The sequence below is a fragment of the Glycine max genome, chromosome 4 (genome assembly GCF_000004515.6).
Source record: "Glycine max cultivar Williams 82 chromosome 4, Glycine_max_v4.0, whole genome shotgun sequence".
NCBI classification, from domain to species: Eukaryota; Viridiplantae; Streptophyta; class Magnoliopsida; order Fabales; family Fabaceae; genus Glycine; species Glycine max.
The window spans coordinates 31,754,456-31,826,544 of NC_016091.4; the positions used below are offsets into that span (position 1 = coordinate 31,754,456).

General features: G+C 34.9%; 2 protein-coding genes across 2 annotated transcripts; one reads left to right on the forward strand and one right to left on the reverse strand.

The window, feature by feature from the left end:
• Nucleotides 1-6,555: 6,555 nt before the first annotated feature.
• Nucleotides 6,556-11,673, reverse strand: LOC102665113 (FKBP12-interacting protein of 37 kDa-like). The gene is made up of 5 exons (XM_006579132.1): nt 11,593-11,673; nt 8,373-8,534; nt 7,993-8,062; nt 7,532-7,587; nt 6,556-6,741 (listed from the first exon to the last, which is right to left on the reverse strand). The coding sequence occupies exons 1-5, from the start codon at nt 11,671-11,673 to the stop codon at nt 6,556-6,558; spliced, it is 555 nt and encodes a 184-aa protein (XP_006579195.1).
• Nucleotides 11,674-36,104: 24,431 nt separating this feature from the next.
• Nucleotides 36,105-36,994, forward strand: LOC102665241 (uncharacterized). Its single transcript, XM_006579133.1, has 2 exons — nt 36,105-36,354; nt 36,465-36,994. Exons 1-2 carry the CDS (start codon nt 36,105-36,107, stop codon nt 36,992-36,994), a joined length of 780 nt encoding a protein of 259 aa, XP_006579196.1.
• Nucleotides 36,995-72,089: the final 35,095 nt, after the last annotated feature.

The window sequence follows — 72,089 nt, forward strand, 5'->3', positions numbered from 1 at the left end:
ATCATTCCAATACTTTACTGGAGGATCCCCATGAATCCCTCGTTCCCTAACAAGGGAAGTCCACCGATAGAGGGCATACCCTTGAAAGCTAAGGGTAGCCAATGGAACTTTTCTCTCTTCACTAATATGATGGCAAGCAAAGAGTTGTTCAACCTTCATTTCCCAATCTAGGAAGGCCTCAACATTATCTTTTCCATGGAAATATGAGAGGATAATGTTAATCTCTTGAGGCCTTCTATCGTTTTCTCTTCTTTGGGAGTGATGTTTAGTATGTGACCTATGACTCCCTCTATAATAGTCGCTAAATTCTTCACTTAAACTCTTGCAAGAGTCATGACTACCATAGGAGACATGTTTTTCTCTTTTCATTTCTTTCATTATTTTTTTTCTTTCTTCCTCTCTTATTTTCTCTCTTTCATCTTGACTTATTTCTTCCACTCTTTTTTTCCCTTTTTCTTTTCTCTCTTGTTTTTCTTTCCACAATTTAAGGGATCTCAACTCATTTAATATCTTATACAAGGGGTCCTTAGGAGTAGAACCCTCACCATTAACACTAGATGAAGAATGAAGACTCATGTTGGTTCCTAATTTGTTGTTCTTTCTTGTTAAGGGTTTGAAAACAAAAGGTAAAAGAAACTATGGTTGAAACTAGCCAAAATAAACACTAAAAGAGGTGTGAAAGATAAGGTAAAAACTAATTGGTAAAAAGCAAGCTATCTAGGCGGTTTGACAATGGAAGGTAAATGAAATTTAAAGCAAGCTAGACGGTTTCCTATGTGAAGGCTTGGATGACCTTTTGGAGGTCCCAATTGGCTCTTCACCTAGTCTACACAGTTTACACTAAGCTATTACACACAAATAGAGGTTTGGGTTGTCTCTTGGAGACTCCAATACACCCTTGAAGAATTTCCAAATACAAAGAATTGCAATTGAAAAGATTCAACACTCAATCGTTCGATTACAACAAATTTAACAAAGCAATTATGGTCTTCAAATTTGTCTTCAATGCTTGTTTGTTTTATCAAGTATTTGACACAAAATTTGGTGAGGCTTTGGTTGCTTCAAATCCAATGTGTTAAACATGTGGCCTCAATAACTTAAGATAGGGGGGTGAATTAAGTATTACAATTCCCACTAACAAACTTTTAACCCCTTTTTAAATGATAGGCTCAGAATGCAGAAGAAGAAGCAACAATCAATTTAATAATGTTCTTTAAACATGCAAGACAAAATTGATTACAATAACATAAATGAGATAAGGGAAGAGAGAAATGCAAACTTGATTTATACTGGTTCGGCCACTTCCCGTGCCTACGTCCAGTCCTCAAGCAACCCACTTGAGATTTTCCACTATCTTTATAAAAATCCTTCTTAAAACTTCTACACACCCAAGAAATCCCTTTCCCTTGCATTCAGGAAACTCACAATTCAAGAGACAACCAGTCTCTTGATTACAATTGACTTTCTGAGAAGAATAAAAAGATTTCTCTCCTTTGGAGTGGATAATACAGTTTGAAGTTCCTGGATGAACTCTCAATAGATTTGTAAGTGTTTGCCCAAGAGTTGTTGAGAGAGCATTTGACAATGAAGTTCTCTTAGAATATCTCTCTCTTGCTTTTTGAAGTCAGACACACACATATATATAGGCCCCTCGTGCCTTTTCTAAATGGTTTGAAGAGATGTGTCTTTTCAAAAAGCTTTTTCTGAAATTTTTCACTGGTAATCGATTGCAGGTTTCTAGTAATCGATTACACAGTTATATTTTGAATGGTCATGACTTTTGAATTTGAATTTCAAGAGTTCCGTTGCTGGTAATTGATTACAAACATCTGGTAATCGATTACAAGTTCAAAATTCAAATTCAAAACCCTTTTTAACAGCTATTTTTTCAAACTTGTCTTCTGGTAATCGATTATACTGCCTGGTAATCGATTACCAGAGCCTTGGATGTCTCGGAAACACTTTGTTTTGAGGCAAGTCTTAATCTTGAGTTAATCTTGAAGCAAGGCTTTGTTTGTTGAAGCAACCTTGTATTAATCATGAAGCAATGCTTATCCTTTGAAGCAACCTTGTTTGATTCTTCTTTGGCATCATCAAAATCATGTATTCATACATTCACACAATGGTGCTCCTAGGATGGTTAACCTCCAAGACTCAAAAATATTACTTCAAGCAACGCACCAATTTCCTCTTCCAATCCTTATTGTAGGCAACACTTAAACACAAAAAAAAAGAAGACAAGCAAGAAACCAAAATATGAAATGAAAGCTAAACCAAAAGGAAATTTAATGTGACATTAATTCAATGAGATTCAAGAAAAAATAAAGCAAAAGGATAGCACCACAAGCCATGATGGAACACAAAGGAAGTCCTAGAATGACACTAGATTAGATTGACAAATTAAAAACAAGACTGAAAGAAAAATTATAGTTATGTCAATTTAGCACACATCTAAAAGATGAACAACTCCAAGGAGTAAAATAGGCTTGTAATACAACTCAAAATAATTAACAATTTTCAAGAAAATCAAGCATACACATTTTTTGTTGTTGTTATGGACATGAATTTTGATGTTAATCTTTATCACCTTTTCTTGCTCATTTCTTTTTCATTTTTGTTCATTATTTTTCCATTGTTTTCGTTCAGATGTCTATTTTATCTAGTTAAAATTTCAGCTCAAAACTCAAGTATTCAAGCCATGGTGGAGTTAAGAAGACAATGTGTCAAAATTGATAGCAACCAGAATTCCAACCTATAAATCAAGAGTAGTGTTTATGTTGCTTAAGGCTTGGATAGTTACAATTTGTGTTTTCTTATGCTCAATTGTCTTGAATAACATAATTCAAGAGAGCTTAAGAGTTATTTTGATTCACAAATACAGTCACAGCTCAGCACCACAACTCAATTTCTTCATAGACATCATATAGGAAACTTAGAAAACAAAAGAAAGTTCAACAACAAGACTACTTCTAGGAATTAATTTAGAACATGTTATGAACTAAATAACATGCATGAATTAGACTCAAAATTCAAATGATAGGCTAAGAATTTCAAGAATACATGAAAAAATTTATCTTGAATTCAATCAACGAAATCAAAATTGAACACAAACTTAGAACATAATGTGACAATTATTATGACTAAACATGACTCTAAGACAACATGAATGAAGTGATTTACACTTAGATTTTTGTGCTTTCTTTTCTAATAATATTTTGAAATAAAATTGAGATCCAAAGGTTCAAAACAAGAAGATTATGACTGAAAAATGATAGAATCTAAAATCAACACAAAAACATGATTCAAGAGTAGATTTATAAAATTTGAACCATAGAAATGCAAGAACAATGTAGATCTAAGATTTAATCAGTTTATTTTTTTATAAACAGAACCAAACCACAAGATAATGGAGGAGATACATGGAGAAGAAGATGAAGAACAATGAATTAAATTAAATTGACCAAATAAAAAGATAGAGAAAGAAAAAGAACATCACCTAGATGAAGATGCTTTTGATACCACATGATGTAGCTCCATGTAGAGCTTGTAGGCCTTGGACCTTCTTCATCAATGGAGTCCTTTGCTTCTTGAAGATCAATGATAGTAGAATGGAGAAGGAGGAAAGGTGATTGGAGATGCCACTTTAAGGAGAAGATGAGGGAAGAACAAGCTCACCACCATAGGAAGCCATGGATTTTATCAGGAAAATCATACAGGTCCGGTTCAGTCTCTTTTTCAATCTGAAAAGATCAAGATCAAATGAACATTCATTTTCTTTCTACTGGAGAAAGAGATTTTTGTAACCTTTTAGCAAGTAAAAAAAAGTAAGACATAAATTGTTTCGTTTCAATCCTTCTGATAAAAAAGAAAGAAGGATTTCAGATTATTCAATATTTAATCAAATCATATCTATAGATCATTGTCATTTTACACATCCTACTATTTTCCATGATACTACGGATTTATTAGCAAAGAGGCGGAGAAATAGATTAATTATTCCATTTCAATTCCAATCGATTCAAGAACGAGACAAAGAGCTAATGTTAGCTTCCAGTATCTCGATTGAAATACCAATCAATGGTATTTTTCGTAGAAATAGCATTCTTGCTTATTTCGATGATCCTCAATACCGAACACAGGGCTCGGGAATTACTAAATATAGGACTATAGGTATAGATTCCATTTTTAAAAAAGAGGATTTTTTTAATTGAGTATCAAGGAGTTAAAGAATTTAAGACAAAATACCAAATTAAAGTAGATCAATTTTTTTTCATTCCCGAGGAAGTGCATATTTTACCAGAATCTTCTTCCATAATGGTACGGAACAATAGTATCGTTGAAGTAGATACACTAATCACTTTAAATATAAGAAGTCGAGTAAGGGGATTGGTCCGATTGGAGAAGAAAAAAAAAGATTGAATTAAAAATATTTTCCGGGGATATCTATTTTCCCGGAGAAATGGATAAGATATCCCGTCACAGTGCCGTGTTGATACCACCAAGAACGGTAAAAAAAAATTCAAAAGAAAAAAAAATGAAAAGCTTGAAGGTAGGAGAAGATGAGTGGATGGAGAGGGAGAGAAGGGGCACAAAATTTATGCCTCAAATGAGGTCTAAACTTTGAAATGTAATTTCTCAAATGATCAAAGTTGAAAAAATACACACAAGGCCTCTATTTATAGCCTAACTGTCACACACAATTGGAGGGAAATTTAAATTTTTATTCAAATTTCACTTGAATTTGAATTTGAATTTGTGGAGCCAAATTTGGAGCCAAAACTTCACTAATTATGATTAGTGAATTTTAGCTATGGTTCAGCCCACTAATCTAAAATCAAGTCCAATATTCTCCACTAAGTGTGCTTGGGTGTCATGAAGCATGTAAAGCATGAAGGACATGTACAAAGTGTGACTATATGATGTGGCAATGGGGTGTAGCAAGCAAATACTCACGTCCTCCTTAGGATGGTCCAAAATTTAATTGGATTGGGCTTCTCCCAATTCAATTAAATTTCTCTCCCAACACACACACACATCAAATAGTGGACTTAATGCATGTGAAATTACAAAACTACCCTTAATACAAAAACTAGTCTAGGTGTCCTAAAATACAAGGGCTAAAAAGTCCTACATTACTAGGGTACCCTCCCTACACTATGAAGCCCTAAATACAAGGCCTAAAAATAATGAAACCCTGATCTAATATGTAAAAAGATAAGTGGGCTCATACTTAGTCCATGGGCCCAAAATCTACCCTAAGGCTCATAAGAACCATAGGGCATTCTCCTGCATCTTTGGCCCAATCTTCTTGGAGTCTCCTTGGGAGGATTGCATCAATTCCACTGCCATTGATCTTCAAGAAGCAAAGGACTCCATTGATAAAGAAGATCCAAGGCCTACAAGCTTTACATGGAGCTACATCACCTATGGTATTTTGTTATTATTTTAATAGGCACTCCATGCCTAGACTTGGAATTTACCTATACATGTGGTTGAGTGTAACTTGTATTGAATGATGCAACTGTTGTTGGTAAATTAGAATGTACCCTTTCTATGATGGTTTTCTAGAAACCGATGCTATTTATTTCTATTAATGTTTATTTTGTTTTACAAAAAGGTCTGAAGCCAGATTACACCAAGTTTTAAACTTGCAAGAAACCAATTTAGTAGTATATATGGAAAAAAATAAATAAAGCTATGGCACTAAAACCTAAACTTTAAAAGTATAGGGACCAAAACCATAATAGAGGAAAATTATAGTGACAAAAAATATATTAGAATCAAATGCATATATGACTATAAGCCTAAGACATTCCAAATACAATATTCCCTCCAATGGTTGAATATCTTCATCGATGTTGAGAATTTTATCTTGTCTAAGTGAAAATGGATCTATCCCTGCCTTATGAGTTGTGATCACTTCAATGGTTTCCCGATAATTTTATACATGCAACAACTGAATAGGTAAATTTATCAACCAAAATGCTCTCATTTCAATTGCAATAGAAAATATGGACTGCTTAGATGGTGCCTACACTTTTATTTAAATTTTGTCTTGTAAGCATCAACAATAGAAAAACATGCTCTTGAATGGCCTAAGATGGACATCATGTTTTACTTAGTTTCCTAACTATCTATTTATCTATTTGTTAGGTGACATAATTGTAAATATGATAAACTAGATTTTTTTTCCAATTGATTTCTCCAGAATTTTAATTCAAATAGATAAAGATCCCGTGTTTTCTTCTCATCTTCTAAAATGACAAATATACAAAATGAAAAATCACGTACCCCTTCAAGACCAAGTTTATCTGCAGTGTCATCATGAACAGTTTCATTTTCTTCCGTTTAGCCAAACCTGCAGAGTGGAGATAGTAAGAAGCGGCTTAGTTGTTGATTTTGTCCATTTTTGAAAATAAGCAAGGGGATTTTCCTTTTCATTATAATATATAACTGTGTACTTTCCTTTTCTTAGAATCAAAATTTCTAATTCTTTTATATTAAAAAATAAAAAAAAAATTGATATTCATCTTTACTGGAATTTTATAGATTTGTTCATATCATTCCCTGCCGATAGTCATCTATGTCATTGGTGTCATCATCTGGGAAACGCCCAACAACATCAATGACATTCACTTTAGACTTGCTCACTAAAACATGTACAACTCCAAGTAAAGAATTAGGGTGCTTAATCTTCCTAGTTGATTGGCTAGTTTTAGGATCAACTACTCTCTTCTTTACCTATAAAATTTGATCCAAACCAAAGTCTGGTATTACATTGGATTGCAAGCATTATAAATTGCTTCAGATCATGAATATAGATGCATGAAATTATAGGATAGACATTCATAGAGCTTCTTATATCCAGCGTAAAAAATAACCAAGTTTGAGAGGCAACAATAAATTATGTATGCCTTTTAAGACACTATGAAATGAGAAAAAAGTTAATCCAAATTTTCATTAGACAATTTTTTTTTTTTACAGAAAATGAAAGAAAACACATACAACAATGAGATAACCTGGCATGGTTTCATCAAGTTAAAACTCTTTCATTTTTTCTTTCTAGTGCACAACATTCAAGTTGAACACTCACCCTGTTGCCTTAAGCACGTGAACAAGAAATTCAACATTACAACATCCCAAAAACATAAATGTGTACTTGGTAGAAAATATAACTAATGAGAAACAACTTTCATAAGAAAATACAAATCTGAAATAATGGCGGAAGATTTCAAGAGGATTGATAACATGTTTACACTTTACATACATTTCTTAAAAAGTAATTTGATATAAACACAGAAGTATACAAATTTTATTTGGTTGTAGTCCAAAACATCAGGGTTTGTGATTCGTGAAAGCCATATAAGCTTTTGCCTAACTCAAGTTTTTGTTTAGGTCTGGAAAATGGTTTTTCCCCAGAACACCACTAACCTTCATTTTTCACATTGTTAGTAAGAAACAAATAAAGCATATGGCGAAGCAAACATACAGTGAAAAATAACATTAAAATGTGAAGGTAGGGACAGAAAACCATTTCATTGGATTTATCCACATCATTTGTCAATCCATCCATATGGTTTTTCAACCCTGTAGTCAATTTTAAGGATTAACATTAAATTGCAAACACATGCAAAAAAAATAACAGATCACCAGTTGCATAACTTTGGATCCCCTCTACTGTCCAATTTTATGGACCAACATATCAAAAGTTCCTCCTTAACAAGAATTTAACATGTTGAATTGTCCCAAGTTCAGCACATTCACCTATAACAATATCTCTCGTACTTCAAATTCTAGTTTTGAAGTCCACACAATAACATTTTTTATTATCATGTCTATATTTTGAATATTAATTTGTTATTATATGAACTTCTTTAATGAATCTGACAGAGTGACACAGTAAAGTAGCAATCATTGAGAAGCTAGTTTAAAAGATTAAGGCATTAAAATGCCAAAACATAATTAGATGAAATCACTGACTCAATAACCAACCTTCAAATTGACTTCTAAGTTCTGCATTTTGATATTTTTGCATTGAAATTTTCATTTCTAATTCATGCATCTATGCACCAAGAAAAAAACAGGAAGAACAAAAAAATTATGTTACAATAAGCTTTGAAGTTGGGTTAATAGTTAGCTCAAGTAACATTACTTCCAGACATCAAATACTATATAAAAAATTTCCATAAGCTCAACATATATGTATTAAAAAACATCATACACAATTTTCTCTAAACTGACACACACCCACACTAACATTGTATCTTATAACATAGTTTGGAATTAGGGTAGTAGGAGAAAACTAGCTCCCAGGCGAATGGGGTAAAAGGGAAAAAAGTAATAGAATCATAAAGCAAATAATAGAGCATCACCTTGCCCTCAGAAGCTTGATTCCCAATCTCCTCATTTTCCTCAACTAGGGTTGTACACTTAGCCATCAACATCTCCCCCATCTTGCTTTGGGGAGTAAAGTTTACAGCAGCAATGTTATCTTGCAACTCCTTTACCTTTTTATCCTTTTCTTCAACTAAATTCTATGTTCAGATGAAAACTCTTGTAGGATACACTTGAATGAATCATCACCAATGTAAATATCCTCTATGTCTCTACGCTTTGTATTTGAATCACATTCTAAAACTAGGAAGTTTTTTTACCCTCTTCCATTTAAAACAAATGGTTCCATTTCATTTTGTTACATCCAAGGTAGTAAAATGTCTTTATAAATTATTCAGTGAACGAAGGATGGAACTATAATTATGAAATAAACAGAGCATTGTTCATTATAGAGGAAGACAAGATGTCAGTTCTAACGATCAAATGGATTAAGTGACTTTGGACTAGAGTATAGGCAAACACAAAGATTCTTCCTTTTTTTCTCTACCTTGCTCAACACGTTGAAGACTTTTCATTAAGACTCTGCCCCCAACCACTATAAATTTGGCACCCAAAAAACTTGAACTAACAATTCACTGAGATATTAGCCATGAATGTCATCACAATAGGATTTCTTGTATGCTCAAGCGTGCCTCTTTTGAGCTACTTTATGGAACTTTTGATTTCTACCACTACTTCACAACCACACTTCAACACCGTGTCATCCGAGGAAAATAAGTTGCACAAGAAGAAAGATGTATCAATCATTGCTAATATGGCAACCCAAAAGCACTTTCAACAAATTCAACACATATGTTAAGGGGATCTTGAATTAAAGTTTAAGAGGTAGTATAACAATTTATTGTGATAATATTTAGGAGTCATATCTAATTTTCTCAATTAATGTTGTTAGACTTCTTAAAATTTTGTGCAAAAATTTATGTTAGGCATAAGTTTCGCCACTATATGTAAACCTTAATTGATTGTTGTGTTGTCTAAGTGCTTCTTGTATTGTATTAGTAGCTGATTTTTTAGGTTTGTTGACTTTTGGTATACAAGAAAATTAGTACTGACTGGTGGCGGTCGCTACAAGTGTTGAAATTCAGAAACAAGTGAGAACAAAAGGGATTAAATTAAATGTGACCAAAATATTGTTATTCTGAATCTATATTCTTAATGGCTCCAAGAGGATTGGGCTAGAACTACTGAAGAAGGCCCTAGAGTTCTCATGAACCTTAGGGAAGATTTCTAAGCCCATGGGCCAAGGTTGGGTACAATTATCTTTGTACATATTAGACTAGGATTCATATATTTGGTCCTTCTATTTTGGGCTCCATAATGTAGGTAGGGTACCCTAGAAATATAGGATTTTTTAGCCCTTGTATTTTAGGGCACCTAGACTAGTTTTTGTATTAGGGGTAGTTTTGTAATTTCACATGCACTAAGTGAATATTTGATGTGTGTGGTTGGAAATAAATTTAATTGAATTGGTAGAAGCCCAATCCAATTAAATATTAGAGGGGGAGGTGAGCATTTGCTTACTACACCCCATTGCCACATCATATAGTCACACTTTGTGCATGTCGTTCATGCTTTACATGCCTCATGACACCTAAGCACACTTAGTGGAGAATCTTGGAATTGATCTTGGATTAGTGGGCTGAACCATAACTAAAATTCACTAATCATAATTAGTGAAATTTTGGCTCCAAAGTTCAGCTCCACAAATTCAATTTCAAATTCAAGTGAAATTTGAATTGAAATTCAAATTTCCCTTCAATTTTGTGTGACACTTTGGCTATAAATAGAGGTCATGTGTGTCTATTTTTTCAACTTTGATCATTTGAAAATTAAACTTCAGATTTCAGAGCTCTTTTAGAGCACAAAATTTCGTGCTCTTCTCTTCCTCTCCCTTCATTCATCTCCTTCTTCCTCCAAGCTCTTATCCATGGCCTCCTATGGTGGTGAGCTTCTTCTAGACTCATCTTCTCCTTGAAGTGGCGTCTCCTCTCTCTCTTACTTCTCCATTCCGGTGCCATTCATCTTGCAAGAAGCAAAGGAATCCATTGATGAAGAAGATCCTAGGCCTACAAGCTCCAATGGAGCATACATCAGTAATTCTCAGACAAGAAAAACAAAGAAATCTTGCTAGCCAATACTAAATTGAAGCGCGAGAGTGAGAGTGGAAAAGATTGAGGAAGAGAGAATTTTTTTTTTAAAAAAAGAATTGTAGAATTGCCCATCTTCAAGGACAATTTTCAAAAAACATTGTAGAATTTTCCATTTCAACATTGGTTATTAACTAAACGGAAGTTGAATAGCTTTTTCCACATCGATTACTCAACCGATGTCTTTAAGTTGTCATTATTTATGGACAATGCCACTGTGTTTTATTTGACATAGTTTTTTTCCTAAACTGTCATGGATCCAATGATATATAAAACAATTTTTGTAGTAGTGCTTTCTTTTCTTTTTCATCGAGAACAAAATCTTGAGCTTACTTGCATATGTAACACCCTGAAATATTACTAGTTATAAATTGATGTTTAATTGTATTTATCGTGTTATTTGACTATATGGTTGACTTGAATGAGTTGAGGTATGACTTGAATTAGTCATGTGTGAATTTCTTGATGTGGATGTTGAGTTATGTGGAGTTTTGTTGAACTAAGTTGAAATTATGAGATTTCAGATTTTACCTAAACCTAGTTCAGTAAAATCACGATACCGGATTCGTTAACTGTTGCATCGTCTTCAAATTTCGTCCGGAGCTTCCTAAGACACGTCTCCACAATCTGACCGTTGAGATTTTTCAAAATACAAACTTTTGGTGTCATGCTAAGCGAGAAGGCCGCACTAAGCGCAATTCCAACCCGAGAGGGAATTGTGCTGAGTGAGCAGGGGCGCACTAAGTGCAATTCCAACCTGAGAAGGAATTGTGCTAAGCGAGATTTGGCTCGCTAAGCGAGCCCTAGTTCAGAGGGAGTTGCACTAAGCCCTAAATGTCGCACTAAGCGTGAAAAGTGGACTTCGACTTAGCGAGACAAGCTCACTATGCGAGATCTGGAGATTATAAATACATCCCTCAGCGTGAAAAACACGATTTTTCACTCCCCACTTCTCCCAAAAGCCACCCAAACCCTAAGACCTCCTTTTCCACCACCCACGACCACCGGTGGCCGCCACGAGCCGCCGTTGCTTGCCGCCGAACCCCCACACCAAGAGGAACATCTTAATCGAAGTGGTATCCTCAGAATCCTCCTCAAGGATTCGGTGGAGAGAATTCCCCCAATCCTCCATTACAAAGCTTCTCTGAGGTAATCTTGACTTCTAAGCCTTTCTCCTAGTTAGTTAGAGTTCCTATTAGGGTCTCTTGTGTGTCGGGTACTGTAATATGGTGTTTTTACACTTCCTTTGAAAAACCCTAGAGAATGAGACATTGTAAAAGTTATCTTTTTATAACATTGATGTTATTTTCGTGACCTTCATTGAACCTCGGTCACATTGGCGTGATCGGAATTTTAAAATGATGTCTCCTTTTAGTAGAATCTGAAACACCCTTCAGTCCTTTATGTTTTGACAGGGGTATCTGACTCTGAATATGGTTATTAACCTTATTTTTGAAACCTATACTAAATTTCCTTCAATTCAGTATATAGAACCTTGCGTTTGGACTGACGAACGTGAACGAGAGAGACATATGAGCAACACAAAGAGGAACTGAAGGAGAGCTCACAATAGGTGAGGGAAGTTTATTATTGTTTATAGTTTTTAATACCATAGTTAGGGTCAGGGAACCTAACTATAGGGATGTATGCCTGTCCTTGTTGCATGCTGGTTTTCAAGAAAATAATGTTTTTGACTAATGGGATGCAATATATCTATTATTGATTAATAACATTACTATTAGACTTGTGTTGTCTAAAGATCTGGGAAGTGTGAATCTCAAGTATGAACTATAGATGTATGTATATGCAGAATGTGAATTACTGTTGATGTTGCTATTGATGACATTAATTGGTATGAGGCGAGGTTGATGTTTATGATGATATTGAAATGAGATGATGTTGTTATTGATGATTATGTCAATATGAGTTGATGTTGTTATTGATGATTATGTTAATATGAGATGATGTTGTTGTTGTTGATAATGTCATTGAGATGAAATGTTGATGATGTTGAAAATACACTGTGATGATGCATGTTGTGTATGTACATGGGGGTGCATTGACTTTGTTGGATGTCCCTGGTGGGGGAAATAGAGTGGTTAAAGAGTTTTAAGCATCTCTAGAGGGGGATGACTTAGAATCTTTAATTATCCACAGTCAATGCATTGATGGTATCCATGTTTCATATGTTGTGTGATGTGCATGTACATGGGTGGTGCAGTGACCTTGTTGGATATCCCTGGAGGGGGAAAAATAGTGGTTAAAGAGTTTTAAGCATCTCCGGACGGGGATGGCTCAAAATCTTTAATTATCCATGGTCAGTGCATTGATGGTTCCCATGTTTCATACGTTGTATGTTATGTATGTACATGGGGGGTGCAGTGACCTTGTTGGATGTCCCTGGTGGGGGAAATAGAGTGGTTAAAGAGTTTTAAGCATCTCTGGAGGGGGACGGCTTAGAATCTTTAATTATCCACGGTTAGTGTATTTGATGGTGCCCATGTTTCATACTTCATATGACATGGAAATAGTATAAACTTTGTCAGTAAGTACTTATAGTTTCTCATGAGGAGAAATACTTGTACTTGGGGGCATATCACTCGGTTTAGAATTCTCTTGAGACTCAGGCTGATCATCGTGGCCGGGAGGGGGGGGAGTTGCCATTGCACGACAGGGTGACCTCATCACTTACTACCTAGTTTTCCTAAGTGAGAGTGTCGTGTGGACACGCTTAGGATATTTCCTTGGGGATGATACCACATTGCATTTGAGAGTTGAGGTTAGGTGCATGCATCATGCTGAGCATGATTGATTGGAACTATGGAGTGATGATGACTATTTGTTGAGTATGTGTTGGACTAGTGAGTGTTTGTGTAAGCTTATGGTATTTGTTAATGTTTTCTTACTAATTGTGGTTATTTGATTTTTGTATTAATTTCTTTTATAATAAACTCACCCCTCACAATTTTTGTACCGTGTGGTTGGTACTTGTGATTATCGCAAACCTTTGTTCGTGGGAGTAGAATGACAGTAGTAGAGGACGAGAAGTGAGATTCTTTTGTGGAGCCACTGAGCCGTCGTGATGACGTTGGGATTATTTTGGGAGAGATTTGTGTTTTGTTAATCAATTCCACCATAGTTGGTTCCATGATTCTTTTGTTGAGTTAAAGATGTAAATCACAAATTTAATTATATGTATGAACAAATTTACTTTCCATTATGTGAATAATGTGTACTGAGTTACTATATATATATATATATATATATATATATATATATATATTCATTTACTTATGTAATGGTGCGTTGTTTGGTGAATGTATATCGAGAAAAAAATTACTTTCATTTTTCAAAAGCAAATTAACGGTGTTTTCATTTAAAAATTGAAATTCTCGCGGTTTAGAGTGGTGATATCGTAGCGACGAGGTGGGTCGTTACATTAGTGGTATCAGAGTTAGTTGAACCTTTTCGACTAGTGAGTTGTGAGTCTGCTATGTTTTCTTGTGCATTTTGTGGTTGCCTTGTTGAATGCTTGATGTCTATGATTTGCAATTGGAACTTATTCATTTTGTTGTGTTTCCATGTGTTATAGAGATTTGATTGTTGTAGTCATAAAATGTTTGTTCTCTTGATGTCGGTTATACCATGAGTTTCAATGTCGTGTCATGAGTTATCAGACTGGCCATCTGTATAATTTGTGAAGTGCAATGGGATGATATGGCAAGTGATCAGGAAATACAAATGATGGAATGTGAGTGTTAATGTCTCGAGAGAGGACTAGTTTAGAGGAATGCTTTCTCGAGGCATCAACTCTTAAAAGTAACCAAGTAGGGACTTGTGGTGGTTGTGATTTTTGTGTTGCTCTTTTTCTTGTGTGTATTCTTTCCATATCTCACTTCCTGGTGTGTATAGGGAGTGATGGCTGGACGGAATGATTGTGCGATAGCTGATGCTCTCCAAGCCTTAGCTCAGGCTATAGGGAATCCAAATAGGGGAGAAGTTGCTGGAGCTGCTGGGTATCAAGGTTTGGACCGCTTCCAACGAAACAGTCCTCCTGCTTTCAATGGAGGATACAACCCTGATGGTGCTTAGAATTGGATAAGGGAAATTGAGAAATTTTTTTGAGTGATGGCATGTCCGGAGGGGCAAAAAGTTGCTTTTGGTACATATACTCTGGTGGAAGAAGCTGAGTATTGGTGGGAGAATACTCACCAATGCCTAGAGGCTGAAGGTCAAGATGTGACCTGGGATGTCTTCAAGAGGGTATTTTTGGAGAAATACTTTCCTGAGGATGTTAGGAATAAGAAGGAGATGAAGTTCTTGAAGCTGCAATCCACTCTTTTATATCCTGTTCTTGTGTAGGGAAACTTAATCTTTCTGTGTCTTCTTTAAATAATGATCTGGTGGTAGAGACTCCAATTAGTGGTTCTGTGTTAACTTCTAAGGTGTGTTTGAGTTGTCCTGTGGAAATTTCTGGTAGAACATTTGTGATTTATCTGATTTGTTTGCCTTTGAGCCAAATTGATGTTGTTCTGGGTATAGACTGATTATCTTCCAACCATGTCTTGTTAAACTGTTTTGATAAAACTGTGGTGTTTGATGGTTTTGGAGTGGGTAAGGATATGATGTTTATCTCTGCCAACCAAGTTGTGACATCTTTAAAGGAAGATGATCAAGTGTACATGATCTTGTCTAACCTGGTAATAGAGACAAATGTTTCCATGTGTGACCTCCCTGTTGTCAGAGAGTTTCCAGAAGTGTTCCTTAAGGATATATCTGGTCTACCACATGAGAGAGAGATAGAGTTTTCCATAGACTTGGTGCCTGGTGCTGGACCCATATCCATAGCCCCTTATAGAATGTCTCCTATAGAGTTAGTCGAGCTTAAGAAATAGTTAGAGGAGTTTTTGGAGAAGCGGTTTGTGAGACCCAGTGTGTCTCCATGAGGAGCACCGGTGTTGTTAGTAAAGAAGAAAGATGGGACCATGAGGTTAAGTGTAGACTATCGCTAGTTGAATAAGGTGACAATTAAGAATAAGTACCCTTTGCTTAGAATAGATGACCTTATGCACCAGTTGGTAGGAGCTTGTGTGTATAGCAAGATAGACCTTTGGTTAGGTTACCATTAGATTTGAGCGAAGTCTGAATATATACTGAAGACTACTTTTAGGACCCATTATGATCACTATGAGTATCTCTACTCATGCCCTTTGGTGTGACTAATGTTCCAGGTGTGTTTATGGACTACATGAATAGAGTCTTTCACCCTTACCTTGATAGTTTTGTGGTAGTATTCATAGATGATATTTTGGTATACTCTAAGACAGACAGGAACATGAAGAACACTTGAGGATTGTGTTGCATACCCTTAAGGACCAACAACTTTATGCTAAGTTGTCCAAGTGTGAGTTTTGGTTAGAGAAAGTTAGTTTCCTAGGGCATGTGATATCTCAAGGGGGTATAGCTGTAGATCCCTCTAAGATAGAAGCCGTTCTTGAGTAGGAGAGTCCTAAATCTACTTTTGAGATTAAGAGTTTTCTAGGCTTAGTAGGATACTACCAGAGATTCATAGAAGGTTTCTCCAAGTTAGCTTTACCTTTGACTAAACTGACTCATAAGGGTCAAGCTTTTGTGTGGGATACCCAATGTGAGCGTAGTTTCCAAACCCTTAAGGAAAAATTGACGACCACTCCAGTACTAGTTTTGCCTAACACGAGAGAACCCTTTGAGGTGTATTGTGATGCATCAAAGATGGGTTTAAGAGGAGTGTTGATGCAAAATGGCCAAGTAGTGGCCTATGCTTCTAGACAACTCAAGACTCATGAGAGGAATTATCCCACCCATGATCTGGAGTTGGCTACTGTGGTTTTTGCCCTTAAGATGTGGAGGCATTACCTGTTTGGCTCCAAGTTTGAGGTGTTTAGCGATCATAAGAGCCTTAAGTACTTGTTTAGTTAGAAAGAGTTGAACATGCGTCAAAGGAGATGGTTAGAGTTTCTTAAAGATTATGAATTTGAGCTTAGCTACCATCTCGACAAAGCCAATGTAATGGCTGACGCCTTAAGTATGAAATCCCTACATATATCTGCCTTGATGGTTAGAGAGATGGGTCTCCTAGAACAATTTAGAGACATTAGCCTTGCATGTGAGGTTACCCCTAATAGTGTGAGATTAGGAACTTTGATGATCACCAGTGAATTACTAGGAGATATCAAGGAGGTCCAGAAGATTGATCTTTTCTAAGGACTCTATTAGAAGCTATAGAGTTAGGAAGAGATAGTAGTTTCAATGTTGGATTGGATGAAGTCTTGAAACTTCAAGATATGATTTATGTTCCCAATGTGCCAAAACTTAGGAAGATGATCCTAGAGGAAGGACATAGGAGTAACTTGAGCATCAATCATGGTGCTACCAAGATGTATCAGGATTTGAAGATGATGTTTTGGTGGCCCAACATGAAGAGAGAGGTTAGTGAGTTTGTGTATGCATGTTTAGTCTGTCAGAAGGCTAAGATAGAACATCAGAGACCTTCAGGGAAGTTACAACCCTTGGAGATACCCCAGTGGAAGTGGGATAGTATTTCCATGGATTTTGTTGTAGGACTACCTTGAACCCCCAAAGGTTTAGATTCTATCTGGGTTATTGTTGACAGACTGACCAAGTCTGCTCACTTTATTCCCATTAATATCAGATTTTCCTTGGAGAAGTTGGCCTCTCTGTATATTAGTGAGATTGTCAGATTACATGGTGTGCCATCTAGCATAATGTCTGATAGAGATTCTAGGTTTACCTCTAGATTTTTGGGGGAGCCTGAACAGAGTGTTGGGAACCAAGCTTAGACTAAGTTCAGTCGCTGAACCGACCGGCAAACTGAACCGACCATTCAGTCGCTGGAGGACCTTTGGAGGGCGTGCGTCTTAGAGAAAATGGGATGCGATATATCTATTATTGATTAATAACATTACTATTAGACTTGTGTTGTCTGAAGATCTGGGAAGTGTGAATCTCAGGTATGAACTATAGATGTATGTATATGCGGAATGTGAATTACCGTTGATGTTGCTATTGATGACATTAATTGATATGAGGCGAGGTTGATGTTTATGATGATATTGATATGAGATGATGTTGTTATTGATGATTATGTCAATATGAGCTGATGTTGTTATTGATGATTATGTTAATATGAGATGATGTTGTTGTTGTTGATAATGTCATTGAGATGAGATGATGTTGATGTTGAGAGTGATATTAAGATGAAATGTTGATGATTTTGAAAATACACTGTGATGATGCATGTTGTGTATGTACATGGGGGGTGCATTGACCTTGTTGGATGTTCCTGGTGGGGGAAATAGAGTGGTTAAAGAGTTTTAAGCATCTCTGGAGGGGGATGGCTTAGAATCTTTAATTATCCATGATTAGTGCCTTTGATGGTGCCCATGTTTCATACTTCATATGACATGGAAATAGTATAAACTTTGTCAATTAGTACTTGTAGTTTCTCATGAAGAGTAATACTTGTACTTGGGGGCATGTCACTCGATTTGGAACTCTCTTGAGACTCAGGCTGATCACTGTGGGGGAAGGGGGAGGGGAGTTGCCTGTGAACGACAGGGTGACCTCGACACTTACTGCCTAGTTTTCCTAAGTGAGAGTGTCGTGTGGACACACTTAAGCTATTTCCTTGGGGATGGTACCACATTGTATTTGAGAGTTGAGGTTAGGTGCATGGATCATATTGAGCATGATTGATTGAAACTATGGACTGATGATGACTATTTGTTGAGTGTGTGTTGGACCAGTGAATGTTTGTGTAAGCTTATGATATTTTTTAATGTTTTCTTACTAATTGTCGTTATTTGATTTTTGTATTAATTTCTTTTATAATAAACTCACCCCTCGCAATTTTTGTATCGTGTGGTTGGTACCTATGATGATCGCCAATCGTTGTTCGTGGGAGCAGAATGACAGTAGTAGAGGATGAGAAGCGAGATTCTTTTGTGGAGCCGCTGAGCCAATGTGATGACGTTGGGATTATTTTGGGAGAGTGTTGTATTTTGTTAATCAACTCCTCCATAATTGGTTCCATGATTCTTTTGTTGAATTAAATATGTATGAACAAATTTACTTTCCATTATGTGAATAATGTGTATTGAATTACTATACCTATATATATATATATATATATATATATATATATATATTCATTTACTTATGTAATGGTGCGTTGTTTGGTGAATGTATATCGAGAAAAAAATTACTTTCATTTTTCATAAGCAAATTAACGAAGTTTTCATCTAAAAATTGAAATTCTCATGGTTTAGAGTGGTGATATCATAGCGACAAGGCGGGTCGTTACATTAGTTGTATCAAAGCCGGTCGAACCTTTTCAGCCAATGAGTTGTGAGTCTGCTATGTTATTTCGCCATGCTCTTCTAGAAATCTCTTACTCCTTGCTCTAGTGATCGGTACATCCATGTTGAGCCCACAGAAGCCAGACTCTTCCTCCTTGGATAGTCCTCTATCATTCCCTCCTTATTGGGAAGAATTTTCCCTTGAATTGATGTCAAAGGTAGCTACACCACAAAGAGTCAAGTCAGTAACATTAAAGGTGTTGCTCACACCATAGTCAAGTGGTAAATCAATTTTATATGCATTATTATTTATGCATTCCAAAACTTTAAAAGGACCATCTCCCCTTTCTTGAAGTTTAGATTTTCTTTTGGAAGGAAACCTATTTTTCCTTAAGTGAATCTAAACCCAATCACCTGGTTTGAAAACCATTTTCTTTTTGCCCTTATTGGCATATCTAACATATTGTTCAACCTTTTTCTCAATTTGTGCTTTAACCTTCTCATGCAAGCTCTTAACAAAGTTGGCTTTAGAAAGCCCATCCCTATTCATCATAGTAGAAGTGTGTTAGGGAAAGGTAACAAATCAAGAGGGGACAATGGTTTAAAACTGTAAACTACTTCAAAAGGAGCATAAGAAGTAGTAGAGTTTACTACCCTATTATAACCAAATTCAGCATGGGGTAGGCATTCTTCCCAAGTTTTCAAATTCTTACCCACCAAGAACCTTAGAAGTTGAGATATAGTTTGATTTACCACCTTGGTTTGTCCATCCTTTTGAGGATGACAAGCAGTAAAGAAATGGAGTTTTGTGCCCAGTTTACTCCACAAGGTCTTCCAAAAGTGGCTTAGGAACTTAGAATCCCTATCATGTAGAATGCTTCTGGGCAAGCCATGTAGGCACACAACTTCCCCAAAAATAAATCTGCCACCTCACAAGCATCGACCGCTTTATGGTAGGGTATAAAGTGAGCCATCTTTGAGAACCTAACAACCACAACAAAAATAGAATCCTTCCCCTTCTTAGATCTTGGAAGACCAAGCACAAAATCCATAGAAATGTCGATCCAAGGAGAGTTAGGAATGGATAATGGAGTATATAATCCATGATGCATGACCTTTGATTTAGCCTTCTTAACCACTAAACACCTATCACAAAATTTATGCACATCATGTTTCATATGTGGCCAAAAGAAATGTTCATGCAAAATGTCCAATGTTTTAGAAACTCCAAAATGTCCCATCAAACCACCCTCATGAGCTTCTCTAATAAACAACTCATGCATGGAACTCTTTGGCACACACACAATCTTTTATCCTTGAATAGGTAACCCATCATGCCTAAAGTAATTGTTATGAGCAACCATTTTACATAATTTAAACAAATTCGAGAAGTCATCATCACACACATACAACTCCTTTATATGATCAAACACAAGCATCTTAGTTTAAAGAATGGAGAGTAAAGAATACCACCTAGAAAAAGTGTCGGCCACAACATTATCCTTGTCTTGCTTATGTTTGATCACATAAGGGAATTGCTCTAGATACTCTACCCATTTGGCATGTCGCTTATTGAGTTCACCCTGGCCCTTTAAATGCTTAAGGGATTCATGATCACTATGTATCACAAATTCCTTAGGTAAAAGATAATGTTGCCAAATTTCCAATGCTCTAATAAGTGCACATATTTCTTTGCCATATGTAGAGTATTTCATATTGGCACCCTTTAATTTTTCACTGAAGTAAGCAAAGGGATGCCCTTCTTGTAACAAAACGACCCCTATTCCGACATTAGATTCATCACATTAAATCTCAAGTGATTTGGCAAAATTGGGTAAAGCAAGAATAGGTGCATTGGTCAATTTTTCTTTCAAGATATTAAAAGCTTCTTGTTCACTTCCCCACTTCAACCCCACATTTTTCTTTACATTTTCATTCAAAGGAGAAGCTAGTGTGCTAAAATCTTTAACAAACCGCCTATAGAAACTAGCTAGCCCATGAAAACTCCTTACCTCATTCATGTTTTTAGGTGTAGGCCAGTCTCTAATAGCTTTTACTTTTTCCTTATCAACTTGCAAACCTTTAGAACTCACAAAAACCCTAAGAACACTACTTGATTAGTGAAAAATGTGCATTTGTCCCTATTGGCATAGAAACTTTCCTTCATAAGCACTTCCAAAACACTTCTAAGATGTTCTAGATGGTCATCAAAGTGCCATGCTATATATCAAAATATCATCAAAGTAGACAACCACAAATTTTACAATGAAATGTCTTAAAACATGATTCATAAGTCTCATGAAAGTGCTAGGTGCATTGGTTAGCCCAAAAGGCATCACTATCCACTCATATAATCCAAACTTAGTTTTAAAAGCGGTTTTCCACTCATCACCTTTTCTCATTCTAATTTGTTGGTAAATACTTTTCAAATCAATTTTGGAGAAATAACTAGAACCATGCAACTCATCTAACAAGTCATAAAGTCTAGGGATAAGATGTCTATACCTTACAGCGATGTTGTTGATGGCTCTACAATCTATCTACATTCTTCGAGTTCCGTCCTTCTTTGGAACCAAGATGACGCGTATAGCATATGGGCTCAAGCTTTCTCTCAACCATCCTTTTTCTGTCAAGCTCTCCACTTTCCTTTGGATCGCATTTGTCTCTTTTAGAGTGCTTCTATATGTTGGCTTATTTGGTAAGGAAGCTCCTGGAATGAGATCAATTTGGTTCTCTACCCCTTTCAAAGGAGGTGTACCCTTAGATCTATGCCATTAGGCTGCCAAATTAGGGACACAAAGCTTCTTGTTCTTTGTCTTAATTTTTTTCTTGCTCATACGCATTAGGTTCTCTTTCTTTGCATACGGTGCATGCCGTATAAGCTAAGAATTTTTGCATACCTTATAGCATTATGTTGGTATGATTCAATCATTTTTTTTGCATCTTCCTCACACATCTTGCTTACGACTTGTATGTCCATGCATTCTCATGATCGTGCAACATTATCCATGCGACAAAAAACATGGGCATTTTTTTGTGTGGTGGTGCACAACCGAGCAAGGAATCTTTGTTCCCATTGCTCTTTGTGTTCATTAATCATAGCTCTAGCTCATTCATCACATTCTGATTTGTTTAAGAAGGTTACTAAAGATTGCTAATTGGAAACACTGCTCTAAAACATAGGGTCAAACCAAGTTTTTTCATTCACTAAGAGGTTCGCACATGTTAAGGTTCTGACGCCCGACTTATCTGGTTTGGAAGCCTTGAAACAGTTGATGACACCGCAGCAGCACCGAGATTTTGTCAGTACCTATGGGAAGATTCTGGACTTGTTCATGATAGAAGTGCCTACAACCGCCATTACCGCTTTGGTCCAATATTATGATCAGCAGATGCGATGCTTCACTTTCAGAGATTTCCAGCTAGTACTCATGCTTGAGGAGTTTGAAAAGATTGTTGGATGTCCTTTGGGAGGAACCAAGCCTTTCTTTCCCTCGGGACACTCTCCGTCCATACCTAGATTATTCGAATTGTTGGGAATTCCAGTGACTGAACTCAGGGAGAAGGAGATGAATAAGAATGGAGTTAGGAGTTTCCTAAAGAAATTCATGGGGGATAAGGCACGAGAATGTGCAAGCAAAGGAGAGTGGATGTATTTCATGAATATCCTAGCTCTCTAAATATATGGAGTGATCCTTTTCCCTAGCATGATTGACCGGATTGATCTGGTGGCAGTTGACGCGTTCTTAGCTTATCATTATCAATGGGAAAGTCGTATAGTTGCCATCCTTGCTGATGTGTACTGTACTCTGGATTTGAGCTAGGAGAAGAAAAGCACTAAAGTCATTTGTTGTTTACCTACACTCTATGTGTGGATGGTGTCTCGTTTCGTGATGCACAATGGTAAGTCTACTTGTCCATTAGAAGATTTTTGCATGGTGCCTGATAAGAGCAAGATTAATTGGGAGGAGTTGCTGGCTAGCATGACAGGATCGACAATTCGCTGGTTCCCAAGGTGGGAGGAGGTGCCTAATGTGTGTTATGATGATGTGGATCTTTCCCTAACGTCCCTTTGATGGGAACAAAGGGTTATGTCAACTATAACCCTATGTTGGGGATCAGGCAGTTAGGATACCCGATCCGAGGACCGCCTTCAAACGGAGCTATCCAACCGTTCATTGTTCAAGGAATGAATGAAGAACATCTCGGGCTACACCAACAAATTAGGAAGGTGTGGGACTCACCAAATAGGAGAGTGTTCGTGGCCGGTAAGTGTACCGGATCACACAAGTAGTATAAAACGGTAAGAATCGAGTATCGAACTCTCGGGGAACTTGTGTTATCTGGCAAGCTATTTCAGTAAATAGGTGTCTGGTATGAAAAGATGATTGTGGTTATGAATAGGTATGTAAAATATCTATGCAAAAAGAAAGAATATCACGCAAGAGAAATGTTGTGTAAAAAATAAGTAGAGAACGCGTTGGTCTTCCTAATAGGTTCCTGATGCTAAAACGGATGTTCTCTATCTAACAATGCCCATGTATTCCTATGTTGTCTCCTGGACTACTAGACCCCGATTCCTCATGATAGCCTAGCCTAATCCTGATCAAGCCTCATCCGCAAATTCCTCTTGTAAGACTAAACTCAACCAAGACCGCATTAAGACACACATACACAACTAAGTTCTTGTACCCCGATTCCTCGTGGCAGCACAACAACTTAGCCTCGTACTATTAAGGACTTTAGAATCAAACCAGTTTCCACTGTTGAATGACCGTAACAAAGCATGCATCTATGTGATCAAGGTAAAGGCATGCTCGAATGAAAAGCAGATAGCATAGAGAACACACAAAACATCATTACATAGATAGAAATATATTTACATCAGGTACCTACAGGGAAGATCCAACAGAGGATTTAGCTTTCCATGGTCCGGAAACCTCCTTTACAATACAGAGAAGAACAAGATGAAAGATTGCAAAAATACAAGTGGTGAGGATGTCTCCTTCACCTCTAGGATCTCACAATCACTCACAAACTCATCTCAAGTTCTCAGAATGGCTTCCGCTTCGAGCTCTCATCTCTGCAGATCTTAACACAACAAAATCTCTCAGAACTCTTTGGAACCTGGACCTTTCTCTCTCTAGAACTTCCTAAACAAGCAAAAGCTTCAAGCTAAGGCCAAACTCTCGTGCATGCAGAGGCTTATTCAAGAAAAATGCCAAACTCCCTAATAAATGTGATTTCAAGCTTAAATAGGTGGGTTGGTCTGTGCTCATGCGCTTAGCGTAAATCTGGATCGCTTAGCGCACATAAGTGGATTGTGGCTTAGCGCGCTTCTCTCGCTTAGTGGATAAGCTGAAGCGGTGCGCTTGATGACCTGGAGCGGTGCGCTCAGCGAACCTGACAGCTCATCTTCTTCTGGATTCTTCCTCGCGCTTAGTCACTGAGTGTCGCGCTTAACCAGCAGATTGGCTTAGCGTGAAGGTGAAAACAACACTTTTGCCAATTTGCCTAATTAACCTGAAATTGAGAGAAATTGATTATTAAAAACACAAAACAAAAGTATAAATTATTTATTACCTATATTTTACATGAAGTACTTATAATATTATAAAACAACTACAAATTGGAGAAGTTTGATACAATATACACAAGTTTTATACACAAAAGTTAGTCGTTTTCACCGACTAACAACTCTCCCAAATTTACAGTTTTGCTTGTCCTCAGGCAAAAGAGAACAACTCACGTGTCCTCAAGTGGTAAAACATGCAGTGTTTATGTACAAAGGTGTATGCATTAAAATATATTGATTGCATGATGAGAAAGATGAAGCAATGTGTACCTATCACTTGTTTTCATAGAATATGCAGCTAGACAAATAGGAGAACAAAATGTGAACTATACAGTTAGATGAAGTTAATCATAAGACAAATATCAAGGAAATTAGCTCAAACCATAGTCTCACGACTACGGTTTCACTCAAGCACAAGTGTTTAAGCTATTCATTGATAACAACTAACAGGAGGTCTAATCTCTGCATTTCATCTCATGCCATCAAGTCAGAAATGTATAAACAAAATCAGAAGGACTCAAAGGTTTAGGTTCTAAGAGAGCCTTTTTATCTCCCTGTTTGAAATCTCATCCTGCTCATTAGTTTGGGGGTGGCAAGGTGTGGAAATTCTGTGCACGACCCTATACTTTTTGAGCAAGGCATACATGGATCTGTTTCAAAAATGGGTGCCTTGATCACTAACGATGACTCTAGGGACTCCAAACCTGCAAAACATATTAGATCTAACAAAATCCACAACAACCTTAGCATCGTTAGTTCTGGTGGGTTTGGCTTCCACCCATTTTGAAACATAATCAACAGCAAGGAGAATATAAACAAAACCAAAAGGGACAGGGAAAAGCCCCATAAAGTCTATACCCCAGACATCAAACACCTCATAGAATAACATGGGTTGTTGAGGCATTTGCTGTCTCCATGAAAGTGAGCCGCCTGCTCTCTAACAAGGCTCACAAGTGCTACAGATTCTCCATGCATCCTTGAAGATGGTGGGCCAATAGAAACCGCAGTCAAGCACCTTGTGAATGTCCTCTGTATGCCAAGATGGCAACCTGGTGTGGAAGAATGACAGAATTGCAGGACCGAGTCAATCTCATGGTCTGGAATGCATCTCCTAATAACTTGGTCACTGCACAATTTCCACAAATAGGGGTCATCCCAAATATAATGCTTATCATCGCTCTTAATTTTATCATTTTGAGCTTTAGATGCTAAGGGAGGAAAAACAGAAGCAACCAAATAATTCACAATATTAGCAAACCAAGGAGTGGGAAGGGAATCAGAAATCTTATATAGAATGTACAAATGGTCATCCAGAAAATCATCCTGAATGGGTGAGTCCTCAAATGCACAGTCAATCCTACTCAGGTGGTCAGCCACGAGGTTCTGTGCACCACTCCTATCACGGATCTCCAAATCAAACTCTTGGAGCCAAAGCATCCACCTGATCAATCTAGGCTTTGATTCAGTCTTCTTCAATAGGTACTTCAGAGCTGCATGGTCAGTATAAACAATAACATGAGTACCAAGCAAATATGAACGAAATTTTTCAAGAGCAAAAACTATCGCTAATAGCTCATTCTCTGTGGTAGTGTAATTTGCTTGAGCAACATCCAAAGTTCTGGAAGCGTAGTAAATCACCCGAGGCATCTTATCAATCTTTTGAGCAAGGATAGCCCCCAATGCGTAATTGGATGCATCGCACATTAGCTCAAATGGGGCTGTCCAATCAGGTGCCTGAATGATAGGGGTGGTAGTCACCGCACGCTTGAGGCAATCAAAAGCCTCTTTGCATCGGTCATCAAAATCAAACTCCACCCCCTTTTGCAGTAGATTGGATAGTGGAAAGGCCACTTTGCTAAAATCCTTGATAAAGCGCCTATAAAACCCTGCATGACCAAGAAAAGAACGAACCTCTCGCACGCAAGAGGGGTAAGGCAATTGTGAAATAACATCTATTTTTGCAGGGTCTACCTCTATGCCCCTACTGGAAATGATATGCCCTAAAACTATACCTTGTTCTACCATGAAGTGACATTTTTCAAAATTCAGCACAAGGTTAGTTTCAATGCATCTATTAAGAAGTCTATCTAGACTATCCAAACATGCATCTAAAGAGGATCCATAAACACATCTATGCAACTCTCTAAAAAATCACTGAAAATGCTAAGCATACACCGCTGGAAGGTACCATGGGCGTTGCACAGGCCAAAGGACATCCTCCTATAGGCAAAAGTGCCAAAGGGACAGGTGAATGTGGTCTTTTCTTGATCCTTAGGAGCAATATGAATTTGTAAATAACCAGAAAAGCCATCAAGAAAACAGTAATGGGACTTACCTGCCAAGTGCTCAAGCATTTGATCAATGAAAGGCAGGGGAAAATGATCTTTTTTGGTTACCTGGTTCAGCCTCCTATAATCAATGCAGACTCGCCAGCTGTTTTGCACTCTTGTGGGGATAGGCTCATCCCTTTCATTCTTAATCACTGTGAGGTTTGTCTTCTTAGGAACCACTTGGACTGGACTCACCCACTAGCTGTCAGAAATGGGGTAGATGATTCCAGCTTGTAAGAGCTTGGTCACCTCCTTTTTCACCACATCTAGAATGACGGGGTTGAGTCGCCGCTGTGGCTGCCTCACTGGCTTAGCTCCATCCTCTAAAAGTATCCTATGCATGCAGGTAGATGGGCTAACACCAGGAATGTCTACTAAAGTCCATCTAATGGCCTTCTTGTGCTTCTTGAGCACTAGAAACAACTTCTCCTCTTGCTCAGCAACAAGGGAGGCAGAGATGATCACTGGAAATTTTTCCTTGTCCTCCAAGTAAGCATATTTGAGGGTTGCTGGTAAGGGCTTCAACTCTGGTGTGGGTGGTGGTTGAACAGTGGGAGGAACCAGGGTAGGAGAAGAAGAAGGTTCCTCAACCTGTACCTCATAAACCAAGTCAGAAGTATATGTACTTCCTGCAACATGGTTAGTGCATTCTGACTCTAAAAAATCAACATCATGAGGTACAACACCAAGAAAATCAAAACCAGACTCAAATTCAAATTCACTCTCAGCATAAAAATCAGATATAGGATGAAATTCAAACTTAGATTCAGATTCAATGCATAAGGAGTGACAAGTACGCAGATCAGATAAAAATGGATGTTTCCTACCATGAAGAACAGAATCAAAATCAAACATATAATCATCAATAATCTAATCAATTATCTCAGCACAAAAAACAGAATGATCCTTAGATGGATGTTTCATGGCATCAAGAATGTTAAAATGAACAATATCACCAAATTCCATAGACAATGTGCCAGCATAAACATCTATCTTGGTTCAGGCTGTTTTCATAAATGGCCTGCCTAAAATAATTGGAACTGAACCATGGGAAAATCCTTCTTCCATATTAAGAACATAAAAATCAACAAGAAAAATAAGTTCACCAACTCGAACCAGCACATCCTCTATGAAACCTGCGGGGTAAGCAACACATCTATTTGCCAAATGAATCACCACATTTGTAGATTGCAAAGGTCCAAGAGATAAAGAATTGAAAATGGACAGAGGCATGACACTAACTGATGCTCCTAGATCTAGCATGGAATTCTCAAATTTACTGTTCCTAATAATGCAAGGTATACAGATAGTACTTGGGTCCTTACATTTCTCAAGAATGTGAGGAACAAATTTACCCATCAATGCTGACACATTTCTGCCCATGCTAATCCTTTCATTGCCTTTGAGCTTCCTTTTGTGGGTGCACAACTCCTTTAGAAACTTGACATATCTTGGAATTTGCTTGATGGCATCTAGCAGAGGTATGTTCACCTCTACTTTCCTGAAGGTCTCCAAGATCTCCTTTTCCACTTCTTCCATCTTTTTGTTTGGAATTGCTCTAGGTGGGAATGGAAGAGGGATATGAGGCTATTGCAAGTCGGAATTACTAGAAGAAGGTCCACCTGCATGAAAATTTATGTTAGGAAGCTTTCTCTTTTGTGCAACTATCTCATCCTCTTTTTCAGGTGTAGAATGAAGCTTGACAGGTTCAGATGCAGGTGCTTCTACTGGTGGAGGCACTTGAATTTGGTTGCCAGACCTCAAGGTGATGGCACTCACATTTTTCGGATTCTGCACAGTTTGTGAAGGCAATTTGTCAAAATTTTGGGACTGAGCTTGGTTCAATTGAGTAGCCATCTGCCCCATCTGATTTGTCAGACTCTGAATGGAGGCTCTTGTCTCTTGCTGAAATTGAATATTCTAGATGGTCATTTGCCTCACTAACTCTTCTAAGGAAGGTTGAGGAGGAGCCTCAGTTGCTTCTTGTCTTTGTTGTGACTGCTGCTGCTATATTGGAGGAGGAACATATGGCTTGCTTGGACCAGCAACATTCTTGAAAGGAGGGACAGACTGTTGTTGTTGTGAAGGACTTGTCCATCTCAGATTTGGATGATTCCTCTAACCTGGATTGTATCTGTTGCTTGAAAGATCATAATTATTCTGTTGTTGTTAGTTTTGCTGCTTAAGGGGTCTATTATAAATGTTTGCAGCATAGGCTTCAGGTTGCTCATTGACTCCAGATTGTTGCAAAGAAGGACAAAGATCTGTATGGTGATCTGTAGAAGAACATAGACCATAGACTCTTGCGATAGGTGCCGACTTTTTATTCATGGCAAACTGAGTTACTAGGTTGACCAAGGCATCAAGTTTTCCCTCAAGCTTTTTATTTTCAGCAGATGAAGATGAATCTGTGGCCACCTCACGGTCTCCTCTAAGGACAATAGCATCATTTCTTGCACTGTATTGTTGGGAGTTGGAAGCCATCTTCTCAATCAAATTCCTAGCCTTAATAGGAGTCATATCATCAAGGGCTTCACCATTGGCAACATCAATCATACTCCTCTCCATGTTGCTAAGTCCCTCATAGAAATATTGCAGAAGGAGTTGCTCAGAAATCTGGTGGTGAGGACAGCTTGCACACAATTTCTTGAATCTTTCCCAGTACTCATACAAGCTCTCTCTACTAAGTTTCCTGATGCCTGAAATGTCTTTTCTGATGGCAGTGGTCCTAGATGCAGGGAAGAATTTCTAGGGGCAAGGTAGTAGAGCCAATCTTTTGCCACTCCCTCCAAAGAATGAGGAAAAGCCTTTAGAAAGATATGATCTTCTTGGACATCAGGGGGCTTCATGGTGGAACAAACAATATGGAACTCCTTAAGATGCTTATGAGGATCTTCACCTGCAAGACCATGAAACTTGGGCAGCAAATGTATTAGTCCAGTCTTGAGAACATATGGAACACCCTCATTAGGATATTGAATGCATAAGCTTTCATAAGTGAAATCAGGTGCAGTCATCTCCCTAAGAGTCCTCTCACGAGGTGGAGGTTGAGCCATGTTCTTAGTATGAAAATTAGTAGTGGAATGCTCAAAATCAGAATATTCAGAATCACCAGCAACAAAATACTCAGAATGCTCAAAATGCTCAAAATGCTCACAATGCTGGAAATGCACAGAATGACCAGGATGCAAACTATGCCAAACTAATCTATGAAAGGTTCTATCTATTTCAGGATCAAAGGGTTGTAAATCACCTGGATTGCCCCTAGTCATGCACTATATGCAGCAAATCATGTGTTTCTCAAACAAGCACCAGGGGAGGGTTAAAACTACAACTATAGTCAAACAATATCCAAATGAGCTGAAATTTTGTGAGCAACACCCTAAAATCATGAAAAGATAGCATAAAAATTTTCAGACAAAAATTCAAAGTCTAACTATGAAAACTGCCCAAGGAAAGTTTAGAAAATTAAGACAATAATACTAAAAAAAAAAACTTAGTAAACGGCTGATTTTTCAAGTTTAAAACGTTTGGTTCATTGCGACGGCATGGGAAATTTTTTTCTACCCCAAATGCATATATAATAATATTCATTCTGATACCCGGAGCAAAAGTTATGGCCGTTTTAAGTTTTGCTAAAAACAAGTTCCCAAATTTTTTGTCTCTCTCAAATTCAGCCACACCAAGTGCTCCTGGTATTTTTCACACAAAATATGGACCAAAAGAAACTACCACACAAAAAATCAGCCAAAAATAACAACTCTAACTATCAAAACAAAAATTGCCAATTAAATTGCAAAATCAGTCGCTAGTTCAGTCGTTAATCACTATTCACAGCATTACACAAAACTGAAACAGTCGCTAAACAGGGGACGCGACTAAAATGCAAAATAGAACGCTACACAAAACAAAACAACACACACTCACAACCTAAACGATAGAGCTACACACAAAACAACTAAACATTATTATGAACCTTTGGCCCACTGCTCCTCGGCAACAGCGCCAAATTTGATTGAGGCCGTACCCGTATCTAGGAAGTGATCCTAGGTTGTCTCCCAACGAGCAATGGTCAACCAAACGTTCATAACAGATAGTAATAAAACAGTAACGAATTGGGGGGGGGGGTTGTTTGTTTTTGTAAATTAAACAACAAGCAAATTTGAATTAGAAAATAATAGAATTAAAACATGTTGTTTCCCCTTGATTCACAAGCAAGTCTCTTATCCTAGGTTACAACAATTTATCCTTAATCAGTTCAACCACTTAATCCAACCCTAAATTAAATTACTAAGCGAAAATTAACATAAGGCTGCCATTATGTGATTAAGCAACACATACACCAATTAATCATGAACGAAACTGATCATTAAGCATGAACATAAATTAAGCGCAGAGACAATTAATCAAGCACTAAGCATGCAAGGATTAATAGCAACAAATACAGAGTAATTGGTGAAGAGGAAAAACTGATAAGAATTCAATAGTAATAACAAAACCTCAAAGAGAGTTGTGCTTGATCCTCAAGAGAAAACAACGTTGGAGACTTAGCCTTCCATTAATCAGTAGAAAACGAAATTGTAGATTGAAGCAGAAACGAAATTGCAGAAAATGAATTTTATTCTATGCGAACAGTGCGCATGAACAGTAAAAATTGGAATTCTAAAACCCTTGAATTATTCTCCTCTTCGAAAAACTCCCTAAACTAAAATCCTGGTGCTGTTATATAGGTCCTCAGCCCCAAAGCTTACAAATCTATTTTAAGTCCAAGCCCATAAGAGAAATAAAATGAAATCTGGACATGATAAGATAAGATTGGATGAAATAAAATCTGGACGAAATAAAATCTAGATGGAATAAAATCTGGATAAGATAAGATTTGATAAAATAAAATTGTCTGCTCTCTTCAAGTCCAAGTCCAATTCCGGATTCAAGCCCAATTGCTTATAATTCTCCTGAAATTAAATTAAAAACACAAAATTAGTCATGTAGGCCCAAATGATAAAACTGCATAATTAATTTGACAATTAAGGCTAATCAGTAATTAAAATGGTGACAAAAAGGGTTAAGAAATAGGAGAAAATAATGACACATCAATTGTCCCTATGTGTTTCAGACTTTGTAAACGGATTTTTACAAAGGGAGTGGAAAATCTCAAGTGAGTTGCTTGAGTATTGGACGTAGGCACGGACTTTGCCGAACCAGTATAAAACTGTGTTTGCATTCTCTCTACCATTGTAGGAATAGAGGAATCAAATTTAATGGCTTCCCATATCTTTAAATCTATGGCTTCTTTAAAGATCTGCATTCGGGTTTTCCAATAATGATAACCCTCACCATTGAACATAAGAGCCTACTGATAGAATTTCCTCAGGAAATGGAAAGTTGGATGAGGCCATATCTATTCTTGAAGTTTTTAAACTTTATACATGAATCCTACTCTGATACTACTTGTTGGACTACCGGCCTCAATAACTTAAGAGGGATAGGCTTAGAATGCAGAAGAAGCAGAAATAAATTTAATAATGTTCTTTAAACATGGAAGACAAAATTGATTGCAACAAAATAAATGAGATAAGGGAAGAGAGAATGTAAACATAGTTTTATACTGGTTCGGCAAAGTCCGTGCCTATGTCCAGTACTCAAGCAACCCACTTGAGATTTTCCACTCCCTTTGTAAAAATTTGTTTACAAAGTTTGAACCACATAGGGACAATCCATCCCTTGTGTTCAGGAATCCTTACAACTTAAGAGACCCTCAGTCCATTAATCAATCTCTTTGAATGAGAAGAAAGAAAGAAGAATTCTCTCTTGAAGAGAAAGATATTACAATTGAAGTCCATGGAGAAACTCTTAATGGATTTACAAGTGTTTGCCCAAGAGTTTCTTTTGAGAGAGCATTTGGCAATGAAGTTCTCTTGGAATCTCTCTCATTTTCTTTTGAGAGAATAAGACATTTTGGACCAGTAAAACTCTCTCTTAAAAATTTGTGCCCAAGTCACCTATTTATAGGCTTTTGATGGCCATTCACAAATCCAATGAAAAGATGTGACTATTGGCAGATTTTCTGAAAACACTTCACTGGTAATCGATTATAATGTTTGTGTAATTGATTACATAGTTATAATTTGAAGGGTCATGACTTTTGAATTTGAATTTCATGAGTTTCGTTGCTGGTAATCGATTACAAACATATGGTAATTGATTACATGTTGAAAATTCAAATTTAAAACCTTTTTCAACAGCTATTTCTCAACCCTATCTTCTGGTAATCGATTACACTGCCTGGTAATTGATTACCAGAGCCTTGCATGTCTTGAAAGCACTTTGTTTTAAGGCAAGACTTGATCTTAAGTTAATCTTGAAGCAAGGCTTTGTTTTGTTGAAATAATCTTGTATTAATCTTGAAGCAAATGAGCCTTATTTGATTCCTCTTTGGGTTCTAGGAAGCCTAAGGACAAAGTCCATACTAATGTCTACCCAAGGTGCAGATGGGATGGGTAAAGGTGTGTATAGCCCATGAGGCATCACCATAGACTTGGCTTGTAAACAAGACACACACTTAGTGCAATGCTTATGGACATCTTTCATTATATGGGGCCAATAGAACTTTTCTTTGAGTAAGACAAGGGTCTTGTCTATCCCAAAGTGGCCCATGAGCCCGCCCTCATGGCTCTCTTTGACTAGTAATTTCCTGATGGATCCTTGGGGTATGCAAAGCTTTCCCTATTTGAACAAATACCCCTCAGCCAAATAGAATCCATCTTGGGCCTTTTGCCTATAACTCTCATAAATGGGAGAGAAATGTTCATCTAAAGCATACAATTCCCTAATGTTATCAAATCCTAAAATTTGAGCTTTTAGGGAGCAAAACAATGTGTGCCTCCTAGAGAGGGCATCCGCTACCACATTTGTTTTTCCCTTTTTGTATTTGATAACATATGGATATTGCGCAAGGTACTCTACCCATTTTGCATGCTTTTTGTTTAACTTGCTTTGCCCTCTAATGTATTTAAGTGATTCATGATCACTATGAATGACAAATTCCTTGGAAACAAGATAATGTTCCCAACTTTGGAGGGCTTTTATTAAGGAATAAAGCTCTTTATCATAGGTGGGGTAGTTGAGGGTGGCACCATGAAGTTTTTCACTAAAATAAGCAATAGGGTGCCCACCTTGCAACAATACAACTCTCACACCCACTCTAGAGGCATTATATTCTAGCTCAAAAGTTTTAGAAAAGTTAGGAAGAGCTAGAATAGGTGCCTTAGTGAGCTTTTCTTTGAGCAAAGCAAAGGCTTACTCTTGTCTTTCACCCCAAGTGAATGTCACATTCTTCTTCACCAGCTCATTGAGAGATGAGGCAAGTGTAGAGAAATTAGGTGGGCCATTCTTGGATGGCCTTGATTTTCTCAGAGTCCACTTGGACCTCATTTCTACCAACTACAAACCCTAAGAAAGCTATATTATCTACACAAAAAGTACACTTCTCTATATTGGCATAGAGAGTGTTTTTCCTAAGGACTGAAAGAACTTGCCTTAGATGTCCTAAGTGATCATCTAGGCTCCTATTGTACACTAAAATATCATTAAAATAATGTTGAGAAACCGAAGATTTTTGTTTCGTATTTGATGTAATCAAATAGTTTTGATCCTATTTCTGTGCCTAGGGCTTTAGGAGTTACCATTTTGTTGGGCATACTTTTCTTTAATATTCAAGTGATCATTAATATACTACATTTTATTGACGTATTCCCTTTTGCACCTTTGTTCGTTTTGTCTCTCTTCATATTTATTTTTGTTGTGATTAAATGATTTTTTGCAGATCCGATAATGAGTTTTGTGAGGGCAGTGATATTGAGGCCTTGGATGTTGATTTTGAGCAACTAGTCAATCAAACCGAAGAGGAAGAAGATGAGGATTGGGGATTCCCTCCTGATTTGAGGAGGATAGTGGAGTGGGAAGAAAGGGAGATAAAACCGCATCAAGAGGAAACAGAGGTTGTTAACTTGGGCACTGGTGAAGAGAAAAAGGAGGTTAAGATTGGCACTTGTGTGTCAGCTGACATCCGAGAAGAGTTGATGGCCCTATTGAGAGACTACCAAGACATCTTCACTTGGTCTTATCAGGATATGCCTAGTTTGAGCTCATAAATTGTGCAACACAGGCTACCGTTGAATCTCGACTGCTCCTCGGTGAAACAAAAATTAAGGAGAATGAAGCCTGAGATGTCCGTAAAGATAAAAGAAGAGATGAAGAAATAGTTTGATGCAGGTTTTTTGGCCATCGCCCGATACCCAGAGTGGCTTGCGAACATCGTGCCAATCCCCAAAAAGGATGGAAAAGTGCGAATATGCATGGACTATTAAGATCTAAATCGAGCCAGTCCAAAGGATAATTTTCCTTTGCCGCATATTAACGTTCTGGTGGATAATATGACCCATTTTGCCCTATTCTCTTTCATGGATGGGTTTTCAGGGTATAATCAGATAAAGATGGCACCGGAGGACATGAAGAAGACGACTTTCATCACTCCATGGGGAACCTTCTAATATAAGGTGATGTTGTTTGGGCTAAAAAATGCTAGGGCAACATCCAATGGGCCATGGTGGCATTGTTCCATGACATGATGCATAAGGAGATCAAAGTCTATGTAGACGACATGATTGCAAAATCAAGAATGGAGGAGGAGCACTTAGTCAATTTGTGAAAGTTGTTCGAGCGACTACGTAAATACAAGTTAAGATTGAATCCCGCGAAGTGCACGTTTGGGGTAAAATCTGGAAAGATGCTCGATTTTGTTGTGAGCCAAAGAGGAATAAAGGTGGATTTGGAAAAGGTGAAAGCAATCCTTGAGAAGCCTGAGCCGCGTATAGAGAAACAAGTACGGGGGTTCTTGGGGAGGTTGAATTACATCACTAGATTCATATCACAATTAACTGCCACTTGTGAGCCTCTTTTCAGGTTGTTGCGTAAGAATCAGTCTGTTAAGTGGGAGATGATTGTCAGGTAGCATTTGAGAGAATTAAAAGGTGTTTGATGAATCGTCTCTTGCTCATACCACCAGTGCCTGGAAGACTTCTTATTTTGTACATGACGATGTTAGATGAGTCGATAGGGTGTGTGCTGGGGCAACACGATGAATCCAAAAAAAAAATGAGCCATTTATTACTTGAGCAAGAAATTCACAACATGCAAGATGAACTACTCATTACTAGAAAGGACATGTTATGCCTTGGCATGGGCAACTAACTGTTTGAGGTAGTATATGTTGAGTTATACTACTTGGTTGGTGTCCAAAATGGATCCAGTCAAGTACATCTTCGAAAAGCCCACTCTTACTAGGAGAATAGCTCGATGGCAGGTTTTGTTGTCGGAATTTGATATTGTTTATGTCACTCAGAAGGCATTAAAAGGGAGCGCCTTAGAAGATTATCTAGCTCAACAACCCATAAGTGATTTTCAGCCTATGCATCCAGATTTCCCTGATGAGGATATCATGGAAGAGAGTGAGGATGAAGACAAAGAGAAGTGGATTGTATGGTTTGATGGTGCGTCTAATTCATTGGGTCATGGAATTGGGGCGGTGTTGGTTTCGCGAGACAAACAATGTTTGCCTTTCACGGCTAGATTGTGTTTCATAATACAAATAATATGGCAGAGTACAAAGCATGTGCCCTAGGAATCCGAGCGACAATCGACTTTAGGGTTAAGTTGCTCAAAGTGTACGGAGATTCGACATTGGTAATTCATCAGTTGAAATGTGAATGGGAAACCAAAGACCGTAAGTTGATACCTTATCAGGCTTACATCAAGGAATTGATGGAACTCTTTGATGATATATCATTTCATCACATTCCTAGAGAGGAAAACCAAATGGCTTATGCTCTCGCCACTTTATCGTCTGTGTTCAAAATAAACCCTCACAGAGATTTGCCATGCATAGACATCAAATGTCACGTTAAGCCTGCACACTATTGTTTGATAGAAGAAGAGGAGGATGGTAAGCCTTGGTATTTTGATATCAAACGATACATCAAGGACAAAGAATACCCAGCTGAGGCCTCTGACAATGACAAGAGGACATTACAGAGGTTGGCGACCAGTTTCCTTCTAAGTGGGGATGTCCTAAATAAAAGAAACCATGATATGGTACTGCTCCGGTGTGTGAATATAGATGAGGCCGAGTAGATACTAACGGAGGTGCTTGAAGGATCCTTTGGCACCCATGCCAATGGGCATGCCATGGTCCGAAAGATTCTGAGAGCCAAGTATTACTGGATCACCATGGAAAGTGATTGTTGTGTTCACGTCAGGAAATGCCACAAGTTCCAAACTTTTGTAGATAATGTTAATGCTCCACCTGTACCGTGTAGTCAGCACCATGATCGTTCTTGATGTGGGGCATAGACGTGATTGGGGCTATTGAACCTAAGGCTTCGAATGGGCATCGTTTCATCCTAGTCGCCATTGATTACTCCACCAAATGGGTGGAAGTTGCCTCGTATGCTAATGTGACTAGGAATGTGGTGGTTAGATTCATCAAGAATGGGCATCATTTCATCCTAGTCGCCATTGATTACTTCACCAAATGGGTGGAAGCTGCCTCGTATGCTAATGTGACTAGGAATGTGGTGGTTAGATTCATCAAGAAGGAGATAATTTGCAGATATGGGTTGCCCAGAAAAATAATCACCAATAATGCCACTAACTTGAACAACAAAATGATGAAGGAGATGTGTGAGGATTTCAAGATCCAACACCATAATTTGATGCCTTATCGACCTAAGATGAATGGGGCAATTGAGGTTGCCAATAAAAATATCAAGAAGATCATTCAGAAGATGACAATGTCATACAAAGATTGGAATGAGATGCTACCATTTGCATTGCATGGTTATCAAACTTATGTGCGCACTTCTACTGGGGCAACCCCGTTCTCTTTGGTGTATAGGATAGAAGTTGTGCTTCTCTTTTGAGGTGGAGATTCCTTCTTTGAGAATTATAGCAGAATCAGGGTTGGAAGAAACGGAATGGGCCCAGGCCAGTTTTGACCAGTTAAATCTTATTAAGGGAAAGAGATTGGCTGCCATGAGTAATGGGCGGCTATATAAGAGAAGAATGAAAAATGCATTTGACAAAAAGGTGTGCCCATGTGAGTTTAGCGAAGGGGATCTTGTTACAAAGAAGGTGTCATATGTTCAGAAAGATTTTCGAGGGAAATGGGCCTTGAACTATGAGGGACCTTTTTTGGTAAAGAAGGCTTTCTCGGGTGGAGCACTATTACTCACGAAGATGGATGGTGAAGAACTGCCTTCGCTTGTGAATTCTGATATTGTCAAGCAATACTATATGTATGGATTCACAGAGAGATGTCTACCTAGGAGCCTACTTGAATGGGGAAGTAAAATTGAACAAATCAATTTAAATAATATATGCACTATAATAACTTAATGTTCTCCAATGCAGTGCACATTGACTAATGGTTGCTATATGTCCTAAGGACAATGTTGTCATCTGGTTCTGGTCCTTGCACAATAGACCTAAAAACTACTTGAAAGAAATTATTAATAGGTCAGTTGTATTTTGTAATACATTTACTTTATCATTAGTATTTGACATCAATATTTTAATTATACAATACGCATGCATGTTTCTCTTAATTAGTGCTTTGAAGGGATTCATCGATAGTCAAGAAAGTAAATCCAAGGTTGCTGCTAGATCGATCGTATTTAAAGTAAGTCATTTAAACAATTTTTTATGTCTTAAAAATTACATTTTATTACTATGTATGTGACACCCTCTACCCCACACATATATGTACTAATAATAAAAGAAATAATTAAAAAAAATTAAACTTAATTCAAGTTTTTAAAACATATTTAAATACAAGCCTTTCAAGAGGGTAGCAGGCTCACATTCATCTTTCAAACATCATCATAAAACTTTTCTAAATAAATAATAAATTCACTTCGGTTTAAACAAGGTCGTCTATAAAACCCTATACCCCAATGCCACATCCTATTAGAGCGTTGTGTCCCGACGTCCTTCAGCACATGGTTCCTTAAAGCAATTCACCTAGTCATATGCTCCCCCGAACACAAAGTTCAAGATCATCACAGGATCCAAACACAAACAACACATGGGGAGTAAGTTATCACATTCCTAACTAATAGAGAAACAAGACAACTAGATATACATATCATATAAACCAAATAAAACTTAGTTACACGTAATTCACGTAATTCCACCACTTTGTCATTCAAAGTTCACTTTTCAATCATCAATCACATTACACAAGAATCACACACTCTGATCAAGACATAATAACACATCAATTTCATAATAAACAATTAGCAAGCGCATGAGACAGTTATGCTAAGACTCAAGCCTATATGCAATGTGGTACCATGTCAGTGAAAACCCACCTTGGGGCGCTTAGGAGTACATAACAAGACACACCACACAATGGGTTTGTCATGTTACTCTCACTAAGTAAGATCATAGGGAGACCAGTCAGGGTCATGATGTTTTGCGAGAATGCTCCAACCATATGGGATCAGCATAGGCTTAAAGGAGCACTCAAACCCAGTGACCCCCAAGGCCTACACTCCGAAGAGTCCGTCAGGGTCTCTCCCTCCTGATTCAGGTTCAACCCCTAAAATCATTTTAGCACAGAGACACTGCTCGTGAATTATACAATACCCATGATCTCACACTCGTGTGTTAAACACGTACAACATATTGCGCTACAATTTAACACTGGTTCCTAAATAGGAAACCTACACTTTCTCTTTAACACTGCGCATTTACACTTTTCTCAAGATAACACTGGTCGGTTTATTGTACAATTCACAGCTTACAACACAAATAATGTCACATCAAGAGTTAATCACACACTTATTTACAACCAAAACTCATTCACAATTTCACATCTCATAATGTCACAATCCACTATCACATGTTTTCACGTATCTCACAATTCAACACATGTTCTACTTTACACTTTTACTCAATCTCAATAACAATATTATAATCTTAAGGCAACATATTATTCCATAATTCATCACATATTTCATTTATAAACACTGCTCATGAATTATACAATACCACGACCTCACACTCATGTTTCAAACATGTTTAACACAATTGCGCTACAATTTAACACTAGTTCCTAACTAGGAACCTACACTTTCTCTTTAACACCGTGCATAAACACTGGTCGGGTTATTGTATAATTCATAGCTCACAATATAATTAATGTAACATCAAGTGTTAAACACATCCACTTATTCACAATCGAATATCATGTCCACACTTTAACATCACATCAACCATCTCATAACATTCCTAATGATATTCATAAGGTACAACACACACATGTTCATCAAATTTAACCATAATATTCTCAAACTCCAACACTTAATAATTTTTGGAATCATACTATAACACTCTACAATATTATTTACATAAATTATTAATATAAATAACTACCTCTATATATATAAGCTAGCATACATCGTATTGAATCACAAATATCAAAGTAAACTTTCAATGCACAAATTCTAAATAATTATATGAACACTTTGGTCAATTTCAATTATGATATTAATTTTTTAAATTATACATAAAAATCTAAAAAAAGCAAGAAAAAGAGAAAATACAAAATCAATATCTCTCTCTAAATGTTTCCTTACTTTATTTCATCAATTCATATTAATTAGAAAAATGCTCGATTTATAGGGTTCACGCTCAATACAATAGCATATCAATTTCACAACAATTGGTCTGTCAAACATATATAATTCATTGTAATAATTATAAGGATAAAATGAAAATTGTAAAAACACCCTAAAACTCATTCCAATTGATATCTCTAAGGATCCCTACACATGTTTTCACTAATCCCCAATTGTGAATAATTCATCCCTTACCTCTGAGTGGACTCACGTGTCTTCAGCCAGCGATAGCAGCATCTCTAGCAATTCCCTGAGATTCCTTCAGTTATTCCTCCGACTGCTCCGATAGAATTCCCAAACGTCAGAGAGACGGAGAAGAGATTGAAACCTCCACTTGTACTGTCTTCATGAGATTCCTTTTTCTCCCTCCACGAATATTATCTAGCAAATCCCAACGGTGGAAGTGTGAGCAATTGAATCCAGAACAACATATCCAAATTTCATTAAAATCCAACGGTTAACGAAACCCGGATCATAGTTTTACCGAGACAGTTTTGGGTTTCTCTGGGAAATTAAAAGGCTAAAATGCGAAGGGTTTTCCTATAAGTTCAGACATGATTTTAAAATTCCCAACGGTTATAATTCTTGAAATTGGGTTGCGAACTTGGTGTTTAAATTTCACGACGATCCAACGGTGAATGAGTCAGAGATCATCGTTTTTCTGAGACAGGTTTAGTGAGCTGCGGGAAAAAGAAAGAGTTTTGAGAGGAGAAAGGGAAAAAAGAAAATGAGAGGCTGAGGAGTCAGTCTGAAAAACTTAGCATGTTGCTATTTATAGCTAGGGGCATTTACGACCTATTATTTACTCTATTTATTTATTTTTATTATGTTTACTAAAAAACTTTTTAAATTTATTTATGAAAAAAAATGGGATGTTACAATGTACACTAATTTTTGGTTAACTTTGAATATCTAAATTTCCTATTTTATTTAGTGTAATAAGCAAAAAGGAAGCACTGAGTGCGAGTACTACGTAATACATTGGATGTCAACGATAATCCTAGGAGGTTTCAAGGATAATTGGGAAATGGTAATTGTTTCCTTCAAAACTAATTCAATTTGTTATAATTGTTATTGTTTATACTTATTAACTTATGTTTTATTATATCATGCAGTATTTTACTGATTCAAGACCATTGGAACTAGAGACAATGAAGGAAATTCACATTCGGTGGGCAAGATATTATCTAAAAGTTAAAAATGAAACACTAGGTGTTTACATAATTTTACAATTATAGAGTTATGTTAGTTTAGATTCGGTTACAAATGATTTTATGTATTTATATTTTTGTTTTCATTACATTAAATATTTCTTTTAATTGATAGTAATTATTCAATTATTATGCACAAAATTTGAATTGCTTGAAAAATATCTAAACTGGTTTTGTTTTTCAATTTGCAGGTTTCTGATAATTAAAAAAACTGACATGATATTAAAAAAATAGCAAAAAACATCAGCGAAAAATCGATCTTATCGTGCATTCACAACATCATTTTTTCGTAAAACCGATTTTGTTCACCCAAAACCAACATCGGTTTTTGGTAAAATCGATGTTGTGTAGTTTAGTTTAACATCAGTTTTCTAAACTGATATTAACATCGATACTTTTAACATTGGTAGTTTCAACATCGGTTAATGACCAATGTTGAAAGTCCTTAATAACCGATGTTAAAAACCTATTTTCTAGTAGTGTCTAGGTCCATTTCATGCTCTCTGCATGTTCTTCTGGATGTCAGCTTTGCTAACATAAGCTCCTTCATTTGTTTTTTCGCTATTACCTTTAAAAAGGAATTTGTAAATTGTTGATACAGAAATACTTATTGTGTATATAAAAAAATATAAAATAGGGGAGCAACAAACCATAGCTGAGAAGGAAAGTGACAAACCAAAACTCCTCCAATAATTGTGTATCTCAATTCACTTGCATGTCCAAAAATTGATTAACAACACTAGAACAAGAAAAATAAAACATACCAAAACCAATGACATTATGAACCACCAACACTATTCGAACTGCTCAGCACATGGAGTTAAATAATAATTAAAAATAATCAATTGATGCTTAAATACTTTCTACTTAGTAGAAATTACATAAACTATCAAGAAACTGCCAAAACTTTGAACTAGTCTTTCCCAACAAAGATTGCATACTAGGAACTCAAGTCCTACTTGTTACTACTCCAGAGCAATCAAAAACATTTCAAGCAACAGGAACCACCTTAATATCACTTGCCAATATAGCAAGAAAGAAAATCAGCCAACAACATGAAAATCCCAGTGCTAAAAGAAAATCTATCGGGTGGCTATGAAGAAAAAAAAATCAAACATATCTTAGTAGCACGTGTCTCACTACTAAGTAGATGTAATCCTCAACTGGTACTAGAAAAAACTTTCAAACATAAGAGAAAACAATAAAAACAAACCAAAAAGGTTTCAGTTTTTCTACCTAGGATTGTATGACAAAGTTCTGTGACATAGAGATAGTGTTGACACTTGGCAGCTTATGCACAATAAAAAGAATAAACATGCAACTTCTGCACAATTTTAAATGAAGGTCTAAAATTAATATTTGAACCATGATATAATTACAGTTAATATTTGCAAGTAAATGCAACACAAAAATCATATCTTGTACTTTTTCTGATAAACTAGAGTGATTTGGAAGGTAATTAGTATGTATCTCTGCAAAGCATCTAGATCTGTTTTAGTAATATGTCCCTCACTTGCTTAATAGACTGCAATCTCAGGATCATGGACGATGTGTAGGAGCAAGACATTATGTTGTAAAACAACAAACTTGTCTTAGTTTCTAGTTCAATCAAACTTTCAGGTCTATCTGGTGCCCTGTGCTTGTTGATTCGTGAATTGTTATACATTGCATAACACTTCGGAGAGTGTGCTATATACAAAAGTAATGGATCAGACATCAGAAAAAGCCACTAGTCAAGTGCAATACCAATATTTGAAAGAGACTTGCATGCTCCAACTTCACCAATGCTTCAGTTCCAAAGACTACATTTCTACATGCTATATATTTCTTCTTTAACTTATTTTGATTCAGAGTTTAAGAAAAAAAATAACTAGTCTGAGTTCTTCTCAAATAAAATGCATGATTAGTCTTCCGACAGGGATAGTGATACTAAATCAAAATATTAGCGAGTCAGGAACTGAATTGCTTTTAAGGCTTCAGTGTTGACCCAATATTTTCTCTTTTCCGTTAAACCATATGCAATAGTTTCACAATTCCAACTGGGTTGGTGGCGAGAAGCATGTTAGATTTCTTTCTCCAACGAACACTAGAAAAAATTGTCCTTTACTATAACCACTATTTGGATTACCAGAAATGGGATCTATTGCCTCAAGTTTATGAGTAGCAATTGACACTAGTAGTGATTTGTGATAACAATATACCTGAAAGATTGAAATGTTTAAAATGAATTAGAATTTGTATTTAGTTAACATTTGCTGGAAAATTCAACTAAGAGAAGCAAACTCCCATAAATATCATTAGCATGATATAATATGAATCACCTTTACTATAACCAATATATGGATGATACTCATTGTACCCATTAAATTAGGTATAGGACCTATACCTGAACTCCAAGCATCTTCCATGTTGTATATTAGATATAAAATTTTAAGCTTTCTTTACAAAAAAAAAAAAAAAAACATTAAGATTGTGATAACAAAGCTTGATGCTGCATGAGATTAGAAAGACCATATATTGATGAACAAAAGCACATATAATCACATGAATGGCAAAAACAATAACAATGTAAAGTGAGATTAGTCTAAAGGTAACTCCATTCTATAATTAGGCTCCAAGATAATCTTTAGAGTAACCCAAAAGAGAAAAACTAAAAAAATTTAAATAACTAATTTCTTTGTGCACATGTAGTACAAAATGAAATATTTTGCAAGCTTTGTGATAATTAGCACTCAAGGGAGGTAGAACTAAGAACTCAGAGCCTCAGACTACTATTCAATATTACAAAGTCAAGGTTATGATAAAAATAAAAAACTATACTCCCTCTTTTCTCAAATATAAGGGAAAAAATGACATACTAACTAAAAAAAGTTACTTAAAATTTTCTTATATTTGAGACCAAAAACAATGTGTTTCCCCTTCTCATATTTGAGACCAGAGAAGGAGTAACTCATTAGATTCCAAACCACATGCAATGTATCTACCATAACAGATAAGTCCATGAAATGCTTACCAATCTGATCAATCTGGTGATTGATCATAATTACTGAAATCCTTTGTAAATCCAAATCTTAAAAGGTGGGCCTAAGTTATTGCTTTTGAAATCTACTGGAACTATTCAATACAAAGAGAATGTTCAGAATGAACGAACCTCCAACCAAAATGCCAAGTTTTCATACTCTTTTTCTTAAGGTCAAAGATAATATTATGTTGATAATAATAAGAACTAAATGCCAATCACAAGGCATGATGCATTTAGTCCAAACCTCATAGATAAAAGTACCATCATATATATGACTATCCAGAGTCAAGTTCAAACACCAGAATAAGCCTACGATAATGGATTTTAGCAAGAAAAAGAGGAGATTAAAAAAAAGAATCAGCCAACCATGCTCATAATAAATGCATTGCCATGACCGACGAACAAGTTTTCTTCCTTGCTACAACAACCATGGGTTCCACCAAATAATAAGGGTGTACAGGAAGGCAAAACGTTAATTTCTTCACATTTTCTCTAGAAGCTAGGCAACCGATTATTCAATATAGAGTCCAAACACCACCAAGAGAAGTATTTTTCATCCTTAGTTCCATCTAAATCAGACATTTTTCTTCTGCATAGACCTCCATGAGTTCCCTCGGTATATGACTAACTCAAAACTTTAGCTAATGAAAGGAATTTGGTATTCACGATATAATTTGGATATAACAAGTGCTTGATAATGGTTTTTATAACCACTTATAAGTGGTTTTTTTACCGGGCAAATTTTTATGTTATTTTTTGATCCGGGTATGTTTTAAAAAATTACCCAAAAGGGGATAAGTCGTAACAAATGTTATGACTTATGAGTTAGAATTCATCACATTTGTTACGACTTCCTATTTTTTTAAGTGGTAAAATTATTTACGACTTCAATTCACTACTGGAAAAGTGGTATTTTACGACGGTTAAATTGGGTATTTTATGACGGTTTTGAACTGTTGTGTATACAAGCGTCGTAAAATACCAAAAAAATAATACGTCAGTTCTCAAAAACTGTCGTTGTAAATTAAACTTTCTACAACGGTTAGTCTATAACCGTCTTTGAAAGTATTCAATATCTAAGACGGTTATTTGGATAACCGTCTTAGTATACCTAATAAAAAAACAACATTTTAAAACGGTTATTTGGATAACTGCCTTAATTTTGAATGACATTCTACATCGGTTTAGTAACAACCGTCGTAGATTCTCGGCATATACTAAGACGGGTAATAAAAGAACCGTTGTAGTATTCATATTTTTTTTTGTGGACTTTTTTGTATTTATTTATTTATTTTGCTCTTAACATTAATCCTTACTCAAAGAAATAGACAATATTTTGTGCACACACAGATTAACCTCCAATTTGCCTAAATTTCCAATGGAGAAAGCAAAGTCATCGATTGAACAAATTCAGCCTCCTACTTATGGAAACTTGGTAACCATTCTTAGCATTGACGGGGTGGCATTAGGGGCATCATCCCCGCTACCATTATTGATTTCCTAGAATCTCAGCTTCAGGTTTATCATCTAATGCTAGCTCCTACGCCTAATTAACTAGCTAACTACACAAGTATTATTATTCATCTTCTAATTAATCATCACTGATGAGCTATATTTTTTTTCAATTAACAAAGCCATGCATGTCATAATACTAATCCTATAGTAAGTATGCCATTCATGTGGAACCATAATATATGTCAACATGATAAATATACATAGTATTGAAAGAGTAATTACATTATATTAGCAAAAGTTGAAATACCTACATGATGTCGTTAGAGAGAAACTTGGAGACACTCACCAATGTTGTCATTCCCACCTTCAACATCAAGTCTTTGCAACCTATCATTTTCTCATCTTATCAGGTTAACTTTTGAAATGAATTAACATAAATAAAAAGGTGAGAAAAATTCTAATAATAAGGTTTGTCATGAAATAATCCTATTAAAAAAAATATATAACCAGATTATGGAAACAAACCTACCAGCAACCTAGGAGCACCCCTGTTGAAGTCAAAACAATCCTATCCAAAACAATTTTCAAAGGGCAGAGTGTTGCGACAATAGCTTCCATAGAAGATCCTTCAGCAAAAAGAATTCCAATAAATAAAACAAGATGAAGAGAAGGTTGAAGCATCACAGACAGTTTAAAGTGCAAAGATATAGATCAGTGAATGAATCAGAATTTTGTGTTGATCCAACAATAGCTTACCTTTATCAAAATACAGATTAAAAACATTTTTTGACAGCCTCCCTGTGGCATACAAACCGTGCATGTGTTATATGAATACCACACGCTGAATACTAGTCATAGGTGCGTATACAGAAATTACGAGCAACAAGTTACATGAGTAAGCATCAATATTCTGCCAAAACCTGCTTCTTTGTAAGCTGGCCAAGCAAAGAATGATCCAATAAAATATTGATTCTCAATATAAATAAAATTTTTATTTTTTTATTTTTGTTCTTGTAATTTTTTTATTTTAGTTCTTACAAAATATGTTTATTTTGTTTGTTATCTAAAATATTAAAGGAAAAAACAAAACAAATCTGTTTTATAAGAACTAGAATGAAAAAATAAATTTATAAAAACAAGAAAAAATTGAATTAGATAAACTAAAAAGATATTTAAACATAAAAATATCATTATTCTTTAAAAAAATCATTATTCTTTAAACTTAAATTTGTTATCACGCGGCTGGACCACGTACTAATCGTTCAGATCATTAATTAAAAACATACAAATCTCTATCTTTGGAAAAATTTAGCATAGGAAACGTTAATTCCTAATTTATTCTTTAAAAGTTATATTATAAGTGAGAGTTGCTTAAAAATAAATATTTGTTACATAGTGAGTTTCAATATTAAAGTTACTTTAAACAATTAAACATTTTTATATGTCAAAAAATGAGACTCACATATAGATTTTTACATTTTTTTCCAAGGACTAAAGTAAGATTTTTACATTTTTATGGACAGATATTTACGATTTTTATGGACTAAAGTAAGATTTTTACATTTTTTTCCAAGGACTTACATATAGATGTCTATCATTAATTAATGTTTTAAGAAAGAATTGGGTATTTACTCTTAATTAAAGCTAATATATGTATTAAAAAGAAACTTGCTAATACCAATTAGCTTAGGTATATTAATCAGTAGAGATTTAAATGAAGGAAATGTAGCATGCTTGTAGATTTTCGTCACAAACCTGCTAATACCGAGGTTCTTCATAGCTATTTTAATTTCACGCTCTGTGGCCCCTTGCTCTCGTAGTTCATCCAAACTTATAAGGGTCCTCTAGTATTAGTCCACCTCTCTCACCACATACATAAGCTGAAATGGAAGCGTAACATCACTGTGAGACATGTTTTTTTACTACGAGACCGATTGACATTGACATAATTAATTAACACTACTTAATTACCTGTTGATACATGAAGAACAGCTTTGAGTTTGGTACATTGTTTAGCAAAGTTCATCACATGCTTAACTCCAAAGGTATTTAGACCCAACGCTATATTGTACCTGCATTTAATTTTCAATGGAGAGAATTCAAATAAAGAAAATCCATATCACTCGAGAAAATAGATTATATGTGTTGACAACATAAAACAATTTAATGTTGTTGAATGCCATTTAATTACATATTGACAAGTTTATTAATTTCTATAATAAATATCTTTAAAATCATATTAATATATATATATATATATATATATATATATTTACATTAACGGTGCATATTTATTGAACTCATTAAATTAGTGAAAGAAAAAAAGTCTTATGATACAAAATAAGTCCTTCGTAAATCTCTTCCTTTAGAATGGAATCCTTTAGGCCCAAGTCCTCGTAAGAAATGTCCCCTGACACCAGAGTCACTTTTTTCGAAATAAAGGACTTAAAATTTGCACCCAATTTCTCCTTTAGCACAATACTATCAATTTATTTATTTTAAAATATTTTTTAACGCACTCTTGCTTATTATTTTATTTTCTAAATTATCAACACATTTTTAAAATGGGACATGTTAACAAAACATTTAATTTATTTTTAAATAACAAGCTGATAATAAATAGTATGTTAAATTACTAGTATTAATTTCTCTATTCATGCTTTTGGATCGATGGTGTGAAAGCGAAAAATAAACCAAAGACTATGAAACATAAACCAAAGAGATCACCAATATAGCAAAAAAAGTGCCCGTTGAAGGAGAAAGGGAGAGAGAGTGCATACTTTTGGTGAGAAAGCCAGTGGCTCCAACAATTAAAATGATATTGTCCTGAAGAAAGTTAAGAAACCAAAGTGGCTTCTCAGACAAAACAGGCAAAATGGTGTGAGAATCTAATGCGAGCCATTTCATATAAAAAGAGAAAAAACAATCAAATAGAGCACTCCAATACTGCTTGCAGTGACTCCAATACTTGGTAATAGTCTAAAAGCTTCATACCAAACATGCTTCATAGCTTTAACAATATAAAATCATTAAATCTTGATCAGTATTTTATATGAACATCAAGACCCCCCCCCCCCAATAAAAAACTTTGAAGTAGTAAGACAACATTATCAGGCCTGGAAACTAATCAAAAGGGACAAAAGTAGTAAGAAAATGAATTACTTTTTTCTTATCAATGTCTGGAATGTCACTTCTTCCAGCTTTCTCCACAATCACATGCACACAATTGCAATATATGAACAAGAGTTTTAAAAGAATAAATAAATATATAAACAGGGTACCTAAACAGAGTACAATCTTAAAGGTATTCTATCAGGATATTTCTCTCTAATGCGAGAAGCTTTAGCCTGCCTTCTCTCTGACACGTAAAAAATTACCAAGTAGTTAGTGTGGTCCAATGAACCAAGGGTTTTAGAATCTCAAAACAAAACACTCACGCGAACATAGTAAACACGTTCATCCTTCTATCCCTATAGATAAAAAGCTAAAAAGATCCTTGTCATTCCCCAATAATTTCGAAATTATTATTTTTACAATACAAAAGGCAGGGCCAATAAAAAATCTTTCGATTCCCAACAGATTATATAACAAATTAGAGAAAACGAAATATTAAAGGGGAAAAAAAGAGTATCGAAAGGATGCTGAAGCTTGAAGGAGGTTTTGGCCATGACGAAATTGGAAGAGAAACTGGTATCTACAAATTTGAAACACGGAAACATTAAAATTTTCGTATAACTACGAAATTGAAAAGGGGGGAGGTGCAAAGTTTTACAAAAACAAAAGCAAATTCACAAACCTAACAGAAAAGAATCAATGATTGAAACGAGGGTTTGGTTTCTCAAAACGAAAGAAAGAGGCTATGTCTCTGTCTGGGAGTGAATCAAATGAAACAAATGAAGTTGAAACTAGGGTTTGATTTGATGATGGGAAAGAGTGGAGGGAAAAAGTGGACGGAGAAATGAAGAGTCAAGCGAGGGAGAAACGAAGAGTCGAGGCTAGGGATTTCAAATTAAAGCACACGCACACAAAAACAATGACGTTTTTGTATAAAAGCCCGACGTTGTTTGTGTTCCCCCTAGGACATTTTAAGGCGGTTTCGTGAACCCGTCTTAAAATGTGTGTTATAAAAAAAATTCATTCTTCCTAATTACAAAATTGTCACCGTGTAACATTCTAAGACAGTTATATATAACCGTCTTAGAATACGCATCGTAAAAAAATGATTTTTTAGTAGTGATTAAATTTTTATTTTACGACTTTAAAGTTGTAAGGATTTTTTTTTGTTTTTTGGTTTTACGACTTTAAAGTCGTAAAATCTTTTTTTTATGGTTTACAACTTTGAAATCATAAACCAATTTTTTTTTTATGGTTTACGACTTTGAAGTCGTAAACCAATTTTTTTTATTTAATGTTTAAGTTAATTTTTTTTCAAATTTATAATTTTTTTACGTTTTATATTTCTTTTCTAAAAAAATTTTAAAAATTATTTAAATGTATAATAAATAATATTAACTTGCCTTATTATTAGTATATTTTTTATGATTTTATTTAATATGTTATTAATTTATTTTAATGTTTTATTAATTAAAACATGTTATATGTTTTTAATATTGTTTTATTTAAATGTTTTTGTTCTTTTAAAATTTAGATAATCTATTAATAAAAATACATAATAAAATGAAAAACAACATAATTAATACATTAATATAAAACACACGATACAAATGAAAGAAAAACATAAAAAGTACAAACTATACTAGTCATGTATTTATTTGTATGGACAGTTAATATGATTATGTCCTTCACTTCTTATAGCTTGTATTTTTTATGTTTTTCTTTCATTTGTATTGTGCATTTTATATTAATGTATTAATTATGTTGTTTTTAATTTTATTATGTATTTTTATTAATAGATTATCTAAATTTTAAATAAACAAATTTTTTTAAATAAAATAATATTAAAAATATATAACATGTTTTAAATAATAAAACATTAAAATAAATTAATAACATATCAAATAAAATCATAAAAAGTATACTAATAATAAGTTAAGTTAATATTATTTATTATGCATTTAAATAATTTTAAAAAAAATTAAAAAAAAAGAAAAAAAACATAAAGAAATTATAAGTTTGAAAAAAAAACTTAAACATTAAATAATAAAAAAAAACCAGTTTACGACTTCAAAGTTGTAAACCATAAAAAAAAGATTTTACAACTTTTAAGTCGTAAAACCAAGAAACAAAAAAAATTCCTTTCGACTTCAAAGTCGTAAAAAAAAATTAATTGAAGTCGTAAATAATTTTATGACTTCAGTTAAAAAAAATAGGAAGTCATAACACGTGTTACTACTTCTAACTCAGGAGTCGTAATACCTTTTACGACTTACCCTCTTTTGGATAATTTTTTAAAACATACCCTCGATCGGAAAATAACATAACACGTAAATAGGAAGTCATAACACGTGTTACCCTCTTTATGTAGGTGTCTTTGAGGAAGGAGTGGTACATAGATAGCGGATGTTCAAAGCATATGACTGGAGATGCATCAAAGTTTACACATATCTCTCCCAAGAAAAGCGGGCATGTAACATATGGTGACAACAACAAAGGTAGAATCCTTGGAGTTGGTAAAATAGGTACAAATTCTTCAAACTCCATTGAAAATGTTCTACTTGTTGAAGGTCTTAAGCACAGCCTGCTTAGTGTTAGTCAATTATGTGACAAAGGCTATCTAGTATCATTTGATTCTCAAAAATGTCTTATAGAACATAAGCATGACATTAACATAAAGCATGTAGGACATAGAGTCAACAATGTATACATGATATACTTAAGCCTAAAACTAGATAACAATCATTGTTTTCTTAGCAAAGATGATGATCCATGGTTATGGAATAAAAGAATTGCTCACATAAACATGGATCACTTAAACAAATTAATTTCAAAAGATTTAGTAGTTGGTTTGCCTAAATTGAAATTTGTAAAAGATAAACTATGTGATGCATGTCAAAAGGGTAAACAAACTAGAGTTTCATTCAAACCTAAAAATATTGTTTCAACCACTCAACCCTTACAATTATTGCATATGGATTTATTTGGTCCATCTAGAACCATGAGTTTTGGAGGAAATTACTATGCTCTTGTTATAGTTGATGATTTCTCTAGATATACTTGGACATTATTCATTACTCATAAAAGTGATGCATTCCAAGCATTTAGAAAACTTACTAAAGTTATACAAAACAAGAAAAATCTTAAGATTGCATCCATTAGAAGTGATCATGGGGGTGAATTTGAAAACAAAGATTTTGAATCATTTTGTGAAGAACATGGTATTGAACACAATTTTTCTGCACCTAGAACCCCTCAACAAAATAGAGTTGTTGAGAGGAAAAATAGGTCATTGGAAGAAATTGCTAGAACTTTATTAAATGATACTTTTCTTCCAAAATATTTTTGGGCTAAAGCTGTCAATACTGCATGTTACATCATGAATAGGGCCTTAATAAGACCAATTTTAAAGAAAACCTTATATGAGTTATATAATGGTAGAAAACCCAACATCTCACATCTACATGTTTTTGGTTGCAAATGTTTTGTACTTAATAATGGTAAAGATAATCTAGGAAAATTTGATGCAAAATCTGATGAAGGCATCTTTCTTGGATATTCATTGCAAATCAAAGCATATAGAATATATAACAAAAGAACTATGAATATTGAGGAATCCATTCATGTTACTTTTGATGAATCTAATGCTATCTTGTCAAGAAAGAATATGCTAGATGATATTGCAGAATCTTTAGAACAAATTCATATTCATGGACAAGATTCTAAAGGAAAAGGGAAAGGAAGCAATGAAGATCCTCCAGAAGAAGCCAAATCAAATAATGAACTCCCAAAAGAATGGAAAGTCACAAAAGATCATCCCCTCGACAACATTATTGGTGATATCTCAAAAGGGGTAACAACTAGACATTCTTTTAAAGAATTATGCAATAATATGGCTTTTGTATCTATGATTGAACCTAAAAATATAAAAGAAGACATAATAGATGATAATTGGATAATTGCCATGCAAGAAGAACTGAATCAATTTGAAAGAAACAATGTGCGGGAACTTGTAGAGAAACCTAAAAATTATCCCATCATAGGAACAAAATGGGTATTTAGAAATAAGTTAGATGAACATGGAATAATCATAGAAATAAGGCTAGATTAGTTGCAAAAGGATATAATCAAGAAGAAGGTATAGATTATGAAGAAACATATGCTCCAGTTGCTAGATTAGAAGCCATTAGAATGCTTTAGCATATGCATCCATAATGAATTTTAAGCTTTATCAAATGGATGTTAAAAGTGCTTTTCTAAATGGCTTAATTCAAGAAGAAGTATATGTTGAACAACCACCAGGTTTTGAAATATTGATAAGCCAATCATGTCTATAAATTGAAAAAGGCTTTATATGGCTTAAACAAGCCCCTAGGGCTTGGTACGAGCGTCTAAGTAAGTTCCTTTTAGAAAAGGACTTCTCTAGAGGAAAAGTGATACTACTCTTTTATAAAGAGAAAATCACATGATATTTTATTAGTTCAAATTTATGTTGATGATATTATTTTTGGATCCACTAATGAATTATTGTGCAAGGAATTCTCCATGACATGCAAAGTGAGTTTGAAATGTCAATGATGGGAGAACTTAATTTCTTTCTTGGATTGCAAATTAAACAAACCAAGGATGGTATCTTTGTCAATCAATCCAAGTATTGCAAAGAGTTAATCCACAAATTCGGCATGGAAAATGCTAAGCACATGGCTACACCAATGAGCACTGCTTGCTATCTAGATAAAGATGAAACCGGTCAGTCAATAGATGTTAAGCAATATCGAGGTATGATCGGATCACTTCTTTATTTATCTGCTAGCAGACCTGATATAATGTTTAGTGTGTGTATGTGTGCTAGATTTCAATCAAATCCAAACAATCACATCTTAGTGCTGTTAAAGAATCATAAGATATTTAGTAGGCACTATGAAATAGGTTTATGGTATCCTAGAAATTCCACATGCACCTTAATTGGATATTCTGATTCAGACTTTGCCGGTTCTAAAACAGATAGAAAGAGCACAAGTGGAACTTGTCAGTTCATTGGATCTGCTCTAGTTTCTTGGCATAGTAAGAAACAAAATAGTGTTGCTTTATCCACTGCAGAAGCGGAATATATTTCTGCCGGCAGTTGTTGTGCACAAATCTTATGGATGAAGCAACAACTTTCTGATTATGGAATCCTTCTTGACCATATACCTATTAGATGTGATAATACAAGTGCAATAATCTTTCCAAAAATCCAGTTCAACACTCTAGAACTAAACATATAGAAATTAGGCACCATTTTCTAAGAGATCATGTTCTAAAGGGAGATTGTGTATTAGAGTTTGTTGATACAAGAATCAACTTGCTGATATCTTCACAAAACCTCTCCCCAAAGAAACATTCTTCTCTATTAGAAGGGAATTAGGCCTCTTAGATTTAGTGATTTAGATAAATAAGGATTGATTGATTAATTTATTTTATGATTGATTGTTTATGTTAAGATGTTACTTTGATTGATTTTGTTAAATTCTGTTATTATGATGGATTATGATATGTGTGTTTATGTTGAATGATTGAATTAAATGCATTAGTAGTGATAATTAATATATTAGATGTTTTTAGCATAGACATAGGTAATTTTTTGAGAAACTAGCCTAGTTTATGCTCTGGTAATCGATTACCATTCAGTGTAATCGATTACACAAGAACAGCAGCCTGTAATCGATTAAACACCTGTAATCGATTACCAGAAGGCTTATACTCCTGTAATCGATTACCAACCTTGTAATCATTACAACTCGTCCTCTCTATAAATACTACGAAACCAGTCGCTGCGCAGCCAACTCCCTTCGTGCCTCCTTCATCCCTAATCTTCAAACCTCATATCTTCCTCAATTCTTCACCAAAACACGTCCCGTAAAGCCCAATCTTCCTCTTTTTCACTCCTCTTTCATTCCACCGATTGAAATTCCTAAAACTTCATCAAATGACAGAACCATCGAAGAAGAGAAAGGGATCATCCTCCACCGCCGCTGTTGCTGCCATCGCTGCCACGGACCATCCGAAGCACCCACAGCACCTATTCATCCTTCTTGTCATCTCCAAGATCATCCACTTTGTTTTCATCGATGATCAGCGTCTACGGTACCTTTCTCAATTTTCTTCTAGGATCATCTTAGACCCTAAGTACCTAGACTAGATTTCTTTAATGATGAAACATTTGATGCTATCAAGTGTTTCAAAATTCTGGCTTGTTGATTTATGTCTTTAAAATTGCCACATTATCCTGAACTTGTCAAGTCTTCTACTGCAATTTAAAAATTCAGGATGGCATTATTTCTTCTGAGGTGCATGGTATTTCCATGATCATTGATCAATCATTGTTCTTTTCTTTAACTAATTACCCAGTCAAGGTGCACCTTTTGAGGGCACCATTGTTGATGACTGGAAATTTGATTATTCTAGTCATGATGCTCGCCGTATGGTCTGCAATGACCAGGCTGAAATGACTGGTAGATTGCTGGCCGGGTCATTGACATTTGATAATCGCATCATGCATTATATAATTGTTAGAATTTTGCTTCCTCGGTCTTCAAATTTGGCACAAGCCTCTGAGGAGGATTTGATTCTGATGTGGGCTTTCCTTACCAGTCGTCAGATCGACTGGGCTCACTTGGTTCGATACCGAATGCATAAGGCATTACGGGCCAATGCACCTCTCCCTTACCCTCAATTGATAACTTTATTTCTGCGTCATTTTCAAATTCCGCTTGATGATGAACCATTTGTTCAAGTCAAGCATTCCTTTGCAATTGGTGCTGGTGCAGTAACTTCCTTTGGATATCGTAAGGATCGGAATGGTCAATGGCTGAAGAAAGATGCACTCCCTCCTCAAGATGAGCGTACTCCTTAACCTCTGATGGAAGCTTGCTTGTGGAGCTTCTATGGAGGCTGGATCTTTGAGCTTCAATGAGGTCCTCTAATGGTGATTTTCCACCATGGAGATGCAGCGGAAGACAAAGGAGAAGAGGTAAGAGGTGGCGCCATCCATTAGGGAATAAGCCATGGAAGAAGGAGCTTCACCACCAAGATGAGCCTTGGATAAGAAGCTTGGAGAGGATGCTTCAATGGAGGAAAAGAAAGAGGGAGAGAAAGAGAGAGGGGGGAGCATGAAATTGAAGGAAGAAAAAGGGAGAGAAGTTGAACTTTGAGTTGTGTCTCACAAGACTCTCATTCATCAAAGTTACAACAAGTGTTACACATGTTCTATTTATAGACTAGGTAGCTTCCTTGAGAAGCTTTCTTGAGAAAACTTCCTTGAGAAGCTTCTTTGAGAAAACTTCCTTGAGAAGCTAGAGCTTAGCTACACACACTCCTCTAATAACTAAGCTCACCTCCTTGAGAAGCTTCCTTGAAAAGATTCCTAAAGAAGCTAGAGCTTAGCTACACACACCTCTCTAATAGCTAAGCTCACCTCCTTGAGATGAGAAGCTTGAACTTAGCTACACACCCCCTATAATAGCTAAGCTCACCCCCATGACAAAATACATGAAAATACAAAAAAAGTCTGTACTACAAAGACTACTCAAAATGCCTCGAAATACAAGGCTAAAACCCTATACTACTATTATGGCCAAAATACAAGGCCTAAACGAAGGAAAAAAACCTATTCTAATATTTACAAAGATAAGCGGGCTCATACTTAACCCATGGGCTCAAAATCTACCCTAAGGCTCATGAGAACCCTAGGCCTTCCTTGGATCTCTGGCCAATCTACTTGGAGTCTTCTATCCAATGCCCTTGTGGGGTAGGATTGCATCAACCTCCTCCTCAGCGAGATGATTCAGCCCTTATGACTGAAGTTCTTTCCGAGTTACGGGGTCTTCGTTCTTATGTTGGTGAACGTTTCGACTCACTGGATACTCGTTTTGCCGGAATGGATATTCGCCTTACACAACTTGAAGAAGATGTGGTTTACATTCGTTAGAGTTTTGATCTTCCACCACCACCTCCACCTTCTTAGAATTTAGTTTATAATTCTATGTTTCTTATAAGCCGTGTATTTTGGCTATGATATTTAGATTATTGTTTTTAGTACTTTATTTATCTTTTAGTATTTGGGTTTTAGACTTTTATGCTTTAACTCTATGTGTTTTTGAATTATGAACTGATTGGATTCTGGTTTGGTTATGTCTTATTTATGATTTTGGTTGGTTATGACTTATACTTTGTCATTGATCTTTGTCCACTTCATTATAATATCTGTTTTGATTCCCAAGTACTTTGGCTTTTTGATGTCGCCAAAGGGGGAGAAAAATGGGGTGTAGAAAAGCTTAGAAATCAAGTGATCATCAATTCCAAAACATAGGGGGAGTGAGCGCCAATTTTATACATATACATTGTTTGCTTGTATCTTGATTTCAGGACTTATATTGTCATCATTAAAAAGGGGGAGATTGTAGAAGCAAATGACTTTGGTGTTTTGATGATGATCATGATGATTTGATGCAAATGATGCAAATGGGCTTTTCAAGTTTAAATTCAAGACAATGATTCAAGAATACAAGCCACAACATCAAGATGATCACTAGTATTTTAGGAAGGGAATTCCTAATTGATATAGCAAAAGGTTTGGCCAAGTAATATAAGTTAAAAAGTGTTTTTCAAGAGATTTACTCTCTGGTAATCGATTACCAGAGGATATAATCGATTACTTGTGGCCAAAAATGACTTACAACAGCTACTAAATATTTGAATTCAAATTTTAGACTGTGTAATCGATTACACCAAATTGGTAATCGATTACCAGCAGTTAATAAACGTTTTAATTCAAATTTTAAAAGTTGTAATCGATTACACAAATCCTGTAATCGATTACCAGAGAAGATTTTTAGAAAAATATTTCTAAGAGTCACATCTTCTCAAATGGTTTTCACATGACCACCAAAGGTCTATATATATGTGACTTAGAACACGAATTTGCTCAAAGTTTTTTAGAACAACAAGTGTTTATTCTCTCAAAAAGAAAAATCATTTTATCCTCTTAAGAATTCCTTGGCCAATACACTTACAATTCAATAAGGAATCATTTGAGTGCTCAGATTGTAAAATCTATCTCTTTCAAGAGAGATTCATTCTTCTCTTCTTTCTAATTCTCTAAGGGATTAAGAGACCGAGGGTCTCTTGTTGTAAAAGAATTCTGAACACAAAGGAAGGGTTTCCTTGTGTGTTCAGAACTTGTAAAAGGATTTTAACAAGATAGTGGAACTCTCAAGCGGGTTGCTTGGGGACTGGATGTAGGCACAAGGGTGTGGCCGAACCAGTATAAATCCGAGTTTGCACTTTCTCTTCCCTTAAACTCTTTTATTTATTATTGTTTTATATTTATATTCAGATTGTTCTATTTGAATCATTATTTAAGAAGTTCATTGTTAAGGGAATTTGTAACTAGCATAGAAAGTGAAAAAGAATTTTAATTAGGGAAATAGTTTGTAATATCTTAATTCAACCCCCCTTCTTAAGATATCTGAGGTCACTTGTTTAACAGTGGGAACACTTTGAGCGGCAAAAGTCCACTACAACTTTGAATTCTATTATAAACAACAACCTTTAATTAAAGTGTCCAGCACAACTTTCAATTCGAATATACTCTAATCCAATAGAATTCTCTACCTCAAATTAACTTAATGCCATAAAATATGACATGCTCTATAGTGGGAAAGATATTAAGTCTCCCACCATGGGAAAGTTCCCACCTAAATCTATTTTTTAACATAAGTCAAGAAAAATACAAATTTTGGTTCAAATAAAGTAAATGAAATAATTTGATTCTTCCTTTAATGATTTTTAAATAAATAGATACTTTTAAGATGTTGAAAAAATACTCTATAAAGAAAGTATCAATTAAAATACAAATATAAAAAAGTATATAATAATGACCACAAAAATTGGTATAAGATATTAGAAAACTACTATAGGCTTGTTCAAAATAACTTAACCTGTCGAATTTATAGTATAACCAAACCAATTTGATCCAAAAAAAAAAAACCAAACCAGATTTTAAAATCTTGAACCAAACCATTTTTGAATTAAGTTCAGATAACTGAACTGATTTATGGATAACTTGTTCACTATTTGAACCGATTTTATGAATATTTTTTTAACTATTCTTATAAAACCCAAGCACTATCATAACCATAAAAGCATACAAATAATCCATTCCCTCAGGTACCACTCCGAACCCATACTACCTTTGATAAGGAATAATTGCTTTGACTGGGTATCGGTACAAGTACAGGTATTACTTGAACTTTTTATTTAGTAGGAGAATGAATATCAAATTATACCTATACCCGTGCCCACCACCATTCTATTTTTTTATTATAAGATTTTGGTCACAACATATATATTAAAGATTTAAATATAAATAAATTAGCATAATAATTAAATAACAAAATTAAATATATACATTTAACTAAAAATATAATTGAGCTCTTAATTTTTTATCTTTAATTTATCTATTATTCATTATATTTATATATTTTTTTAATAAAATTATAATTTATTTTAAAATATAAAATTAAATTAAAACTATAAAAAAAAAGTGTAGTGGATTACCCGTGGGCTAATATACCCAAACCAGATAAACCGGACGGGGATGAGTATTAAAATTTTTAATATATGAAACCAAAATAAGAAGAGAACAAAAAAAGAAACTGGTTTATGAAACCAATTTGGATTTGTAAATTAGATTAAACTCGGTTCAACATTTTTTGAAAATCGATTTAGAACTAGATTGTATAACTAATTTTGTTCAAAATTGGTTTCGTAAAGTGGATCACCTATTTGGATTAAAATTTGAATCGGTTTAACCGATTCAATTTGGATTGGTTTGAGTATTTTAAATACATGATCCAAGCACAGACATGTAGAATAGTATTTCCAAATAATAATAATAATAATATATTTACACATGACAAAGCTTTTTTTAAATCACTATTTTATTTATTTTATAATTTCAATTGGATTTCTAAATTATGGCATGCTCTATAACTACAAAGTATAGAATTTTTCAAAAAATAGTATAGCGGTGAAATGGCAAGGGATTAGCTAGAGGGGAGCAAGCAACTCAAAATTTTAAAATTATCTTAACATTTGCTTCGATTTTGCAAGGGACAATATCCTTTAGAAATGGCCGATGGATTTGCGAGGGCATAATCCATTGCTATGTAAAATCCTCCTTTCTCGATGCATCTAGTGATAGATTTGCGACCAATATTTCATTTGCAAAACTTAACAAGGGAATGGCGTAGGAAATATGTACTCGTTGACTATAAATTTTGTGTTGACTATTTTTCAAATGACCTTAGCAAGGATTTTGAGAGGGATTCTTTCCCTCGCTATTTAATTTTTCATCTAGACCAGGGATTAGCGAGGGAGTTGGGTGACTTTTCGATTCCGACACTAGGTAGCGACGAATCAACGTGACTAAGTTTTCCTTCACTAATTTGTCGCTATCACTAGTTAGCTACAGATTAGTGTTGGAGGTTTTTTCATTGCTAATTACCAAATTTCTTGTACTATCTTCTTTTTCTGTTCACATTTGGCTTGTGTGGGTAGAACACAACCAAATTTTCAAGACTTCGCCCGCAACTCATCCATAAGGTTTGTTGTGTTCACCTCTCTACACTTAATATTTGTTATCGATCCATAACTAGGAACACATGTTGTTGAGCCATAAAATGAGAACCATATCATCCATCAAAACTCCTCTACACCTAACTTATTTGACAAAAAGATTGAACAAAACTTTGGGCAACTAGACCCCTGCAACAAAACACAAAGAACAAAACCATCCCTGGTTCCACACACAATGAAACTTTGAAGACCCAATGTCAACCACACCAACTACACATAACCTCCAACATCACCACAAACAAAGAGCAAGACAATATCCTCCTCCCCCACAACCTGTGTTTTTTATGTCTTTTTGTAAAGCTTTCTATGTTTCCATGTTTGTAATTTTTGTGTTTTTTCCTATTTTTATTTTTGGTCATCATTTCATCCCTGTCATTTCTGCCCTTTTGCATGGCTTGCTTTGTCATTGTGCGTTTTGTTTTCCATGCTTCAAAATTTTTGAAAACTTATAGCTTCCTCTTTTTTTTCTTTTCATGCTTAAAAATCGAAGAGTGTCCACTATTAGAAAATATGTTTTTTACATCGGTTATTTATGATTTTCTACATCAGTTTTTAATCGATGTTGAAAGTATTATCGTTAACATTAGTTTTTTAAAACTAATGTTAATGTAAAAGTGACAACATCGGTTATTTAAATAACTGATGTTATATAATAAGAATTACACCAAAAAAAATGTATGAATGTTGACAGTTCACATCAGTTTTTATACAAAACTGATGTTAACTTATACATTAACATCGGTTTCTTACAGAACCGATGTTAACATTTTTGGATATTAACATCAGTTTTTAAAAAACCGATGTTAATATACACAAACAACATCAGTTTTTTGAAAAACCGATGTTAACTTATACGTGAACATCAGTTTTTTGGAAAAACTGATGTTGTTTGTGTATATTAACATCGGTTTTTTAAAAAACCGATGTGCTTATTGGGAATTTTTTTTAAATACTCTCTATTTTTACAAAAAAAACCCAAAATTTAACCTATAAATTTAAAATCAGACCACACATCACAATATATATCATTTGCATTATGCTCTCAAATAGGTTTTAGCAGAAAGCTAGCTAGTAAACTATCAATTGTAAAAAATCAATTGATAACTATGAATAAATAATTTATTAATAACTATCAACAAAGATTATTCAATGTTAAAATGAAATAGCAATTGTAAAAAATGTAATGCAAGCTTTAGTAAACTAAAACTCAATTAAAGTCAAGAAAATTGTAAGCAAGAAAAAGGCTTCATTTAGCAAGAAAAAGTTGTATCCTGGAATAACAAATAATAAAAACCTATATTGAACACAGAAAAGAATGTAAATCTATACGGTAAATTAAATCATGTTTTGTGAGTAGTAATATTTAGTATCTCTCTAAATCTATACATCTTCTATAATTTCTCCTTTTTTATCCAACTAGCCTCGTAGAAAAGGGGAGAAGTTTAATCAAGACAAGGGGATGGGGGTATTGGAACAGTAATAAGGAAGATAATAAATCCTCTCAATCCTCACCAATCATATGAATTAAAGAGCTATATAGTATCACGTAACCACAGGATCTTCCCTCTACTTTTTCAGCCAAAATTTATAAGATCCTAGAGTTTCAATGCACAAAACCACTGATGATTAAATGAACTAAACATCCATACCAATCATTCCAAGCCCAAGAGAAACCAAAGAATTAACCAAATAGGCAATTATGCCCAAAAACTTCAAAATTTCTAACTTTGATCAATTAGATTGCTAGTATAAAATAAAATCTGCTAGAGTAGCTTGATTGAGTTGGAAGTCTATTCAAGGTAAACATTTTTTGTTTAAGCTTAAAAAGAAGTGACTCTAAGATATGCTTTTTTCAGAACCTTTTTCTTTAGGAGCTACTATTTTTAGCTTTGGAGAAACACACTAAAACAACTATATTTGAGGTCTTTGTTATTTTGTTCATAAATATAAAACATTTTAATTGAAAGGTAGAAAGGGCACAAACAAAGTGCCCCCAATTCTGAAATTTGATTCACTTTTAGTACTGCAAACTAAAAACAATGAATGCAGTTTTATCTCCCATTGAAATATTTGGGACTAATTATGCAACATTGTAAAGCCCATACATAGCATATCATTCATTGTAAGTCACACATGCACAGGGTAGGCAGATTGCACTAGCCCAAAAAAGAATAGCATATCATTCACTTTCATGATTTTTTTTATGATATTTTCATTATGCACAAATACTATCAAACCAAACCCACAAACTCATCCATATTGCAATAGCCCAAAAAACAATAGCAGTTCTAGCAACACACTCTTCACTATTGGTTTAAATTTAATTGAAATTACAAACAATTATGACTAGAAAAGAATTGCACTAACCCTGCCACTTCCCCTAGACTTGCTTCCACTATCCACAATTAGCTTGTCCTTAACTGGTTTCATGTTAGTCACAACTTCAAAAATAGATGAAAGCCACACCCACAGTCAGATTGTACAATATGTGAATCAGCTCACAAGCAATCCAAGTTCATCCCACAACAACAATAATATATATTGCAACTACAAATCAGGCTTTGTATATAGAACAATTAACAATTTAATAGTTCAATTATAGAACACAGATACTACAAAACCATAATCAATTATCAACTACTGTGTCATAATAGAAGAAGCACAAGTAACAATTTAATAGTTCAAATTTTAAAAATTAATTGAAACTTGGTTTCCAGCTTTCAAAATGGTGAGAAGGGCTTCAAAGGAACGCCTTGAAAGACACAATAAGTCCTTAACAAGTATGCAGCTTATGATAGAATAAAAGGAGCTTCAACTCTACACAATATCAACTCCTACACAAGTAGTTAAATATTAGTAAAACAACGAAATTAAAATAGATGATTTCAAAATTAACGTGTAGAACAGAAAAACAAGACAATACATTTTATGAAGAGGAGATGTATAGCTCAAAACATGCATGCTAAGAGGAGATGTACAGCTCAAAACATGCATCAAACAATTGAGCAATGAATAAACTTAGACAACAAACAAATATATTATGCTTTGTTAGTTAACATGTGTTTCTAGTTTCTTCGTGCCAATATTCAAGTTAAATTAGGTACTACTTCTAAAAAGTTTTCCAGCCCAACTAGTAAAGAATGACATGCATTATGCATATCAAGCATTATGCTGGTATTTGGGCTTTTAGGTAGTAACTACATATTTTCTAGATATTCTTTTAGCCAAAGACACAGATAACAAACATGGGAGTATCACGCAATCATATCTAAATATTTATATATGAATTTGAAGACAATTGCTTTGGTGTAGGTACAATGTGATAGAATTTACCATTTTTCATTTGTTCATATTACTTCACAGAAAAAGATAGTGATACAGAGGGTTTTATGTCACAAGTTGCAATAGCAAGGTTATCGATATCGAAGCAGAAATAAGGAAAGGGTCGCAAAAGAAGAAAATTTGCATAATAGTAACACATTATAAGACATGTTCAACACACAGTTCAAGGCACAATATCTTATGAGCAGATGTTAAAGGCTAACTAAAGTTTAAATTTCTCTGCTATTATGGCAGCTTATATCTAGATTCTAAAGAGGCTAAATCAATTCATATATATACTTCTAGAAATGTTGTTTGCTCTTGATATTCAGCTTTGAAGTTTCAATATGTAAACATGAAGATAGACACATATTATTAGTAGCAATGATACTAGCAATATTAGTAAGGTTGCAAATGTTAGCAGTGAAAACAATATTATTAGTAGAGGAAGGGAAGAACATGAACTTATGGGTCATGTGGCTTTATTCATGGGGCACCAACCACCAGCAGCTATCAACAATAATAATGCTCGCTCCTACTCAGCCAAATTAGAGCATCAACACACATTGAAAATGTAGATTGAGGGTAGCTCAAGATGGGATTTAACACACAACAATACGAGCGTAAAAAAATAAATTCAAACTATCTTCACTTATGAATCAATCAACAACAAACCCATCAAACCAAATCAGAATAGGTCAAGCTTCAATTCCAATGACCACAACAAAGTTAGGGTTTATACATAAAAATGATATCTATGCAATCAACCAGATAGGCATAATCATATTTTCGTGGAAGGCAAAAGAGTACTGTCAATGCTATGAAGAAGAAACACTGAGTACCGTCAATGCTAGGAAGAAGAAACTATCCACTTTGGAAGACGGCACCGGCGAAGGTTTCCTGGGCACAACCAACCTTGGAGATGTCAGGGGTGGTGGCGAGGTGTCAAGCGTGCTGCAGAGGGAAGGTGGCGAGGTTTCACAGCGAAGAAGACGAAAGAACAGAGCACGAAGAAAAGAGGGCTCGCGTTTTAATATTTTTAAAATGTAGCTTCCACATCGGTTTTCAATAGAAAACCGATGTTAACCAAGCGATGTAAGTGTTTAAAACCGATGTTAACTTTTGATAAAGTAACATCGGTTTTAAAAAACTAATGTTAACTAACTTACGCTAACATCGGTTTTCTACAAAATCGATGTTAATGGACTCACGTTAACATCGATTTTAGAAAAACCGATGTTAGCATAAGTTTGTTGACATAGGTTTTATAGAAAACTGATGTTAACTACTTGACATTATTTACAATTATGCCACCGCGTTTTTGTTAACATCGGTTTTGTCAAAAACCAATGTTAATCTGCCGATGTTAAATCTGTTTTTTGTAGCAGTGGTCGTGTAGATTGGACACTCTTGTGGAGATCGATGACTCAAGAAAGACTTGAAAATTGGCTGAGAATAACAGATATTTGGACCATGCTGAGGTCCCCAAACCCATTAATTGAAATGGTTTTTATGGACAACAAGGTAACAATTTTTTTGTTTTTAATTGTTCATTATAAGTCAATGTGCTATGATATTCTGTTGGTGGTGAATATGTTTTGTTTGTGGTGTTGTTGAATGATATAGGGTCATAAAATAAAGGATTATGTGAAGAGTATGGAAAGAGAAAATGGTTAGGCTAGTTGAAATAGGGTCAGACTTATATTATGCAAAACTTTGAAATAGAGTCAAACACCGACCAATATAGGGCCACAAATCATCAATAAAAGTTATGCTTTGGCAAAGAAACCATTGTGAAGTAACAAGATATTCCAGACATACCTCACTTTGCTTATCATTTTATTGAATTTGAGCCAATTATCAATAAATTTGTTTATGCGGATAAAATAGAAAAATGTAGCTATAAAATATACTTGTATAATTTTCTTATAGTAAAGATAGGTAAGGAAATAAGTATAAAATGAAATAATTGATATAAAATAAATATAATGATAAAATAGCATAGAATTATTCCAAATTAGCCAATAGTCTTGGGTTCGAGTTTTAAGTATACAACTATCGCCTCTAGTGGAAGATATATGTTATCTAGACAAAAAAAAAAAAAGAGTGAGAAAAAGTGTAATATTATAAAATCTATCTATAATTATAAATATAAGAATCCTTTCATATGTATGAAATCTATGTGGGGCTTCAATGTAATTCTCAAGATTTATTATAATTCACATATCACCTATAAAGAACTCCGAGTTGTATAAAAAAACTATAAAGAACTTCGGATGACACAAGTCATATGTTGCTTCGTGAGCATTTGGTTCAGATATGAATCCTATTTATTGATCTTTTTAATTGTAATTGATATTTTACACATTAATGAAAATCTTGTAAATCTTAAGGGTTCCCATGATTAACAATTATAGGAAACTAGTAGGATCTTGAGACCTATGATTCTCACAAATAATAGATAAACATTGTGTACCTTTCTCCATAGTGAGATTTCTCTCTGATGCTCTTTGATTCCTTGAAAGAGATGAGAAATAAGATTTCACTCCCTTGACTATTCTTTCTGTCTCTCTACATTCATGATGGCTAGGGATTTTGAGAGAACACTTTTATGTCAAGGAGACTTTGTTTCACATTAATGGGATTAACCCCTTTTCAAAACTACTACTCTCATCAAATAGTAATTATTTCTAGAAACTTCTCCGATTTAACCCAATTACAATTTAGTCCTTAATTATTAATTATTTATTTATTAGTCCCTACATAAGTCATGTCTCTCACATGAAACATTATTCCTTACATTCTCCCACTTGGCTCATGTGACATTACCAAACATTATGGAATAAATAAATAAATAGATTAAACTAACATAATGCGCATTAAAAGGACTAAATCATTCTATACATTGGGTACATCATAATTTCATGATTAAGAATAAGAACCAATTCGAGTCATGTCGGTTGTACATCACTTAATCGACATAGTCTCTTCCATGTACTACAAATTAGTCTTCTCCTTAATTTGACCATTAGTTAGGAGTACATAATTTCTCCAACATAATGTCTTTATTCAAGACAAAACCTATTAACATTACTCTAATACAAATATGCATGCAAACATAGAGAACAAGTAATAAGAAACATATCATAAATTAGCCCAGAGTGTTAGTAAAATACATAAGGTAAATTACAATTAATGATCATCAATAACAATAATGCTCAAATTTTCAACATGTTCTATAAATGTCTTGGGTGGTAATCCCTTTGCCAAAGGGTCAGCTATCATAAGGTTTATGCTAATATCTTCTATTGACACTCTTTGTTTCTGAACTTCTTTCTTCAAGGAAAAGTACTTCAATTTCATATGCTTAACACCCTTAGAGTACTTATCGTTCTTAGAGAAAAATATTGTTGCAAAGTTATCACAATACATTTTCAGTAGCCTAGCAATATTGTCCACAATTCCAAGCCACGAAATAAAGTTTCACATCCAATTTGCCTGAATTGTAGCCTCAAAACATGCTACAAATTCAGCTTCCATGGTAGATGCAACAACAATTGATTGTTTTTCAATCTTCCACGATAGTGTGCCTCCGGCTAAAAGAAATCCATAGCCAAGATTGGATTTTCTCGTATCCACACATCCATCAAAGTCTGAGTCCGAATACCTAATCACCTCAAGGTGATCAAACCTCCTATATGTAAGCATGTGAGTTTTTGTTCCCTATAAGTATCTCAGAACCTTCTTTATAGCTTTCCAATGTTCCATTATCGGGTTACTTTGATATCTTCCTAACATTCCAATTGCAAAGCTTTTGTCTAGTTGAGTATAGATCTAAGCATACATAATACTCCCAATGAATGATGTATAGGAAATTGCTTTCATTTGTTTTCATTCTAGATCATTTTTAGGACATTATGTGAGACTAAATTTATCTCCTTTCTGAAATGGAATAGGTGATGCTGAGCATGTTTCCATCCTGAATTTCTCTAGTACTTTATTGATATATGCTTTCTAAGACAAGTCTAACAATCCTTGTGATCTATTTCAGAATATTTCTATCCTTATAACATAGCTTGCCACACCTATATCTTTCATTTCAAAATTGCTAGAGAGAAACTTCTTAGTCTCATGAAGAAGACCAAGATCATTAGTTACAAGCAAGATATCATCAACATACAGAATTAGAAAAATAACCTTACTACCACTAACCTTTAGCTATATACACTGATCAATAATATTCTCCATAAATCCAAAGGAAACAATGGTATTATTAAACTTCAAATACCATTGGTGGGAAGCTTGCTTAAGACCATATATTGATTTCTTTAATTTGCACACCATGTGTTCCTTTCCTTCAACTAAGAACCCCCTTGGTTGGTCCATATAAACATTCTCCTCTAAATCTTCATTAAGAAAGACAGTTTCCACATCCATCTGATGTAGCTCCAAGTCATGATGGGCTACTAATGCCATGATAATCCTGAAAGAATCCTTTTGTGATACTAGTGAAAACATCTCTTTATAATCAATGTCATCTTTTTGAGTAAATCCCTTAACATTCAAGGTTTCCATGAGAGTCACATTTAGTCTTAAAGATCCACTTACCACCAACTCTCTTACAACCCTTTTGCAATTCTACGAGGTCCCAAACACCATTATGTTCCATGGAATTTAGTTCTTCTTTCATGGAATCTAACCACTTCTCAGAATTATCATAGTTTACAGCTTGGGAAAATGAAATTGGATCCTTATCATTAATACTTAAGTCTGTTTCTGTTTTATGTAGGTATATCACATAGTCATTCGAAATAGTTGTCTCCTTTCTCTTTGAGATCTCCTTAATGTCACTTCCTGTGGTTCTTTCACAATAAGTTCATTATGTATCATGGGCTCATTATTGTATTGTTTTTCTTCATTGTTGTTTGGAACAACAACTGAAGAAGCAATGACCTTATTGCTAGAGACACAAGTTAAAGGGACTTGCACTCGAACTTCTTTAATTTCCATATCTCATGGAATTGTACTCCCACTAATTTCACCATTTTCAATGAACCTTGCATTTCCTGTTTTGACAATTTTCATACTATGAGTAGGACAATAAAACATATACCCCTTTGACTTTTCTGGATAACCAATGAAATATCCACTGATTGTTCTTGCATCCAAATTTCTTTCTTGTGGATTATAAATCTTTATTTCTGTCTGGTAACCCCAAACATGCAGGTACCTTATACTAGGTGTCTTATTCTTCCATAGTTCAAAAGGTGTCTTTGGAACTGCCTTACTAGGAACCTTATTTGACATATACATGGCATTTTTCAAGGCGTACATCCACAAAGATACGAGTAAAGTTGAATTTCTTAACATACTCTTAACCATGTCTATTAAAGTTCTATTATGCCTTTCTGTTACATCATTTTGTTATGGTGTACCAGGCATTGTGTATTGCACGCAAATACCACATTTTTGAAGAAGTTTAGGAAATAGACTGGGTGTTTTTCCTAGTTTCATCGTATCTTCTGTAATACTCACCGCCTTTATCAGACCTAACAACTCTCACCTTTCTGTCTAATTATTTTTCTACTTCATTCAAGTAAATTTCTAAGGCATCTATTTCCTAAGATTTTTCATACAATAAGTAGACATAACCATAACATAGATAGTCATCAATAAAGGTAATAAAGTATTTTTCCTTTCCAAAAGAATTAACATCAAAAGGCCTACAAATATCAGTATGCATAATTTCAAGAAGATGAGTATTTCTTGTAGCTCCTTTCTTTTTATGTTTATTTGTTTTCCCTTAATACAATCCACACAAATATTTAGATCCATAAAATCTAGATCAGGAAGAATTTCATTCTTTATTAATCTCTCCATTATTTCTCTAGAAATGTGACCTAAACGTTTATGCCACAAGAAAGCAAATCATTCATTCACTAAACTACGTTTAGTGTCAACATTATGATGCATAGTTAAAATGATTTCAACATACAAACCATATAATTTTAATTCATATAAATCATTACAAAGAACACCAATACCAATGAGATGATTATGCTTAAATAAACTAAAACATTCGTTACCAAAATTAAAAGAGTATCAAGTAACATCAAGTTTAGATAATGAAACTAAATTCCTAGATAAACTAGGTACACAAAGAGTTTCCAATAAATCTAAATGAAATTCAGTGTCAAGTTTTAAACGATAAGTCCCGACTGCTTCTATTGGAGCTTATGCTCTATTCCCTATGAAGACGAACTTCTCATTTGGGCTTATGATTTGAATTCTAAGGAATCCCTGTGTAGTATTAGAAACATGAGTCATGCATCCACAATCAATCCATCATGTATTTTGGGGAACTTCAGTTAAATTTGATTTGAAACATACATAAGCATTAAGCTCACCTTTCTTTTTGAACCAAGACTTATGTTTTGGGCAATCCTTTTGGAAGTGTCCAAATTTCCTTTAGAAATGACAATTATTGATCTTTGATGCCTTCTTCTAGATTTTCACAGAATCGTCATTGATCTTTAATGGCCCTTTGTTTTTATCAATCTTTTTCACAAATTTCTTTCTAGCTCCTTGATTCCCTTAGGGGGTTACATAATGGACTAAGTGACTTACTTGATTCTTAAGCCTCGTTTCTTCCAAAACTAACACACTGTGCAATTCATGCACATTCCATTTATCTTTCTTGGTATTATAACTCATTTGGAATGAGCTATTGGTAATGAGATCAAAATAAATTGAACAATGAAGTTCTTATTCATAGTCATTCCCAAGGTCTTAAGTCTTGTTGCAATGTTTGTCATCTCAATGACATGCTCATGTATACTATGTGAACCATCAAACTTTATGATAGTCAGTGTACTCATTAATGTCCCAACAAGAGATTTATTAGTTATTTGAGAGCGCTCTCCCACTAACCCCATAAACTCTTTAGCACTATCGGTCTTAGGGAGAGTTGTCTTAATACTGTCTGCAATAGTCATTCTCATGAACATTAGTCTAAGTCTATTAGATCTTTCCCAAGCTTTATAACAAGCTTTCTCTTCATTGCTACTAAAACACCGATATAGCAAGATCAAGATCCAAAACACCAAGATGAAACTGGACTTGCTCATTCCAGTGAGAGAAGTTAAGCCCATTAAACATTAACACAAATGATACATAAGAATTCAGTGAATTGGGAACAGGTATAGCATACTAAAATTCACATAAGCATTTTGCGATATAAAACACATGTCATACATATAATTCATTCAGATAACAAACAATGTATATTGATGCTCTCCTTTGGGTGATACACCAACTGACAACATACAAACATGATGATACTAATAAAACTCTTAACATTATTTGACAATTAAATATGCACCAATTAGTAGTACCTACTACCTTTGGGTATATAAATAAACTAATGGTACACATAAATTACCTACAATTATATTCATTGATTATATGAACAACTAATCAACCTTTGGACGATCTATAAATGCCTTATAACAATGAATTTCAATGTACCCATAAACCAATAATCATATAATTTAGCATCCATTATTTTATGAGTAATTGAAATAATCATTAATTTGGAATTAAATAACCTTATAGATTTGGCCACTTTGGTGATTAACAAATCTATCATACACTTAATTTCAAATAAATATACGGCCTACACGTACTTACTGCTACCAACAATTCATAACATTCTCATTAATTTCTTTTGAGGCCACAAACTTTCA

What these genes read in the sequence shown, in the direction of transcription:
- LOC102665113 (XM_006579132.1), bottom strand. Translation starts at nt 11,673, where the DNA reads ATGGAGGATTGGGGGAATTCTCTCCACCGAATCCTTGAGGAGGATTCT. An exon ending in CGATTAAGATGTTCCTCTTG is followed by an intron (nt 8,535 to 11,592) that starts GTGTGGGGGTTC and finishes ATCTGAACATAG; the next exon opens with AATTTAGTTGAAGAAAAGGA. An exon ending in ATCAAGCTTCTGAGGGCAAG is followed by an intron (nt 8,063 to 8,372) that starts GTGATGCTCTAT and finishes CTTGGTGCATAG; the next exon opens with ATGCATGAATTAGAAATGAA.
- LOC102665241 (XM_006579133.1), top strand. Translation starts at nt 36,105, where the DNA reads ATGGATCCAGTCAAGTACATCTTCGAAAAGCCCACTCTTACTAGGAGA. An exon ending in GTGGATTGTATGGTTTGATG is followed by an intron (nt 36,355 to 36,464) that starts GTGCGTCTAATT and finishes ATAATATGGCAG; the next exon opens with AGTACAAAGCATGTGCCCTA.